The 50,480-nt window shown below is 36.3% G+C and overlaps 1 protein-coding gene across 2 annotated transcripts; it reads left to right on the top strand.

The window, feature by feature from the left end:
* The first annotated feature begins 11,433 nt into the window (after positions 1-11,433).
* PLSCR4 (phospholipid scramblase 4) lies at positions 11,434-43,537 on the top strand. Of its 2 annotated transcripts, none has more exons than XM_011966110.1 (9): positions 11,434-11,468; positions 13,113-13,140; positions 14,298-14,408; positions 28,398-28,633; positions 34,412-34,454; positions 35,453-35,679; positions 38,722-38,883; positions 40,617-40,775; positions 41,448-43,537. In XM_011966110.1, exons 2-9 carry the CDS (start codon positions 13,134-13,136, stop codon positions 41,490-41,492), a joined length of 990 nt encoding a protein of 329 aa, XP_011821500.1. In that variant the 5' UTR covers positions 11,434-11,468; positions 13,113-13,133; the 3' UTR covers positions 41,493-43,537. The 2 variants fall into 2 exon arrangements, with proteins under 2 accessions (XP_011821500.1, XP_011821501.1); XM_011966111.1 differs by lacking the exon at positions 11,434-11,468 and adding an exon at positions 12,772-13,004.
* The last annotated feature ends 6,943 nt before the right edge of the window (positions 43,538-50,480 follow it).

Below are 50,480 nucleotides of genomic sequence, written 5' to 3' on the forward strand. Positions count from 1 at the left end.
CTCAGCAATGGTGGGCGCCCCTCCCCCAGCCTCGCTGCTGCCTTCCTGGGAGATCACAGACTGCTGTGCTAGCAATGAGGGAGGCTCCGTGGGCATGGGACCCTCCCGGCCAGGTGTGGGATATAATCTCCTGGTGTGCCCGTTTGCTAAGATCCTTGGTAGAGCACAGTATTGGGGTGGGAGTTACCCGATTTTCCAGGTATTGTGTGTCTCAGTTCCCCTGGCTAGGAAAAGAGATTCCCTTCCCCCTTGTGCTTCTCAGGTGAGGGGATGCCTCACCCTGCTTCAGCTCTGGCTGGTCGGGCTGCAGCAGCTGACCAGCACCAACTGTCCTGCACTCCCTAGTGAGATGAACCCAGTACCTCAGTTGAAAATGCAGAAATCACCTGTCTTCTGTGTCGCTCGCGCTGGGAGTTGGAGACTGGAGCTGTTCCTATTCGGCCATCTTCCCTTCTGGATTTTCTGATGAGAAACTGATGGTCAGTCTAATTTTTAAACCTTACCTAGTTAATGTATTAGTTTTCTCTGCCTGTTTTCAGGATTTTAACTTTATCTTTTTAGTTCGTAGCTATTTCATTATGATAAGTCTTGTAGTGGATAGTTTTAGTTTATCTTGTCAGGGATTCACTGAGCTTTACATATTTGTTTGTTTATATCATTTGCAAAATCAAGAAAGTTTTCAACTATTATTCTTCCAATATATTTTCTGCACTATTTTTTTTCCTATTCTTCTGATACTCTGATACCAGTAATGTTAACCTTTGGTATTATCCCACTGACCTGTAAAGTTTAGTTCATTTTTTAATTTAATAATTTTCCTCCCTGTTCTTCAGACTGGATAATTCTGTTGATTTGTTATTAAGCTCAGTAACTGTCCTTGTAGTCTGCATTTTTTATTGAATCCATTCAGTGAATTTTAAATTTTCGTTACTCTACTTTTTAGTTCTAAAATTTCCATTTGCTCCTTTATTGCTTTTATTTCTTTGCTGAGACTTTCAATCTTTCCTCTTTACTGCCAACCCAGTTTTTCTTAAAGCATCTTAAAAACAGATGCTTTAAGTTGTCAGGTAATTCCAACATCTTTGTTATCTTGGCATTGACATCTCTATTAGTCTGTTCTTGCACTGCTGTAAAGAAATACTTGAGACTGGGAAAAGAGTTTTAATTGGCTGATGGTTCTACTGGCTGTATAGGAGCATGATGCTGGCCATTTGCTGGCTTTTAAGGAGACCTCAGAAAACTTACAATCAGGGAAAAGGCAAACAGGGATCTATCAGTTCACATGGCCAGAGCAGGAGGAAAAGAGAGAGTGGAGAGGTGTCACAAACATTTAAACAACCAGATCTCATGAGAACTGTTATCATAAGAACAGCACTGGAGGTATGGTGGTGCTAAACCATTAGAAATTGCCCCCATGACCCAATAACCTACAACGAGGCCCCGCGTCCAGCATTGGAGATTGCATTTCAACAGGACATTTGGGCAGGGACACAGATCCCAACCGTATTATTCTGTTCCTGGCTACCCCCCCAAATCATGTCCTTCTTACATTTCAAAATAAAATTGTGCCTTCCCAACAGTCCCCAAAGTCTTAACTTATTCCAGCATTAACTCAAAAGTCCACTGTCCAAAGTCTCATCTGAGAGAAGGCTAGTCTCTTCTGCCTATGAGCCTGTTTGTTTGTTTTTTCTTTTTAAATAAAAAAAAGTTATTCCCAAAATACAATGAGGGTAATGAGGGTACAGCAATTGGGTAAATACTCCTGTTCCAAAGGAGAAGTCAGCTGAAAGAAAGGCTGCACGCCCCATGTAAGTCCAAGTCCAAAACCCAGCAGAGTAGTCATTAAATGTTGAATCTCCAACATAATCTCTTTTAACTTCATGTCTCACATCCAGGGCACACTGATGCAAGTGGTAGGCTCTCAAAGTCTTGGGCAGTTCCACCTTTGTGGCCACGGCTGCTCTCATGGGCTGATATTGAGTGTCTATGGCTCTTCCGGGTGAAGACTACAAGCTGCCGGTAGCTCTACCATTCTGGAGCCTGAAGGATGGTGGCCCTATTCTCACAGCTACACTAGGCAGTGCCACAATGGGGACTCTGTGTGGAGACTCCAACCCACGTTTGCCCTCCACACTGCTGTAGGAGAGTTTCTCCATGAGGCTCTCCCTCTTTAGCAGGCTTATGCCTGTACATCCAGGTTTTTCCATACATCCTCTGAAATCTAGGCAGAGGTTCCCAAGCCTCAGCTCTTACACTCTGAGTACCTGCAGGCTTAACACTACATGGAAACCACCAATGCTTAATGGTTTCCACCCTCTGAAGCAGCAGCCTGAGCTGCATCCAGTGCCCTGTTAGCCATGGATAGAAGTCCCCAGCTGGGATGCAGGGAGTAGTGTCCTGAGGTTGTGCAACATGGCAGGGCCCTGCCCCTGGCCCAGGAAACCATTCTTCGCTCCTAAGCCTCCAGTCCTATGATGGGAGGGGCAGCCTCAAAGGTCTCTGAAATGCATTCAAGGCATTTTTTCCCATTATCTTGGCTAGGAGCAATTTCTTTCTTTCCAGTTATGTAAATTTCTCAAGATTGCTTGAATTCCTCCACTGAAAATGAGTTTTTCTTTTCTACTGCATGGCTGGGCTGCAAATTTTCCAAACTTTTATGCTCTGCTTCCCTTTTAAATATAAGTTCCAGTTTTAGGTCATTTCTTTGCTCACGCGTATGAGCACAGGTTATTAGAAGCAGGCCACATCTTGATGTTTTGCTGCTTAGAAATTTCTGCTGCCAGATACCCGAAATCATAATTTCCAAGTTCAAAGTCTCACAGATCTCTAGGGCAGGGCACAATGTAACCAATTGCTTGGTTAAGGAACGGAAATACCTTTGCTCTAGCTACTAATATGAAGTCTGTCATTTCCCTCTGAGACTGCATCAGCCTGGACTTCATTGTTCATATTACTATCAACAATTTGGTCACAACAATTTAACAAGTCTCTAGGCAGCTTCAATGTTTCCCTCATCTTCCTGTTTTCTTCTGCGCCCTTCAAGCTGTTCCAGCCTCTGCCTGTTACCCAGTTCCAAAGTTGCTTACACATTTTCAGGTATCTTTATAGCAATAGCCCACTCCTTGGTGCCAATTTTCTGTATTAGTCCATTCTTGCACTGCTGTAAAAGAATACCTGAGACTGGGTAATTTACAAAGAAAAGAGTTTAATTGGTTTACAGTTCCACAAGCTGTACAGGAAGCCCGATGCTGGCAGTCTGCTTGGCTTCTGGGGAGGCCTCAGGAAACTTACAATCATGACAGAAGGCAAATGGGGAGCTAGAACTTCACATGGCTAGAGCAGGTGGAAAAGAGAGATGGGAGAGATGCCATACACGTTTAAACAACTAAATATCATGAGAACTCTTATCGCAAGAACAGCTCTAGGGAGATGGTGCTAAACCATTAGAAACCACCCCCATGACCCAATCACCTCCCACCAGGCCCAACCTCCAGCATTGAGGATGACATTTCAGCATGAGATTTGGGTGGGGACACAGAGCTGAACCATATCATCATCTTTCTATTTTCTTTTTCCACATCAGTGGAGGTTTTTCTGGTTCTTTTTGAACTATAATTTTATATTGTGTTGTAGTCATTTTGCGTATTATTTTATGAGATTCTGAGTCTTACCGAAATGCCATGGAGCTAATTGATTTTCTAATTATTTTGGCAGGCAGTTGATCCACTTGGATTGAGGCCAAAAGTTCTGGCCAGCCTTTTGTGAGTTATGATTTCAACGTCAGTTCATTTAATATTGAAAGTCTTTGCCATGATATTTCGATCTCTTTAGTGTGTGCACAACCCTTGGCCAGTCTGAGACCTGAGCAGTCATCTCCTTTATTTAAGTTCTAAAGTCTTTGTTAGGATCAGATGTTTAGGATCAGATCCATGCATTCATTACTCCTGGATTAGCTGAGGAGTTCATAAACAACTTTATAGGGACAATCCCAAGCTGCATCTTCTTCATGCTCTCCTTGCTACTTACCAGTTTTCTGGGTCTCTTCTATTTTGTTTTTCAGCCAGAAAAAATGAGGTTTTATTTACCCTTTTCATCTCTGTGTGTCCGTCAAATTCATTTGCATTCAAGGCCAAATCACAGGAAGGCAGAGAGTAAACATGTGACAAGGTGCACCCCATTCTTTTGGAGCCACAGCTCCTTATGTTAAGAGGAAGATTTCTCTCCTTTAGTGTTTGCCACACCTGCAGGCCTTCTCTGATAAAATTACTGCTTTCTCCACAGTGAGACTTCCAGGATCAGGGACATGACAGAATGGAGAAAGTAAAAAATTTAAAAAAAAAAAAAAAAAAAACGTGAATTTTCCAACACTTTTTGAACTTTAGGGATGCTCATTCCCCTGCTCGAGCCAGAAGTAGAGGGCTTCTCCTGGAGCTGTCTGCATCTGGTGTCTACTACTATGTTTCAGGATGCCTTGAACCACTATTGGGCCGGGGATACCAGAGAAAAATATGAAGCTTACTCTGGTTTGATTGTACTTTTTCTGGTCTTCTGTCCCATATTCTTGCTACTTTTTAATTTCCAGTGTCTTCAAATAGCTGTTCATTCGTTCTGTTTAGGTTAATTAATTGTATTTAGTGGGAGAGACAGGTTGGTATCTGTTTACTGCATCTTATCCATAACTGGAACATATGACCTATTATGTTTTTTGGGTTTTTTAGTTCATGGGTAATTTCTCTTCAGACTATAAATATATTTCAAAACCTTTACCAAGTAGAATTTGAAAAAGAACACAGCAGAACAGCCTACTTTCCTATTATAGGGTATAGTAGTGAGACGTGCTTGATAGTTTGAAAGCACCGTGAGGGTGAGGGGATATGAAGGAGAAGGCAGCAAGTATATAGAAGGTAACTTTCAGTAGTGTTTGTTTTGTAGAATACTAAGTTGGCCTCTGATGCTGGTTTTTTGACCCATAGTTTCCAGGTTATAGAGTTATAACCTTGAATGGGTTGCTTAAACTCTGTGAACTTCTGTTTCCTGGCCTGTATAATGAAACCATAATAATTCACCTATGTCAACATATATGAAGTTCCTGGCACATCATAGATGTTTAATAATTCATATCTAAAACTTAAAGAAACTGAGAGTTTAAAATATAGCAGGTCATTTGGAGTCACAATCAGTAGGTAATCCTTAACATCTTTATAGCCAGCTACTCCTTTAAAAAATGCCTTAAAACTTCACTATAAATATTAGAAATTTTCATTTTTAAGAGTCTCCATTTTCTGTTGGGCCCCATTCAAGTTAGCTTTAAATTGAAATGTAACAACAGTTATCTGTTCAAAAATTTTGAAATATGACTGTTTTACCCAGCTTTTCTAGTGCTGTGATTTACTGTTATAAATAATTTAATGTATTCAGTTACTTCTACATAGCAGTGTTCCCAAGATAGTATGTGGCCAAGAGAATTATATTTTGTAATCTATATTATAAGCAGCAGCACAATGAAATAATATAGATAAATGCAAAAGTGACAAAATTTGTAAATTCAAAGGAACTGTCTCCCATGTAAATTAACTAATGATAAAAAAGCTTTTAAATAAATGAAACTTAAAAATATAAAGCCTTGTTTTTGTCAAAGAAATTGATGTATGTAAACTTCATCAATCTTGTGGTACATCATCATCCAGAATTTATAGGCAGTCAAATACGGGGAAATGAAAGCATGTCCAGAGATGTGGAAGCATAATTCAAGCTTCTAATGTAGATTTTCTTAAAAGATGTAGCATAAGTTTGTACACAGTAAAAATACCTCATTAGGCATTATTTATTGGGTACCTACCATATGCAGACATGACTCTATGTACTCCAAATTGGAAGAGAGGAAGTCAAACCATCTTCACAGATTATATGATTCTGTACCTAGAAACTTCCATAGTCTCTGCCCAAAGGCTCCTAGAACTGACAAACAACTTTGGTAAAGTTTCAATGTACAAAATCAGTGTACAACAATCAGTATCATTTCTATACACCAGTAGTGGCCAAACCAGGAACCAAATCAAGAATGAAATACCATACACAATAGCTACAAAAAGAACAAAATATCTAGGAATACAGCTTACCAGGGAGGTGAAAGATTTCTACAATGAGAATTACAAAACACTGCTGAAAGAAATCAGAGATAACATAAAAACATGGAGAAACATTCCATGCCCATGGATATGAAGAATCAATACCATTAAAATGGCTCTACTGCCCAAAGCAATGTACAGATTAAATGGTATTCCTATCAAACTACCAATGTCATTTTTCACAGAATTAGAAAGAAATGATTCTGAAATTCATATGGAACAAAAGAAGCCCAAATAGTCAAAGCGATCCTAAACAAAAAGAAGAAAGCCAGAGGCGTCACACTATCTGACTTCAAACTATATTATAAGGCCACAGAAACGAAAACAACATGATACTAGTACAAAAAACAGACATATAGAACAATAGAACAGAAATAAAGCTATACACTTACAACCATCTGATTTTTAACAAAGTCAACAATACCAATCAATGGGGAAAGACTTCCTGTTCAATAAAAGGTGCAGGGATAATTGGCTAGCCATATGCAGAAGATTGTAACTGGACACCTTCCTTTCATTATATACAAAAATCAACTCGAGATGGATTAGACTTAAATGTAAGACCTAAAACTATAAAAGCCCTAGAAGAAAACCTAGGACATACCATTCTGGACATAGGCCTTGGCAAATATGTTGTGATGAAGTCTCCAAAAGCAATTGCAACTAAAACAAAAATAGACAAGTGGGACCTAATTAAACCAAATAGCTTTTGCAGAGTAAAAGAATAGTATTTCCTATCAACAGAGTACACAACCTACAGAATAGGAGAAAATATTCACATACTAAGCATCTGACAAAGGTCAGATATTCAGAATCTATAAGCAATTTAAACAAATCAACAAAAACCCCATTAAAAAATCGGCAAAGGTCACGAATAGACATTTTTAAGAAGAAGACATAAACGTGGTCAACAAGCATAAGAAAACAGGGTCAACATCAGTAACCATCAAAGAAATGAAAATCAAAACCACAATGATATACTATCTCATACCAGTCAGAATGGCTATTATTAAAATGTCAGAAAATAATAGATGTTGGTGAAGTTACAGAGAAAAAGGAATGTTTATACACTGCTGGTGGGAATGTCAATTAGTTCATCCACTATGGAAAGCAGTTTGGAGATTATAATAGAACTGAAAACAGAACTAGCACTTGACCCTGCAGTCCCATTACTGGGTACATACCAAAACGAATATAAATTGTTCTACCAAAAAGATACATACGCTTCTATATTCACTGCAGCACAATGGCAACAACATGAAATCAACTTAGTTGCCCGTCAGTGATGTACTGGATAAAGAATATATGGCACATATACTCCATGAAATACTGTGCAGTCTTAAAAAAGAAGGGAATCATGTCCTGTGTAGCAACATGGATGCAGCTGGAGGCCATCATCCTAAGGGAATTAACACAAGAACAGAAAAGCAAATACTGTATCTTCTCACTTATAGTAGGAGCTAAACATTGAGTACACATGGATACAATGAGGAGGACAATTGACACCAATGCCTTCTTGAGGGCAGAGGGTGGGAGGAGGGTAAGGGTTGAAAAACTACCTGTCAGTTACTGTGCTCATTACGTGGGTGATGAAGTAGTTTGTACACCAAATCCCATTGACACATAATTTAGCCATGTAACAAACCTGCACTCATTCACCCTGAACCTAAAATAAAAGTTAAAAAAGGAAAAATAATAACAAAAGACTACACCGTTAAAACATGTTTTAAATTTCTTCCCTTATGGAGCTTATCTTCTAGCTGAAGCGTCAATCCAATTTAATTCTCTTTAAAGTTCTTACCTCTTTAAAACTGTTTACTCTTTTACTGCTGTGAATTTTCTTCCTCCTGTCCCTCTCCTTCTTTCCCTCTCTCAGTGTCCTTACTAGGAGGCTCCCTCTCCACTGTCCCACCTCTTCTGCTTCTCCTCACTCTCTCTGTTACACAGTAACACCTCCAAGCAACAAAAAGACAATAGTATTTCCTTTTTGGTCCAGTGACTTTGTTGAGCCATAGTAGGATGGCAAAGACCCCAGCACTCCCTTTCTAAATATGATCTCCCCTTGGGCCACTTTCCAGGGAGGAATGTGATCAGTTCACAATATGTTTTTAAGAATTTTTATTATTATCCCTGCATGCATACACATAGAAACATAAACCTGCACACATGCACACATGCACACAGGAAATCCACCAAAATTTTAAGAAGAGTTATTTTGAGAAAGTTGAATTAAGGGTATAGTCACATTTTTATACTTTTATTTCTTGATTTTCTGAAAATGAAAACATATTACTTTTGTAATCAGAAATATGTATGTGTGTGTACCATTGTAACCATTACACAATTACTATTATTATTATTATTACTATTTTTAGCAATCTAAGTACAGTACTGCAATTCATTCTGACTCTAAACACCCAGAGTTTGCAACTCCACAGTCTTAGGGGCCTCCTTCCTAACAAGACTGCCTTCACTTAAGACAAGTTTGAGGATCTCCGGGCCACCCACACTTCTGACCAACTAGCTACAAATTCAGGTGTTCCCATCAACCCCTCAGGTTTGATCATTTCCTAGAATGACTCACAGAACTCAAGAAAGTGCTCTACTTACGATTAAAGTTTTATTATAAACAATAAAATCAGGACCAGTCAGTTGAGGAGATCCATGGGGTGAGGGCTAGGAGGGTCATGAACACAAAGCTTTCATGCCTTCTCTCTGTGGGGTTAGGATTCATCACACTCCTAGTACATTGATGTGTTTACCAACCAGGAAGCTAACTAGATCAGGTTTTTTATTGGGATTTCATTACACTGGCATGATTACTTGAATTATTGGCTTCACGGACTGAACGCAGTCTCAAGGCCCCCACCTCCCTGGAGGTCAGGCAAATATGACATTACTCAAAGCTCCAGTTCTCTAATCACATCATGATTCTTTCTGGCATGATCGGCCTCCCTATTATGTTGTCACCTTAGCAAAATCTCAGGTATGGTCCAAGGACCCACCAAGAAAAACAGAAACACTGCTATTACTTGCAAATTCTAAGAGTTTAGAAGTTGCTTTCCCAGAACCCAGGGCAAAGACCAGAATAATTCTCTTTTATGCAATAGTATGTTACATGTAACAACTAAAATTGATTAGCTATCACTTTCTATAGAGACAGAAGAAAATAATCAATACATCAGACATTTAGCAACATCTAGTAGATACTTCATTTTAAAGCAAGGTGTATACATTTTCTTAGACCTATTAGCACTTATATTCACCCAGCCTAGATACTTGTGATATATTAGAGGGTTTATAAAATTTAAACATTTAAAAAATATTTATATTTTTATTTAGTTTCCTAAAGACTTTCTTATAAATAAAGTGTTTTACTACTTCTAATTACTTACACATATATTAGCTTAGTTGCATCTTATACCATGAAGTACTGTATAAACAAATATTCAATTTTCACAGTACAAAATTATTTTTAAAAACCTTAATATTTATATGTTGATATAATGAACACTATATTATTTTAATTTTTGGAATATGCCATTAACATAATCTTAATTTTCTGATCTTTTTAAAGTTTACTAAAGGACATCCATCGTCTGCATAATATAGGTAATGTCACTATCCTGAACTGAAAGCAAATTTTGTAGCCACTTAAGGTGTACCCTAACTCATTTGTCTTTCATTTAGCTGCAAATAGGAAAAGCCCTTTGGCAATGTCTCCATTTTTTTTTTCTCCCCACTCCTTCGACTTTGAAATTCTTTACAAACAGTGCTCATGAAATCCCATTTGCTAGAACATTACTGGATATAGAAGATGGGAATTAGTGGTGTCAGCTCAGAACCCAGAGTAGAATCTTACATATGGATGCTCAGTAATACGTGCTGAGTTGCTGACTGGCAGACAGCTTTTTTTTTTTTTTTCAATACGACTATTCAACACACACATTTATTCTTGGTCTCTTCATCAGTTAGTATGTCTTACTAGTGAAATAGTAGTAATAATGCAAGTTTATTGAAGATTTTTTTATATGGTAGGCACTGTTTTAAGTGCTATACAAATGTAATTGTTTTAGTCTTCACAATATTTCTGTGAGGTTGATCCAGCCATCGTCATCCCCATGATTAACAGGATAACCTAAGAACAGATCAGTCACTCAAGATTACACAACGATCAGAAAAAGACCTGAGATTTGAACCCACACTCTGGACCACGGTCCATACTGTCTGAAGTGTGCTGGAATACACTATTTGTAGTCACACAATCTTCTGCTTTTCTCCAGGTATTCTTAAGGGAAGATTAAGATGGACAAAGACTATAATCTCCTATCAGTTACATAATAAATACAAAAGAGATATCATGGTAGCTGATATAGGACTTTGCAGGAGCGAGATATTTTTCTTGTCCCTGCTAAGAAGCAGAAGGAATTGTTCATTGATCTGCTTTCTTTTCTCCTTGCAGGGTTAAAGGCACTGGAGACAGACACGACCCAGAGTTTTAGAATGCATATGCCATTTCCAAGCCTTGTGCCTGGAGATTCTCACTGCCCAGAGCCTCCCTTGTGGAGAGGCCAGGACAGCTTCCAGTAAATACTCTACTGTAAAGATCTAATCTTCCTTTTGAGTTTTGCAATTGAATTTTCAAATACCCCTGGTGTGAGTTCTAGAACTTGTGGTTTTATTGAGTTCTGAGAGTGTGTCACTGTTTACAATGGTGAAATTGACAAGCGAGCATATAACACAGCTGCGCTTGTTGGGTGCTGCAAGTGATATCCATTTAATAGCATATAGTAAGATACAGCACTCTTGCTATAGAATGCAATTTAAGATATCAGGGCTGCCTTGCAAGGCAGCAAACCTCAATCTCACCAACCTTGTCCTGTCTAGCCCATGTCTTCTTTCTCTCTTAATTACATTCCAGGCAGCCCAGATTCCCCTGTATGCATATCATGCCCCTAAAATACCAAGGCCTCTGCAATTAACAGCTCTCCAGACTTTGTAATACTAAACTGTTATGGAGATACAGCTCAGTTTCCCAATCTGGTTTCTGACAGATATAAAGCCAAAAATCAGTTTTTTCAAGGTAAGGCACTTTTTGTTGTTGCTAAGTGATAGGGAAATCTGAAGCGATTCACTGAATATTAAAGGAGGATTAAGTTAGCATTCATGCTTCTACCAACTGGAAATTATCCTGTCTTGCACAGTATTTTGGCTAAAACTATGTTGTAAAATTTTATAAGAAAAGGAATAGAATATAGGGTGGTGAGAAAAAAATGCTAGCAGCTCAGACAAGATGGAAGGTAAGCAGAAGGCACTGTACAACAAACTCCAGCTCCAGAGGTGAGTGGAGATGGTGCAAGACTGGTTAAACTTTCACCCATCTTGGCAAGACAATCATTTCAGCTGGGAATCTGCATACTGGCTCATACTATGGCAATTTTCATGGAGTCAGCTCAGTGCCCATATTGATGACTCCCTCATACGGTGTTTGAATGCCTCTTTGACCTACTCTAACTTGATACTTTTTTACTGCACTTGGACGACACAAATGACTCTGCATTCTTATAAACATGATCACATATTGAAAAGTACATAGGCTTAGGATTTAGAAGCACTTGCCTTTAGCAGATTTGGCCATTTACACATTAGAGAGTTGTTATAATCAGAGATATATGAAAAGCATTGGGCCCTTTGCCTAACATTTGATAAGCATTCAGTAAATTATAGTCTTTGTTGATATTCTTTTTGTTATTTGTCATTACTCAGAACTCAGAAATTCAGATATACTGAAATTCCCTTCTCTAATAATAGCCACTTTTTTTTGCCTGATTGAATTCAGAAAATTTTACCTTCACCCTCATTCCTTGTTTCAAATCTCATCTCAACTTCTAGTCTCCTTCTCTGAGTTATTCTCATAATGTTCCTATACATATTTTTAATTTAAATGTTTAACTTCTTTTGGTCTCTTCCTAAACATAACATGTCCTAGTCTAAACTTTCAATTTTTACCCTCCTTCATCCCCACTATCCTCCTCTCTAGTTTTGTTAATAGCATCACCATCAACTCAGTTACCTTGGGCTAAAACTCAGAATCCTCTTCCACTCCTCTCTTTACCTTAGTCCATCAGCAACTCCTGGAGGCCCTGCTTTCCAAACCGTGTCATGCCCCTGACCACTCCTAATCCTCTGCAGTGTCACCTCCCCTGTCTAAGCCGGCGTCAGCTCTCACCTGGATTGCTGCTGCCATCCCTCACTGCTCCTTGCTTCTACTCTTTCTCTCGGTGTATGGTGTCGATCAGATCTGATCACTCCACTGACTGAATCCTCCAGACTTCCCAGTACCAAATACCGAAAATGCCAACCACCTTGCCATGGCCTTCAGATGAGATCAGACCTCTCTGTCTCCATGTCTTACCTCAGTTCCCTTCACTCACAGTGGCCCAGTCACTCCTAACCGCTTTCTTTTTTCCTCCCATCAATATCTCAAGCTCACTGCCATCTCTGACCCTTTGCACTAATTTCCTATCTTCCTAGAACTCTCTTCCCACAATTGTAGTGTAATGTTTATTTTTCATAGTTCAAACAGCTCAAAGGTCACTTCCTGAGGCAGGCTTTCCCTGACTCTCCTAGAACTAACCATCCATGTTTCTCTTAAGCCTGTTACATTGTTTTCCTCATAACTGTACTATCTATAAAGTTAAACTTCAACATTTCTTGACATGTTTTTTAAAATCTCATCCTACTACAATATACACTGCAGCACAGTAGGCGGCAGAGTGTCTGCTTCACTGCTGTACTCTCAACATCTATTTAGTGCCTCATACATCATAGGTGCTCAATAAGTATTTGTTGAATTAAAGAAGGGACAAATGTAAAGTAACTGGAGGTTAAAAAAAATTACAGAAGTCCTTACCTGTGTCACTGAGTAGTAATACTATTTATTATGTATATATTTCAAAGGCATTAACATTTTTTATTTTTCAGGATTAATTGGAATTCTTCAAAATGTCAGGTAAGTTTTTGTGAATAAATTTGAATATGCTTTATTTTCAAATGTGAATTTTGTGATTATTTTCCCTAAAGGGGGACTTTATTTCATTTTGATTTTTTTTGTTTAACATTTGGCGAATATAAATACACGTGTGTGTGTGTTGTGTATATATGTGTGTGTATATGTACGTATATATTTATTATTTATGTATATAGACGTTCCTATCATTGTCAGAAAAAGATTAAAAAGAGACTTACAGTGGCGTATGTATCTACTGAATAATCTTTGAAGTTTGTGGGGAAAATTAGGTAATAAAAAAAGCAAGATTAGGAAAGCGGTTCTGCAAAGAGAGGTTGTAGTAATAAAGAGCCTGTGGCAAGGCCCTGCCTTGGTAGAGGAGGGTGAAAGTAGGCCTTGTATTTTCTAGTAGCTTACATAATAAGAGAAAAATCACATTTATGGATTTTTGTTTGCTAGGAGATAAAAGTCAACTGGTTGTTTAGGAAACTCAGCTTTTTTTTGTAGTAAGCTCAGAGAGAAATTAGTCTCTAATCTCAATAAGAAGACAAGGTGCAACATCATGAAACTGACTTCAGTACTTCCCTTGCAGCAATTACTGTGACCTAGATTGCTTTCAGAAAGAATACAGTGAAAATGTGAGTCACTGGAGATCTAGACTAAACTATTGCTAATTCAGTTATGTGTAACACCACTGTTTATTAAACCATTATGTGTTTATGGTGTTACGTTGTGAATCTTTTTAGACAGCACTTTCCAAAAAGAATTAGGAAAAAAATCAGCTTCACTCTCTAAATGCCTGTGTTCTCCATATTATGTAATGGGAAAAATAATTTTTGCTCTTATGCCAGGAATTTACTTTGTAGGTAAGAGTTAGCATCAGGGCATTTGAACAACTGGTATAAAAGCTCATTGCTTTGATCACAAGCATAATATAATTGTTTAGTTCTATTTTTAAATATGTGTTCAGTTTGAAAATTCATGAAATTTATTAATAGGTAGTGTCTCATATATGATGAATTCTTTTTATAGGAAATATAGGAGTGTATTTCCAGTTGATTATATTTTTTGATGCATACCAATAAGAAAAAAAAAAGAATACATTTTGTCATCATATTATTGTTTCCTGTATAAGTCATGTTCCCTCTCTTCTCCTGAAGGTGTAGTGCCCACAGCCCCTGAACAGCCTGCAGGTGAAATGGAAAATCAAACAAAACCACCAGATCCAAGGCCTGATGCTCCTCCTGAATACAATTCTCATTTTGTACCAGGTGGGTTAAATATTCATAAAGAATATTCTCCTTTCCTAAAAACCATACTAATGATTAAAATTGCTTTTTAAGTTAACACATTAATTGACTGATTTAATAAGTAAATAAATATTGGATGCCGATAGGGTGCCACATAGTTTACTATCTGTCAGTTAGAATATATTCCTATAGCCATAGGATTTACAGACTTTTAGAAGGAAGTTGTGCAAATATTGATGACATTCTCTCCATTCTATATGGAGATATGAAGAGAGTGTTGTAAGGACACAGAAGACAGTGTCTGACATTGCCAGGGATTTGAGGAAAGCCCTGACTAAGGAGGTCAAGTTTTGCTGTCATGATAAAAATTTCACAAGCAAAGAAAAGGGGGAAAGGACTATCCCTAGCAGAAAGAATCATATGTCCAAAAGTACAGGGTCATGAAAGTCTGGTATGAGGCATGCATGGGACACATGGCAGATGTGCAGAGAAATGGAAGTGAATGGCCATGGGTGCTGATTAAGGAGCTTATCTTTCTGGCAAATATTTTTATAAGTCTGCATGCACTACTGGTGATGTCTTGGGAGAATGAATACTTATATAGTGCTAGTGTAAACGTGAGATATTTCAATCGTTAGAAAACAATTTGGCCAAGTTTAAAATTCTAAAAATTAAAAATGCCCTTACTTTTGGCCAAGGAAATAGTTTCAGTTAGTATTGTCTTTAAATACATTTTAATGACTTACATAATGATGTAGATACTGCAGTAATATTTTTTTAAAATATATATTTAAGTGTATATTTAGAAGTAGAAACCATTGCGTTATGCCCTGAAGGGGGAAAAGAAACCCTGATATGTACAATATAATGGCAAAAGGTTTTTTTTTTTTTTTTTTTTTTTTGAGACAGAGTTTTGCTCTTGTTGCCCAGGCTGGAGTGCAATGATGCGATCTTGGCTCACCACAACCTCCGCCTTCCAGGTTCAAGCGATTCTCCTGCATCAGCCTTCGGAGTAGCTGGGATTATAGTCATGCGCCACCACACCCAGCTAATTATTTTTTTCAGTAGAGACAAGGTTTCTCCATGTTGGTCAGGCTGGTCTCGAACTCCTGACCTCAAGTGATCCTCCCACCTTGGCCTCCCAAAGTGCTGAGATTACAGGTGTGAGCCACCGCGCCCGGCCAAAGGTTTTTTTTTTTTTTTTTTTTGGCTCTAGGCATATGATTCATGCAGCTTAGGTGGCTTCTGCACCTACAGTGTTTTCTGAAAGCATCAGGATTTCCTTTTTTCTCTTTTCCTAATGTGTATGTGTGTTATGAGGATAAAATGCATTATAACATACTACATTAATAGCTCAACCTCTCCTAAATCAAGCTATTAACAATTAAATTATTAAATTATAATCATGCTTTATCTGATAGTTTCTCTATATATCACTTCAGTGACTTCCAACATGATATAGAAGATCTATCTTGTATTTACCAATTACTCTATATCCAAAAACCTGGACTCTACTAGAACAGAAACTTCACCATTTCTGAGAAAAACCTTGGTTATACATCATGTTCTCATCTGATAAAGTATATGTCTATTCTTCTCTATATCAATAATTCAACAAGAGAGTAGGCAACATCCTTCAAATTAAATGACAAGATAAGTTGTAAAAATATTATAGTTCAGACCACACAACTAGTGAATTTTCAGTTATAAAATATAGCAAAATTTCGCTCTGATCGCCACCTAGTGGCTAGACTGTAAACTTACAAAGACTGACAAAAATTGTCACTGTGAGTCAAATTAAGAATCTTGAAATCTGTACTTGAATTATGTAGTGTTAATGAATTTATCCAAATTTCTTTACATAATTTCAATTTGCATTATGGTGTTGGATATGTGTTCCCACCAAAAATAATTTTATCCACCATTCTTGTTTAAAAGAATAGTTAAAGAAACCTTTGTTATATTTAGTATTAAAGAGAAAATGGCATGATTTCCTGATGTTCAAAATAACTAGGAAAACTCAAATCCTATCAGGCAATGTTTCTTACACCAGTATTCATACGACAACACTCCATAACAGAGGTCTTTATTTACATAAGTCTGTGATGCTATAATTACACAAAGTAAAACATATTTTGTTTTGCTTTTCTTTGTTTTCCTGCAGAAGCAACCAGAACTCTTATGAAAACTTCAAAGCTTAGAAGAAAGTATAATGTACCAGTTTCCCACATATAACTTTATCATATTTTTTCCTTCTTTTATCTCTGGATAATACATACTTATAACAAAAATCGTTCAATTACATAAACGTGTATTTAATTTTAAAATAAATATAAATTTAATTTTAGAAAATATAATCTCCATATGAATAGCCTCAAAATCTAAATAGTGATTTTTTTCTGATTTATTGATCTTCAAGTTTTATAACATGAGGTGGTTTTATATTGAAAGTACATGGTAAATTAATCATTAATTGAAGTGATATAATAATTAATATTCCTGATAATTCATATGATTTTTAGTTGCATTGTTATTTTTAATAATGGTTAAAAAAAGAAGGTATGGATATCTGATTTCTAGTCCAACTTAGATACTCATAAATACAATTCTTAAAGGAATTAAAGTATATTCTTCATGACAAACTTAAATACATACTTTCCTTCACTTTTTTCCAAATACATTATACTTTTTTCTCACTTAACTCTAATTTGACATTGCTTCCTGTTACCATTATTTTTCCTTTAGTCTGCTTACTCTCAGTTTCTGTCAAAAACTGTGTCCCTACTCTTAAAAGCTGTTGTTCCTAGAATTATTTAGTCTACTCCCCTGGTCTTCCCTGCTCTTCCCTGTCTCCTTCTCTCCCCTCTCCCAGTCACCCTTCCTTTTACACACTCTTCTAAGTGATCTTGTTAATACTGAAGGTTTCCTTTTCCTTCATCAATTATGAGCTGCATACCCACAGATCATGTCAGTCTGCTAGTCTCTAAATTTGCACTTCCAACCACCTATAGACTGCTTCTCATGAAAAACCATTGAATCTCAAACTCAATGACAACCAGCCCAACTTTGTTATCTTGCTTCTAAACTCTATTTTTTTCCTCCATTCTTCCCACACACTAGAGGCCTGTAGGATCCCAAGCCAGAAACGAGAATCTTTTCTCATATCCAGTCCACTTCAAAGTCAATGTTGTATCTTAAATGTCAATTACCATTTCTCCACTCTATGTTCCTTTCACCAAAATCAGCCTTCCTTGCCTTCTAGCCAGACCTTTGCAAGTACTTCCTACCTAATCTGACCTCCTTTATAAATAATTCTAAATATAAAACTAATCACTTTACTTTGCATTTGATTGGCATAAAGTTCAAAGTCTTTCATAATCTTCACTCCATCCTATCTTTCTAGCTTTGTCTACTAAATCTCCACACACAGCGGTTTGTCTTGCAATAGTGAGCCTCCTCTATGCACCTGCTTGTTCTTGTCTGTTTGCCTGTGAAACCTTTCCCCATCGTGGAGATGCTGGCTAGGTCTAGTGGGTTAGCACCTATATCGTAGTATACCTTCTCTGCATAGGTTAGGTACCCCTCCTGTCTAATCCCTTAACACACTATGCATCTACCTGTGATTATGCCAATTACTTGCTTTGTGACCATTCACCTTTTTTTATACATCTTTGTAGCCTCCACAGAACTTGCTGCCCTTGGAGATAGGCATGCATTTGTGTGTCTTTCTGTCTTGTATTTCTAGCAGCAAGCACAGAAGCTGGTCCTTGAAATGGGCTTGAGGAATATTTCATAGATAAAAGAATCTTTGATTTATCTCATGACCTTGTTTTTTAGTGTTAGTAGAATTTCACGATTCCTGACTATTATGAGTGGCATTTTTATGAGTAACCAAAATGTCTTAGACTTCACCTTCAAAGACGACTGGCTTTCACAGTCTTGGTTGTCCCCAGACTACTGCATAGTCCCATGATGTCCCATGGAGGTGAAAGGGTAGAACTTAAGGACTTAAAAATAGCTGCTAGCTAGAGATGCCAATCCAGTGCATAGGCCCAAAGCCCTTCATAGAATCACGCCTGGCGTGCTCTTCTTCCTTGCCTCTGATCTAGGGGGAGTATTAACATGATGTATTTAAGGACATTTCTGCAGTCAGAATGCTGGAATTCTAATTCTCCTCCTTATACATCAGCTAGTGACATTCACCAAGTTATTTAACCTCCCTATGCCTCAGTTTTCTTCTCTATAAATTAAGGATAATAATAGTATCTACTATATAGGGTTGATGTAAAGATGACAAGATTTAGTACTTGTAAAATTGTTAGAATAAGGGCTGGAATATGATGAGAGCTCAATGAGTGTTAGTTATTATCTTTCTTTTTCTTTTCTTTTTTTAATAAACATAGCTTTCTCTAATAGGACTTTCTTCCAGATCTGGGTGGTATCCAGGACCCAGTTCTTTAGGGGCTCTGAGAGAGACCATAATCTCCACCTTATCCCATTTAAGTGAATTTTTAATTCTGCAAGAGTGACCTTTTCAAAAACGAGCTGCCTATGGGACTGTCTACATTTGTTTGTTTGTTTGTTTGTTTTTGAGACAGAGTGTTGCTCTGTTGCCCAGGCTGGAGTGCAATGGCGCAATCTCGACTCACTGTAATCTCCGCCTCCCGGATTCTAAAAGATTCTCCTGCCTCAGCCTTCAGAGTAGCTGGGATTACAGGCACGGACCACCATGCCCGGATAATTTTGTGTTTTCAGTAGAGACAGGGTTTCACCATGTTGGCCAGGCTGGTCTCAGACTCCTGACCTCAGGTGATCCACCCGCCTCGGCCTCCTTAAATGCTGGGATTACAGGTGTGAGCCATGGCGCCCAGCCGGGACTGTGTCTGCGTTTTTCAGGAAATGTCAATCCCTTCCCTACAAAGCTGTGTGGCGTTGCTGTTTGATTACAGAAGACAGAAGATTCGCTAGTCCTATAGACCTGCAGTTCCCAAAACCGAGTTTACTTAGGGAAATGTAATACCATTTGTGGAGCTGTAAAAATACAGCCCAAATTGGGCTTCTACTGTTGTAGCCTTGTTCATTTTTGCACACTTATCTGGACACGAGGTGAATCTCAGCTTCCAACATCTTTCAGCTGTCATCTGGACTGAAAATCCCATAATTTTTAGGCAGATACACAAAAAAACACATATACATACATATACACATATTACAAGGAAAAGCGGTAATTTTCAGAAGGAAACTATAGTTTAACCTATATTTAGGTAAGATTTATTTTTTTCTTCAAGGTGGAAATCTACAGAGAAAAATCTCCAACTATAGTAAAAACAAGCACTTACATGATTATACATTGCAGTGTTGCAACATTGTTTCCATCTTTTTCATTTCAAAATAGAATCTTTGCTTTCATTTTATTAGTTAAATAAAAGGATCTTTAAATCATTGGCTTTCAAATATTCTTGATGATAATCTAATATAACACATAGTGAACAATACATATATATATATATATTCAATATATTTATATATAAGTAACACAAGTTTTACCAGACAATACTGAATATAAAGTGAATATATAGCATACTAATCATACAGTTTCATATTTTCTATTTTATTCTTCTCTAGTTGACTATATTTGCAAAATTAATATTTGAATTATTAAATTGATTTTAATGATCTATGAATATTTCTTCAGTTTGCAAAATGCTGTATCAAAACAGTGTTTCTCAAACTTAGTAGTTGATAAGAATTGGTGAAATATCAGACAAAATATACTTGGAGAAAAAAATTATTACTAGAGCTGATGGTCATTTTATAATAATGAAAATGTCAATCATCACAAAGACAGAATGAGTATAAACATATATATACATAAAAACAGTGCTCCAAAATATATGAAGTAAAACTGGTAGAATTGAAGGGTGAAATAGATAATACAATAAATAATAGTTGGAGACTGTAATACCCCACTTACAATAATAGATAGAACAACTAAGCAGAAGATCAAAAAGGAAACAGAAGATCTGAACAACACTATAAACGAAAATGGGCACAACAGACAGTCTACGACAGACATTCTAGACATAATAGCATAATAGAACACTCTGCCGAACAACAGCATAATACACATTCTTCTTGAAACATACGGCATTCTACAGTGTTGTGGTTAGGTCATGAAACAAGTCTCAACAAATTTAAAACAATTAAAATCCTGTAGAGTATATTCTTCTACCACAGTGGTAGAAGAATACTTTTAAATGACAATAGGGGCAAAAAAAAAAAATCACACACAGGGAAATTAGAACATACTTTGAGATGAATGAAGACAAAACACAGTATACCAAAACATATGAGATACAGCTGAAGAAGTGCTTAGAGGAAAATTTATAGCTATAAACACCTGCATTAAAAAAAAGGAAGATATCAAATCAGTAATCAAACTTTCCACCTTAAAGAAAAACCAAGCCAAGCAGTAGGAAATAATAAAGATTAGAGCAGAAATAAATAGAAAAAAGAAAAATAAACAAAATCAGCAAAACCAAAAAATTGTTCTTTGAGAGGATCAACAAAATTAAGGAACCTTAAGTCAAACTGACCAAAAATAAAAATGAAAAAAAGCACCTCAAATTACTAAAATCAGGAATGAAAGTGAGGCTCTTACCACAGAGAAATTGAAAGTATCTTAAGGGAATAATATGAACAATTTCTTGTATGCCAATAAATTAGGAAACCTAAACGAATGGACAAGTTCCTAGAAAGATACAATTGAAATTGACTCAAGAAGAAACAGAAACCCTTAACAGACTTATACAACAAGTAAAGAGATTGAATTTGTGATGTAAAACTTTTCCACAAAATATAGCTAAGGCCTAGATGGCTTCAATAGTGAATTTTGACCGGGCACGGTGGCTCATGCCTGTAATCCCAGTACTTTGGAAATCCGAAGCAGGTGGATCACTTGAGGTCAGGAGTTTGAGACCAGCCTGACCAACATGGCGAAACCCCATCTCTACTAAAAATACAAAAATTACCTCGCACGCACCTGTAATCCCAGCTACTTGGGTGGCTGAGACAGGAGAATGGCTTGATCCCGGGATGCAGAAGTTGCAGTGAGCAAAGATTGTGCCACTGTACTCTAGCCTGGGCGACAGTGTGAGAAAAAAAAAAAAAAAAGAAAATTTTGCTAAATGCTGCATGAAGGTTTTAATACCAGTCATTTACAATGTCTTCCATAAAAATGAAAGAATAGTGAATTCTTCCTAGCTAATTCTACGAGGCCAGTATTACCCAATTGGCAAAATGTGACAGATATCACAAGCAAAGAAAACTAAAGATCATATCCCTAATAAATATAGGATCAGACTTGCGCAACAGATTACTAGCAAACCAGATTTAGGAACATAAAAAAGGATTAAATGCCATCATCAAGTGGGATTTATCCCAAGGTAAGATTGGTTTATCATATTAAATATCATATTAAAACCCATCAATGTATGTGCTATTTTAATAGAATATAGTACAAAAACCACATGACCACATCAGTAAGCACAGAAGTCACACTTGACAAAATACAACATCCTCCATGATAAAAACACTTAAGAAACTAGAAATAGGAGGAAGTCCCTCAATCTGATAAAGACTACCTGTGAAAACTCACACCAAACATTATATTTAGGAGTAAAGACTGAAAACGTTCATTTCATCTAAGCTCAAGAATGAGACAGGGTATCTTTCTTGCCACTTCTATTTAGCATTGTACTGGAAGTTCTGGCCAGAGCAATTAGGCAAGAAAAAGAAAGAAACAAAACTATCTTCATTCGCAGAAGACATGATCCTATATATGTAAAAAGTCTAAGTTGGGTGCAGTGGTACACTCCTGTACCCCTGTAGTCCCAGCTACTTGGAGGTTAGGGTAGAAAGATTGATTGAATTCAGGGATTTGACACTGCAGTGAGCTATGATCATACTACTGCGCTTCAGCCTGGGTGACAGAGTGAGACTGTGTCAAAAAAAAAAAAAAAAAAAGCAAAACAAAAAAAACCATATATACACACAAACAGCACAAACAGCAGTGTGTTAGGATATAAGATCATTATACAGAAATCCAAATGTATTTCTATATATTAACAATGAACAATGTAAAAAAGAAATTGAAATTATAATTCCACATACAATAACATTAAAAATAACATACCCAGAAATAACTTTAATAAAAAGAGTAAAATATCTTTCATATTGAAAACTATGAAACATTATTGAAAGAAACTAACGAAGACTACGTAAGTGGAAAGGCATTTTACAGATTTGAAAAGTAAATATTGTTAAATGGAAATGCTCCTTAAATTGATCTACAGATTAAGCACAATTCTTATCACAGTGGAATTTTTTAAATTGACAAGCTATTCCTCAAATAATATAGAAATGTAAGGGATTCAGAATAGCCTAAACAATCTTGAAAAAAGAATGAGAGGACTCACAATTCCCAATTTCCAATTTACTATAAAGCTGCAGAAGTCAATACCACAGTACTGGCATAAAGATAGACATACAGACCAATGAGATAGAACTGAGAGTCTAAGAAGTAAACCCAAACATCTGTGGCTAACATTTTTGACAAGCATGTTAAAATAATTCAGTGGGGAAAGAATACTCTTTTCAGCAAAGGATCTGAGACAAATGAGTATCAACAGACAAAAGAATGATGTGAAACTGTGTCTCGCCCTATACACAAAAACTCTAAATGAATCAAAGATCTATGTGTTTGACAGACCTATGTCTAAGAGTGAAAACTATAAAACTTTTATAAGATACAGATGTAAGTATTTATGTCTTTGGATTAGGCAATAGTTTCTTAGATATGATATGACACTCTAAAGCACAACCAACCAACAAAAAATAAATTGGACTTCATAACAATTAAAGAGTTCTGCATACCTAAGGACACTATAAAAGAGAAAGGACAACCTACAAAATGAGAGAAAACACTTGCAAACTATCTGGCAAAAGACTTTTTATCTTGACTATATAAAGAACATTTATAACGCAACAATACAAAGACAAATGATTCAGTTTTTTTGTTTGTTTGTTTGTTTGTTTTTGAGACGGAGTCTCGCTCTGTCACCCAGGCTGAAGTGCAGTGGCCAGATCTCAGCTCACTGCAAGCTCCACCTCCCAAGTTTAGGCCATTCTCCTGCCTCAGCCTCCCGAGTAGCTGGGACTACAGGGGCCCGCCAGCTCGCCCGGCTAGTTTTTTTGTATTTTTTAGTAGAGACGGGGTTTCACCGTGTTAGCCAGGATGGTCTCGATCTCCTGACCTCGTGATCCGCCCGTCTCGGCCTCCCAAAGTGCTGGGGTTACAGGCTTGAGCCACCGCACCCGGCCATGATTCAGTTTTAAAGTAGGCAAAAATATTTGAATAGATAGTTCTCCAGAGAAGATATACAAATGGCCGCTAAGCACATGAAAAGATGCTGAACATCATTAGTAATCAGAAAAATGCAAATAAAAATCACAATAAGATACAACTTCATACCCACTAAGATGACTAAAATAAAAACAGACAATAACAAGTATTGGTGGAGAATATGGAGAAAGTAGAACTCTCATATTTGCAAGTGGACATGTGAAATTGTAAAGCCACTTTGGAAAACAGTTTGGCAGTTAATAATGGAGTTACCAAATATTTCAGCTCATTTCACTCTTAGCTAGAGAACTGAAAACATACGTCCACACTAAAACTTGTACATGGAGGATCACAGCGTTATTTATAATAGCCCAGAGTGAAAACAACCTAAATGTCCATTGACTGATTAAAGGATACCTAAAATGTGATGTATCCATACAACAGAATACTACTCAGCCATAAAATGGAATTAAGTTCTTATATGTGCTATAACATGGATGAACCTTGAAAACATGTTGAGTGTAAAAAAAAAGACATAGAGGCCTATTGTATGTTTTCATTTATACGAAATGTGTAGATTAGGCAAATCCACAGAGGTAGTAGTGGTTTTCAGGGACTGTGGGGAAGAGGAAATGGAAATTGCTGTTAATGGGTATGGGTGTTCTTTCTGGTATGATGAAAATTCTGGGTTTAGGTAGCAGTGACGGTTGCACAACTTTGAGAATATACTTAAAACCACTGAATTTTGCATTTAAAAAAAGAATTGATGAAACAAAATGTTTTGTTAATCTTAAGTTTTGCTGTAGAGATCCTGATGCAATAGATTGGAATGAGGCCCAGAATCTGGAATTTTACTAAGAACTCCAGATTATTTTGAAGGACTTGGTATATTGAGCCACAATTTAAGAAACAATATGTTGAGGTGATTTTTTTTTTCTAAATTTAAACATCTATCTTTGAAAATCTGAAAAATCTAGTTCCATTTTTAAAAATTGCCTTCATGTCTTGTCACCAAGGCTTCAGATTTTACAGTTCAAGTCTTAGGTAGCATTCCCTGCTAATAAAAAGTTGTTTTATTTAATTTAAACTAAAATAGATCCACAGTTGGACCCCTATATTTGTGAATTCTTCATCCATGGATTTACAAAAGTTTGGATTAAAAATATTTTAAAATCACAATTTAAAATGACAATAAAAATTATACAATAAAAACACGAAAACAATTTATATTAGCATTCACATTGTATTAGCTATTATAAGTAATCTAAACATCATTAAAGTATATGGGAGGCTGTGAGGAGGTTACATGCAAGTACCACACCATTTTATATAAGGGACTTAAGCTTTTTTAGGTTTTGGTATTTGAAGGAGTCCTGGAACCAATCCTCCATGAATATCAAGGGACGACTATACTGAAATCTTAACATAAAATATCTTGACTTACACAATTTATTTTGTTTTCAACCACAAGACATTATTCCTTAAATTCTCTATGACAGGAGAAAAACCTTTCTTTATCTGAGCCTGGCCTTCCTAACATTTCAGAGAACGTCACTTGTGGGCTGCTGTGACTCTACTACTCACAGGATTTCAGTTAGGGCTACAACACCTTCGCGATAAGTTAGGGTCTGTTGCATATTTCTGGGTAGACAACCAGGACCCAGTTATTTATAAATTTTAATTAATTAATCTTAAAAACTTGGAAAGTGAAACAAAAATAAATTAACAATGATCAAAGTTATTCAAAAAATTCCTGGTAACCAGAGCTAGATAGATATACAGTAATGGCATTGTCATACTTATTGTTGGCAATTCTTTGAATTTAAAATAGTGAAATGCAAAGTTACCACTGCCTGTCTTAAGAGACCTTGATAAAAAAATTCCTAAAGTCAAACATTAGCTGTTGTGTACTAATTCATTTTTATGAGTACTCTTTTTTAAAAAATATTTTATTTCCATAGGTTTTTGAGGAACAGGTGGTATTTGGTTACATATGTAAGTTCTTTAGTGGTAAGTTGTGAGATTCTGGTGCACCCATCACCCAATCAGTATACACTGAATCCAATTTGTAGCCTTTTATCCCTCACCCCCTTCCCATCATTCCCTCTGAGCCCCCAAAGTCCACTGTATCATTTCTATGCCTTTGCATCCTCATAGCTTAGCTCCCACTTACGAGTGAGAACATACGATGTTTGATTTTCCATTCCTGAATTACTTTCCTTAGAATAATAGTCTCCAATCACATCCAGGTTGCTGTGAATGCCATTAATTCATTCCTTTTTATACGTGTATGTATACGTGTGTACGTGTGTGTATGTGTGTATATATATATATTCTCACATTTTTCTTAATCACTCATTGATTGATGGGCATTTGGGCTAGTTCTGTATTATAGCAGTGGATTGTGCTGCTATAAACATGCATATGCAAGTATCTTTTTTGACTTCTTTTCCTCTGGATAGATACCCCAGTAGTGGGATTGTTGGATCAAATGGTAGTTCTATTTTTAGTTTTTTAAGGAATCTCCACACTGTTTTCCATAGTGGTTGTACTAGTTAACATTCCCACCAGCAGTGTAGTTCCCTGTTCACCGCATGCATGTCAACATCTGTTATTTTTTGATTTTTTGATTATGGACATTCTTGCAGGAATAAGATGTTATCACATTGTGGTTTTGATTTACATTTCCCTGATCATTAGTGATGCTGAGTATTTTTTCATACGTTTGTTGGCCATTTGTATATCTTCATTTGAGAATTATCTGTTCATGTCCTTAGCCCACTTTTTGATGGGATTGTTTGTATTTTCTTGCTAATTTGTTTGAGTTCCTTGTAGATTCTGGATATTAGTCCTTTATCAGATATATCAATTGTGAAGATTTTCTCCCACTCTGGATTATCCGTTTACTCTGCTGACTGTTCTTTTTGCTGTGCAAAAGCTCTTTAGTTTAATTAAGTCCCACCTATTTATCATTGTTTTCGTTGCATTTGCTTTTAGGTTCTTGGTCATGAAGTCTTTGCCTAAACCAATATCTAGAAAGGTTTTTCTTATATTATCTTCTAGAATTTTTATAGTTTCAGGTCTTAGATTTAAGTCCTTGATCCATTTTGAGTTGATTTTTGTATAAGGTGAGAGATGAGGATCTAGTTTCATTCTCATACATGTGGCTTGCCAATTATCCCAGCACCATTTATTGAATAGGATGTCCTTTCCCTACTTTGTGTTTTGTTTGCTTTGTCAAAGATCAGTTGGCTGTATTTGGGTTTATTTTTGGGTTCCCTTTTCTGTTCCATTGGTCTATATGCCTATTTTTGTACCAGTACCATCTTGTTTTGGTGACTATGGCCTTATAATACCATTTGAAATGATATGTGATACCTCCAGATTTGTTCTTTTCACTTAGTTTTGCTTTGACTATGCAGGCTCTTTTTTAGTTGCATATGAATTTTAGGATTGTTTTTCTAGTTCTGTGAAGAATGGTGATAGTATTTTGATGGGAATTGCATTGAATATATAGACTGTGCTCTTAAAGCATGATAAAATGCTATATCCATTTAAGGAAATCTAGGTTCCTTGACAGACTTATAATGACAAAGATAATTCATCAGAACTCTGATTGAAGGTGGAATGAGGAGAAATGGTAGAGGGATAAGTGCTGTGGGCTGGATGTTTATATCCCCCCCAAATTCACATATTGAAGCCTCATTTCCCAATGTGATGTTACTTGGAAGTGGGGCCTTTCAGAGAAAATTAAATCAAAAGGGTGGAGCCCTCATAATGGCACTCATGCCCTGTAAGAGGAGATGTGAGAGGGATTCTCTCTTTCCCTCTCTCTCTCTCTCTTCCCCTTCACTCTGTGAGCATATAGCAAGAAGGTGAACATCTGCAAACCAGGAAAGGCTCTCACCAGGTTTGACCATGCTAACATTTGTCTTTGAACTTCTCAACCTCCTGAACTATAAGAAAGAAATGCTTGTTGTTTGAGCCACTCAGTTTTTGGTATTTTGTTATAGCAGCCCAACTGCTAAGAAAATAACCTTAAGAAATTGAATCTAAAAGAGGTCAGGATTGGGAACCAGTCTGAGAACTCGATGATGAAGATATGTACAAGTGATTGGATCAAGGCAGCCTAAAATATTCATTAAAAGCACCCCTTTGAAATAAAGTAGATATTATTTATGTAACCATAAACAATAACAATAGACATAATAATAAAAATTTGCAGGAGTAATTATATGTAGTAATTATACATTAGTAATTAATCCCAACCTCATTAGGTAAGTTTATTATCTCCAAGGAGGAACCTAATTTATTAAGAAGCTAACATGTTGGTCTTCTAATGTTTCAAAACTTATTTTTGTACCATTGAAATGGGAATAATTATCTTACAAGGTTTAAAAGGATTAAATGAATTAATATGTAAATAAGTCTCCCTAATACATTGTTGGGTCATATGCAACAATGATCTGCATAAAGTGCAAATCAAAAATGGAACAAGTTGTTATATATTTAAGTGGATGTCGTGTGATCTATTTCATCTCATGTAAAAAGTTATGTTAACTTATGGTGTTAATAATGTATAACACTTTGAATTCTTTTGAACACAGGACCCCCTGGAACAGCTGTCCCTCCACCTGCAGGCTACCCAGGAGGCTTGCCTATGGGATACTACAGTCCACAGCAACCCAGTACCTTCCCTTTGTACCAGCCAGTTGGTGGTACCCATCCTGTCCAGTATCAGCCTGGCAAATATCCTGTGCCAAATCAGCCTGTTCCAATAACATGGATGCCAGGGCCAACTCCTATGGCAAACTGTCCTCCTGGTCTGGAATACTTAGTTCAGGTACTCCATGAAAATACAAATTATTTTCTTATGAAATGTGACCATAGGGACCCAATACAAAGAGAAAAAAAGGAGAACAGAGTGAATAAAGGTAGTTGGGTCAGTGATGACAGATGCCATTTGTGAAACTATAAGAATAGTGATACCAGTTTCAGAAATGTGAAAGAGAAGTAGCAAGTACAAGGATGTTTATAGTGGGATGAGTATATTTTCATAAGGATTTATGTTGAGCTTCAAGGCATACAAGATGTTTTCTTGAAAGAAGTGTACAAGTAGGAATCGAAAAACTATCATAGAGGATAGTTGTGTTATTTGCTTAGAAGTAAAGAGTTAATATCAATAAAAGCAGCACAAAAGAGAACAAAACACAACACAGTGTGTCAATTACTGAGTGCCTTAGCCCATTGCTTTTTACTACCACCCATTATTTTCATTAGCTACTCTTGCCACCCCCAAAAACATACAATATAAATAAAAATAATGAACCCTACAAAGAATATTTCTTCAGGCCAAGTTCCAGAGACCCCCTTTGTACAACACAGTAACTCCCTAATTAACCTCTATATAGATATTCTGCTGCCACCAGGGCATCTAGATCAAAAACTGGGCAATATGCAAAGTTTGTGTACAATTAGTTTTGTTTAAGAACCCATGTCTGAAACTAAAAAACCTGCTTAATGAAAATAAGATAAAGCTGGCAGAGTAGTTGCCTTTTATTTGTGGTGTTGATTCCTATGGTTTCAGTTACCCATGGTCATCCAGGTTCCAAATATACTAAATGGGAAATTCCAGAAATTGACCATTCATAAATTTTAAATTTATTCTGAGTAGCATGATGAAATCTTGCATAGTCCCTCTCTGTTCTGACTGGCACATGTATCATTCCTTTCTCCTGTGTATCCACGCTGTACATGTTACCTGTAGTATACAGACCCAGAGTCACATAGTAGCCATCTTGGTTATCAGACTGACTGACAGTATCATGGTGCTTGCATTGAAGTAACTTATTTTACTTAATTATGTCTCCAAAACACAAGAGTAGGAATGCTGGGAATTTGGATATGCCAAGGAAAGACCAAAGAGAGGCCATAAGGTCTTCCTTTCCATGTAAAGGTGAAGGTTTTTGACTTAATAATAAAAAAATTCCTATGCTAAGGTTACTAAGATCTACAGTAAAATTAATATGTCCATGAAATTCTAAGGAAGAAAAGAAAAATTTGTGCATAGTATATGCAGGATTTGGTACAATCTGTGGTTTCAGGTATCCACTGGGGGCTTGGAAAGTATCCCCTGAGGATAAGAGGGAGACTACTTTATTGGAGATTCCATAGAACCTTCTGAATCTTTTTTGTTGTTGTTTTTAGAGAAAGGAGTACTGAAATACATTATAAAGAAGAAACTTCCCAATTCAATACTTACCTCCCCAGGTCGACAGCCAAGTATTTCCTGGAGATATGTCATTTCTCTTTTCAATTCTCTGTATATTGACAGGGACCCTGATAATCTTCTGTGCTGAAAACTATTTGTATAATATTATAGCATTGGTGTATAGAAGTCAATATAGTTGGATCAGCAAAATTTGGATTTTACAAAAGCCAAAATTTATCCTAAATTATTATTTGGACAAAATATTGACAAAATGTAAAGCCACTCATTCAGGAGAAGTGCTAAACATCTACATTATTTCAGAAGATAATAAAATGTTTGTAGCTTATCAAGTTTAGAAAGTCTCATTTCCATACTTTGTGATAAATACAGAAGTTGTTCTTGGGAAGTTAACATCTTCTACAGTCAATTCTCTTTTCAAATTGTATAGCTTTGTTTATTTAAATATTAAAAACCTGTTTCTTAATTTCTTTAATGATTCTTACAGAGGTTAATTTAACATATTTTATGAATTGTCCCTTTTAGGAATGTTTAGAGTTAAAGAAATAAGTGAAAAAATAAACAAAACACAGATTTGGACCCAGACAAACCAGGTTTTTAATTCTATCCTACTCTCTAGTAACGCTAAAACCTTGATAAACTTTTCTAACCTCTTGCTGCTTTAATTTTGTCGTCTATAAAATAGTATTATCAATACCTACCTTATCAGATTGTTAAGAGAATTTTTAATGAGATAAGGGTCACAATGTGCCTAATACTTTTTGAACATGTAGGGCTGTCCCAATGGATGAAAGCTGTGTGGCTGTTATTAGCTTAAATACCTTCTTATGGGTGAATGCAAGACATAGAGCCAATCTTTTTCTGCTATCTACCCTAGTCTTTTTGAGCTCTCACATGAAGTTTACATAAATCTTTATCAAGGTTACCAAGAGTCCTAAAACATCCAAATTAGCACGATTATATTATTTCCGGAGTCTTGGCTTTGCCAGTGACTTTACCAATTTGTCAAAGAACTGCCCCTTAACAGACACGTATTACTGAGTTCCAGGGAGGGACGTAATAATATTGAAATTAGGCCAGTTAATAACAGTGTGATGGCCTCTGAGTGTTCAAGTGAAAGAAACAATTTCACATCTCATTGTAAATAAAAAAGCTGGAAGTTATTTAGCTTCATGAGGAAGGCATGTTGAAAGTTGAGACAGGCCAAAAGCTAGTCTTCTAGCACCAATTAGCCACGCTGTGAATGCAAAGGAAAAGTTCTTGAAGGAAATTGAAAGTGATATTACTCCAATGAACATATGAATGGTGAAAAGTAAAAGAGCCTAACTGCTGATATGGAGGAAGTTTTAGTAGTTTAGAAAGAAGATCAAGCCAGTCACAACATTTCCTTAAGCCAAAGCATAATTCAGAGCAAAGCCCTATCTCTCTTAAATTCTATGTAGGCTGAGAAAGGTGAGGAAACTACAGAAAAAAAGTTTGAAGCTAGCAGACGTTGGCTCACAAGGCTTAAGGGGGGAAAAAGGCACTTTTGTAACATAAAAGTGCAAGGTGAAGCAGCAAGTCCTGATGTAGAAGCAGCAGTAAGGTTTTCAGAAGATCCTAGCTATAATAAGATCACTGATGAAGGTGACTATACTAAACAACAGATTTTGAATATAGATGCAGCAGCCTTCTGTTGGAAGAAGATGCCATCTAGGACTTTCATAGCTAAAAAGTAGAAGTCAACGCCTGACGTCAAAACTTCAAAGGACAGACTGACTCCCTTGATAGGGTCTCTTGCAAAACACTACTACTCACTGACAGCACATCTGGTCCCCGAGAGCTCTGATGGAGGTGTATAAGGAGATTAATGTTGTTTTAATGCCTGCTAACACAACATCCATTCTGCAGCCCATGAATCAAAGTGTAATTTCGATTTACAAGTCTTAATGTTTAAAAAATGAATTTCATTAGGCTATAGTTGTCATAGATGGTGTCATTTCTCAGATGGATCTGGGCAAAATACATTGAAAACCATGTGGAAAGGATGGTCACCATTCTAGATGCCAGTATGGACATTCATGATTCATGGGAAGAGGTCAAAATATCAGCATTGAGAGGTGTTTGGGAGAAGTTGATTGCCGCTTTTATGGATGATTTTGAAGGGTTCAAGATTTCAGTGGAGGAAGCAATTTCAGATATGGTGGAAGCAGCAAGAGAACTAGAATTCCAAGTGGAACCTGCAGATGTGACTGAATTGCCACAACTCATGATACAACTTTAACAGATGAGCAGTTGCTTCTTTTTTTTTTTTTTTTTTTTGGAGACGGAGTCTTGCTCTGTCGCCCAGGCTGGAGTGCAGTGGCCAGATCTCAGCTCACTGCAAGCTCCGCCTGCTGGGTTCACGCCATTCTCCTGCCTCAGCCTCCCAAGTAGCTGGGACTACAGACGCCCGCCACCTCGCCCGGCTAGTTTTTTTTTGTATTTTTTAGTAGAGACGGGGTTTCACCGTGTTAGCCAGGATGGTCTCGATCTCCTGACCTCGTGATCCGCCCATCTCGGCCTCCCTAAGTGCTGGGATTACAGGCTTGAGCCACCGCGCCCGGCCGAGCAGTTGCTTCTTATGTATAAGCAAAGAAACTGCTTCCCTGAGATGGAATTTACTCCTGGTGAGAATTCTGTGAACATTGTTGAAATTACAAAGGTTTTAGAATATTACACAAATATAATTGATAAAGTAGTGGCAGATTTTAAGTGGATTGACTCCAATTTTGAAGGAAGTTCTACTGTGGTAAAATACTATTAAAGAAAATCACGTGCTACAGGGAAATCTTTCATGCAGAGAAGAGTCAGTCAATTGATATGGCAAACTTCATTATCTTTTGTTAAGAAATTGCTACCGCCAACCTGGGCTTCGGCCATCACCACCCTGACCAGTTAGCAGTCATTAACATAGAAACAAGACCCTCTACGAGCAAGAGGATTGTGACTAGCTGAAGTCTCAGATGATTGTTAGCAGTTTTTAGCAATAAACTTTTTTTAAATTAAGGTATGTACTTCTGTTAGAATTAATACTCTTACGCACACTGTAGACTACAGTATAGTGGAAACCTAATTTTATATTCAGTAAGGAAATAAAACATTCAAGTGACTCACTTTCTTACAATAATTGCTTTATTGCATTGGTCTGGAACTAAACTTGTCATGTCTCCAGAGTATGCCTGTAGTTTATATTTTTACTTTTCACTTCTAGATTTTAATATCCTAGATTTCTAAAATGAACTATAAACCATTTTAGTAGCCACTTTTGGTATTTTATGGGGCATGTTTAGGTCTCCTTATGTAATTGTGTTTTTATAGAAGAAAAAGGTTTTAATTAAGCATGGATTGTGCCCTTTGTACCCTCCTGTAATTAATTGCACCATAAAACAGTCATGTTTAGGTACGTTATTTTAATTTCATGTGTTACTGCATTTGCATATTATTCATTAATTAATGTATTTAACCAATGTTTGGTGAAATATGGCACTTCAAGCAGTGTTCTGAGCTCAGGAATTAGGAATGGTCTAATGGTCTAAATGATGTAAAATTATACAAATATAATCAGGGTGTCCTCAGGAAGGTTTATTCTCTTCTGCTAGAATGTTCTCACATGTAACAGATAATGTGCCCATCAAACTACTCATCTTTAGAATGATTCCTAAGATAGAAATTTCTCAAATGGTATATACCTAGCCATCCTTTTCATGGTTTGCCATCCAAGAATGTTTCCTTTCTCTTCCCCTAATCCTATTCACATGCTTCCTGGCGTCATAGACCCTTCCCTTATTAAAGTGTGCACTTGGGGAAGACCCTGGTATTTGTAGATCAAGTGAATGCAAGTCAGTGTATAAACCTCTGCTGGAAGTACCTGTAAAATAATATAAAATGGGACACTTCATGTGAGGTTCATCCTGGCTTGTTTGTTCTCCTTAAGCCACTGAGAGACTTCCCTTCTCTCTGGCTGGTCCACGTTAATCGTTCTGAACTTAACTAAACAACTGCAGGCTATGGATGACATGTGGAGAGACCAGTGAGTAGGGACTTATCTAGGAACAATCTGTAAGTACAGCTTCTTCTGATGTGATTACTACAGCAAGTAGATGTTTTGTTTTTCTGATATAGCAGACAACTTTTTTAAAGTGGTACTGAAAGAAAGTGTTTTTCTAATATGGACAGCTCTGCTAATATCCATCTGATCAGATGCAGATAAGCTGATTTTCAGTTGGTAAAATGTTTTTGATTCTATTGACTTTCAAAAATATATTTTGGTATCAATTGATGCATTTTAATATCTATTTCATCAGTTTATTTTACAAGGTTATTTTATTTCTGTTATTTCTGTCTTCTAATTGCTTTGTTTTATCCCAACAGTTGGACAACATACATGTTCTTCAGCATTTTGAGCCTCTGGAAAGTATGTATAATTTTTGTAGTGCTCAGCAGTATTTTAATCAGATGGAAATTTGCATTATCCAATATCTAGTTCCTTCTTTATATTGATCATGTTTCAGTGTTTCAAAGAAAAAAAACTGCTCTATTACCCTATCTTCAAGAAAGTAATAAAGTGAATTATTTTGTATAATTGTATCCTTCTATACATCATATAATCATAAGCTCTTAGATTTGAAAAGCGCTTACGTTTTATCTGGTCAGTTGTCCTACACTTTACTCATTGTTCCTACTCCACATTTACCATTCAACGATGAGTAAAAGAAGGAGCCAAGAGACTACATGAGTTAGCCAGGGACACCACAGTCAGCTAATCACCTCCAGAGCAGGAAATAGTATTTAAACCACAGTCAGCTAATCAGTGGCAAAGCTGGAAATAGAATCCAAATCCGCTGAATCGTAGTCCAGTGCCCTTGCTTTGGAAGTACGAATAAAAGATCTGTCAAAATGATGCCTATTCTCAGTTCATTCTACAGGATTACGGACCCTCACTAAACCAGCTATGCACATTCATTTGGCCACCACATAGGGCCTTTGACTTTTCTTGGTTTGTTTTCGTGTTTGTAATGAGTAATGACCCTACTCCTCAAAGCATGTCTTATGAACTGATTAATTAATGGTCAAATGTATAATTTCTTTTTAATGGTTTTATAATTAAAGTTTTCTGAATTCAGATACTCCAGGAATTGAAACAAAAGGGTTGTTTCAATCTTTTCTTTTATGTAGAAATTTTGTTAATGTTTACACTGAACTTCTTAAAAGAAATGTTTTCAATTTTCACAATTGCTTAAATACTTTTAGATAATATGATTTTTGGGGTACTCTAATCAATTCTACATATTTCACCTGAAACTTTAAAAAAGCTATGTTGCTTTAAGCCCTTAAGAAATACTAAACAAGGACTTTCTGAGGCCTATTTTAAATGTTTCTAATTTAAGATGACTTTCTCATTTTATTTTTTAGTGATGACACGTTTTGAAACTAATAATAGATATGATATTAAAAACAACTCAGACCAGATGGTTTACATGGTAACCGAAGACACAGATGACTTTACCAGGAATGCCTATCGGACACTAAGGCCCTTCGTCCTCCGGGTCACTGATTGTATGGGCCGAGAAATCATGACAATGCAGAGACCCTTCAGATGCACCTGCTGTTGCTTCTGTTGCCCCTCTGCCAGACAGGAGGTCAGAGAATAGAAGTCTGATTCACAGTTTGCTTCTGATCCAACTCTTCACGGCACAGTATGCTCCTTCCACTACACAGGGAGGACTTTCCCTGACCCTGCCAGCCAGAATAGAAGAAGATAGTTGGGAGGGAGAAAACCAAATTGTCTCACTTAAGGAAAATCATAGAGGATTGTTTCTTTTTGTTACTACTTTTTAGTGCTTAAATAAGTGGGTCAAGCACAATTGGCATTGTGTAGTCAATAATTATGATTCCATCAGTTGCATCTACTTAATTAGAAATTTACCTACCACATTTATCTAAATGTACCTACCCATCACCAGATAAACTAATGCTAAATATAAACATATGCTTTTAGAATTGGAAGGGACTTAAATACATTTAGAGTACCCATCACAACCCATACCTTGCCACAGATAAAGAGTGGCTCAAAATTACTAAATGGCTGAGGTGTTACACTTGGCTAAGGACAGGGCGGGAACTAGAATACAGATGTGCTGAGTTACAGTGTGGTTACTCATTATCTGTGCATTTCTAAGAAAGTTATTTGCTGTAGGGAAAAGAAAAGCAGTTTTGGAGAGAAGCCAAATGGGGTCTGAATTCTAGATATGTCAGCTACTTAAATCTGTAAAATTTAATTAACCTGTTTGAGCCTTAGTGTTCTTATACATAAACTGGGTAGTACAGTACATCATAGGATAACAGGAATACTTACATGATCTGTTAAATAACATCATTTACTAAATATTAATTTTTTACAACCCTCTCTGGGCCTTATTTACCTGTAAAATAGAAATATTAATAACACTTATCAGGTAGGATGATCATTTTAGGGATTAAGTCAATTCCTCAGCACAGTTCCTAGCAAATAGTATAGTACTCAATGAATATTTTCTGTTATTTTCAGATATCTTACTCCTTTGTTATTATTATCTTTGTGATAACAACCTTATATCTGAAGTGAATACCTATTATCCTTGATCCTTTTGGATATAGTAGGCATTTATCTTTGTATTCATGAGTTAGATTTTTTAAATCAAAGCCTATAGATACAGCCTTCTGAAATTATAGGAAGCTGGAATAAAGGAAAGCAAATCAAAATTACATCTGGGCAGGATGGTTTACACCTATAATTCCAACACTTTGAGAGGCTGAGGTGGGAGGATCACTTGAGGCCAGGAGGTTGAGATCAGCCTGGGCAACATAGTAAAACCCCATCTCTACAAAAATAAAAAATAAAAAAACATTGGCCAGGCCTGATGATGTGTGTCTGTGGTCCCAGTTACTTGGGTGACTAAGGTAGGAGGATCACTTGAGCCCAGGATGTTGAGGCTGCAGTGACCTATGATTGCACCACTTCACTCCAGCCTAGGTGACAGAGAAAGACCCTTACTCCTAAAAAAAATTACAAGCCTAGTCCAATTTGTGACACTTTTGTCTCATAACTTTACCCAGGATTTTTCTTCAGATTTATCCAGTTTTACTTGTATTAATTTGTGTGTGTGTGTGTGTGTGTGTGTGTGTGTACATTTAGTTTATGCAGTTTTATCGTTTGTGTAGATTCCTGTTTCCATCAGCACAATGCAAATACCAAACAGTTCCATCGTCACTAAAATCTTCTTTTGTCACCACATCCACCTTCCTCCTCTTTGTCCCTAACCCTTTATAACCACTAATCTGTTCTCTATATTTATAATCTTGTCATTTCGAGAATGTTAATTAAACAGAATAATATAGTATGTAACTTTCCAGGATTGATCTTTTTCACCCACAGTAATTACCTGGAGATTGAAACAAGCTGTTATTACCAGCTCATTCCTTTTTATGGCTGAGTAGTATACCATGGTATGCATTTTTAAGGAATTTATTTTTGTACATTTTGATTTTTATCTCATAGGTTTAAACTTATATGAGATAGTTCTATGATGGTCTCAAATTTATATATTTGTGTATAGGTATGAATTTATCCATATGAACAATAATACCTTAATTTAACAATGTATGAATCTGTGCAGTCGTGTTCCATGTCCTGGGTAATCCTTTCCCCAAATTCTTACGAAAGTCCATGTAACACCAGAGAAAGAGTCAGTAAAACTTTAACTTTGGGCTTTTACCAAATAATTTAATCTTTATGATCCATTATTATTAAACAGGAAGATCTTAATTCTTCACAAAATAATATTATTGAAGATAAATAGCTAAAAACAGGGTAGTGGACAATATTTTAAAACTTAAAAAATGGCTTTATAAACGCATACACACATTTGGTTGTTTTCACAATATGTAATTTTCAAAATGCCTCTTTTGTCTTTTGTTTTCTGTTATAATTTTCATGTGTGAGATTTGATTTTACCCAATTTCAAATCTAAAAAGTCAGCTTGTTACTGTTTCATAGACTGAGTCAGAAGAAATGAGACTGCTAGGAAGGGGACAGAGAACCCTTTTACAGCACAGCAAGCAGCATAAGTGTGTAGGGTCCCCTCATCTCCAAGTTCTGAGGTTGACTTGGAGAAGCCCATTGCTTCCTCATTGTAAGCCTTTTATTTTTGAGTTATCCTGAGAAAATTATTCTTTCTGATGGAGAAGCAGTGTAGTGTAGTATAAAGAATAAGCTTTGAAACCAAGCCAACTTATCACTGTGCCACTTAGTAGTTACATGTTTTAGAAAGTGTTTAACACTTGCAAGCCTCAGTTTCCTCTTCTGTAAAATGGAGATTAAAATACTTATATTTTTCAGGGTTATGAATATTAGCTGTTTATGCAGCTTGCCAAACACTGAGCTTGGACAACTGTCCATTATATAACAAGCTATAATTAAGCCTGCTGTTCGTCCCAGAGGCAAACATGACCTCATCCATTAAAGCTTTTCGCTGAAATACAACCCGAAGAATGGCCTGGGTAAAATGGAAGGCTGTCACTCCCAGCAATAATTTCCCTGGTCTTTGAATGAGTGAGGACACATCTAAGTTGTGTATGTGCGTATGTGTATGTGTATGTGTGTGCATGTAGCATCCTAACTTCTGTCACTGTTTTATTTGCAGCTGGAGGTGCAGTGTCCTCCTGGCATCACCATTGGCTTTGTTGCGGAACACTGGAACCTGTGCAGGGCCGTGTACAGTATCCAAAATGAGAAGAAAGAAAATGTGATGAGAGTTCGTGGGCCATGCTCAACTTATGGCTGTGGTTCAGATTCTGTTTTTGAGGTGAAACTATGTAAAAATAGTGTTTCTGATATTTTTCCTACCCATATTAACAGACTGTGGAAAGATCTGGTTGTAGACAATTTTTTTTTAAATGTGAATGAGTAACATAGTGTGAGGAAAGAGTTAATTAACCAGTTGACATCAAAAGATTTTAAAATTATTGGTAGTGGATTGTTTGAGGTTTTCCAAAATGAGAGCTTTTTTTAATGACTTCAGTGCTTGATAAAAATAAAAGGAAATCATTTAAAACATTAAATATTCTGAGAGTAAATAGCTTGACCCAATTCATTTATTCTATTCTCGGCTATATGTAATTAAACATTTTTTCCCGTAGATTTCTAGGCTGGGAATGTAGGCTGTAAGTAATGCAGGTGCCCAACATGTCACAGAACATACCAAGTACTCCTAAGGCTGTGGAAATACTTATTTGCAGGATACGGGTCTGTCAGCATCCTCAAGAAATCGGATAACACTAACAACATGGATAAAACTTACAATAGTTGGCCGGGCGCGGTGGCTCAAGCCTGTAATCCCAGCACTTTGGGAGGCCGAGACGGGCGGATCACGAGGTCAGGAGATCGAGACCATCCTGGTTAATATGGTGAAACCCCGTCTCTACTAAAAAGTATAAAAAAACTAGCCGGGCAAGGTGGCGGGCGCCTGTGGTCCCAGCTACTTGGGAGGCTGAGGCAGGAGAATGGCGTGAACCCGGGAGGCAGAGCTTGTAGTGAGCTGAGATCTGGCCACTGCACTCCAGCCTGGGCGACAGAGCGAAACTCCGTCTCAAAAAAAAAAAAAAACAAAAAAAACAACTTACAATAGTTATAACATTTTTTCAATAAAAAGAAAAATTATTTTATTTTGCCTTTATCTCACTGGCTACAAAATGTTGGTTCATTACCCTGCAAGTCTGACAAAGGAAATTCCTAGAAATATTTCCTAGGCTTCTTAAAGAATGTTTTTTGAATGCCTTGCAATTAGGCAAAACTCATCATCTTCAAAACCGGTTGTTCCTATGTTTCCTATGACACTCAAGAAACTTTCCTTAGTTCTTATTTTCTATCACTATATCATTAAGTATTGCTTATGTATTAAAAGAGCAATGTAGATAAGCCAAATTGCTAGGGCAGGGTGTGTGTGATCATTCCTATTACCAAGTGACATTAGAAGTTAGTATTTGGATATTTTCCCTGTGACAAGTGCCAGGTTTCCCCTTTTAGAAACTGAAGCTCTTTGGTATCTGGCCATATATTAAGAAGACAAGGTATATTTGGCTCACAAAAACTTAAGTGATGTGAAGTGCACAGTACTTTTTTCCTGGTTTTTGCTCATAGGTTTCCCTAGATTGGAAGTGATTCTCTCTCAGTTCCTACCCTTTGCTATATTGAGAATAATTTCATAATCAGTTCAAATCATACCTCTTCTTAAAAAGTCTCTTAGTAACTCATTTGAAGATGAAGAAAGAGCAGCAGTCTGAGACTTTTAAGATATACCCCAGCTCAGTTATTAACCAGTTGCAAGGCACTTAACCCTTTTTGGCCATTATTTTCTCATTTCAAATTATATAATTACATAGTCTTTTTCTGCATTGTATTTATGTTATCTGATAACCTAAATACATTTATGTTATCTCCTATGTTATCTGACAACATAAATACAATGATATGCAGAACATTAAAACCTGTGCTTCAATGCGTTTCAGTCATCATAAAGGCACATTCTTGTCATTCCAGGTCAAATCCCTTGATGGTGTATCCAACATCGGCAGTATTATCCGGAAGTGGAATGGTTTGTTGTCAGCGATGGCAGATGCTGACCATTTTGACATTCACTTCCCACTAGATCTGGATGTGAAGATGAAAGCCATGATTTTTGGAGCTTGCTTCCTCATTGTAAGCCTTCTATTTTTGAGTTATCCTGAGAGAATTGTTCTTTCTGATGGAGAAGAAGCAGTGTAGTGTAGTATAAAGAATAAGCCTTGAAACCAAGCCAACTTATCGCTGTGCCACTTATTAGTTGCATGTTTTAGAAAGTGTTTAACACTTGCAAGCCTCAGTTTCCTCTTCTGTAAAATGGAGATTAAAATATTTACAATTTTCAGGGTTATGAATAGTAGCTATCATGAGTAAAATGACCAGGAGAGTACTTGGATAACACTAGGTATCCAATGGGTATAATTGTCATCATTGCATGTTATTTGTCATTCTCACTACTTAAAAATGCCTAGCCTATGATGTCTTAGTGAAATAACTCTAAAGAAGGTGTCTCGTATCTCCTTCCTTTCTGCCTGTCAGGGTTCTCCTTGGGGTTGTCCAATCCTTAGATTATGAAGTTTTTCCTCTTTTTAATGATGAGATTCAGTTAATTGGCACTTAAAATGGAAAACTAACAGTTCCAAATCTGTAACTGCTGCTCTTCAGAGTAGGTCCTCTTCATAAACATTTCCCTAAATTGATTTATTTTAACTGGAATGGGGGAATCCCTAATAAATTACAAAGGCTAATACTGCATGCATTATACCTAATTGTCTATATATCTACATATAATTCTTTTTCCAATTTCAGGACTTCATGTATTTTGAAAGATCTCCACCACAACGTTCAAGATAGAGAGACACAGCAAAGCCATCAACTATGGTTAATTTTGAAAAATGGAAAAGTTGGATTGGGCTTACAGTTAATACTCAGTTATTTGCAAGTGTATTTCTTTGCTTTGTAGAGTATTTTTATTGGGTGTTAACTTTGACAGCTGAGAGTGTGCTTGCAAGAACACAATCTAAAAGTGTGTTGCAATTGAGTGTCTCTCTAGTAGAATAGGAGTTCATCCTAAAAAGCTGTGACTCATTAACCCAGTAAACATATACAAAGTAAGCTTAAAACACTATAAACATGAGATAAGGGAAAATGAATCCAGAGTTCTCATATTAATAGATAGTGAAATAATAAGGCTTTTTAGAGCAAACTTTGTTGGGATAAAACAACCTGGCTCTGTCCCTAACCCTTTCCTACCTTCCCTCTCCGTCAACATGTCGCCCTACTGAAGACAAACTTGTTTCAATGATAGTCTTCATCTTTAAAAACAAAAAGGCAGGCAGACAGAAATAATTATGTTTTCTTGTACTAAGAAGGTACTACTTATACACATGTATCAAAACCTCATTCTGCAAAGTTTTTGAAGGTTTCACTGGGAAATTTAATTTTATTACAAAATAAAACATTTCATTAATGTTAAGGTTTATATATTCCACACCTGTTTTCTCATTTACTGGCAGGATGATCAGGAGCTGCCTATGTATGAAGGCAGAATCAGACTATCAGGAAAGGAGCTGGCCAGGACCACAGCCAATCAAGATCTCTGAGCAACTTAGAACTTTGGTGTCATTATATGAAGCTTGCATTTAATACATTTATACATAATACATTTGTAAATTCATAACCTGTCTTGGTCACAGACGCCTTATATATAAAATAAGTTCCCAAATCTCTAAGATTGCCTGGTACACCTTTTTATCTCATTTGATGTGATACCTAGAAGAGATCTTTTTTTTTTTTTTTTTTCAAGAAGATACTTGGTGATCGCCATGCTGTTCTCATGGTAAGAACTGGAGTTACAATTTTAAATTTGGAAATATGACATTTTATGTAGCACTTTATAAAAAGTGAAAGCGACAAAGTCCACTGCTGCTTAATACTGCTTTACTTCTTTTTATTGACGTGATAGATAAATATGTATATACACAGAGTAATAATAATAAAACACAGCAAACATTCTATTTCTTTATGGTCTACAGCATGCCATAAATAATATGTAGGACCAATAATAAATTATCAATTACACATTTTTGTGTTAACTAATTAAAAGCATAGTGTATAAGTGACTACACTTTAATTAACTTGCTTCTGTTGCACTTTAGTTTTCTACCTGCATATGGACTGCATTTTTTCAACACAGTCAGTATGTAGAATGGGATGTATTCTGCTGCTGCTGCTTATTAAATAAAGCCTGAGTGTTCTTAGATGGGGTTATTCTGAGATGAGGGTCTTAGCCTACAGTTCTTTTTGAAATGAAAGAAAGGTGCTTGGTTTTTTAATTATATTCATCTTTTCAGGGTAAATTTGTTTTGCTGAGTTTCTTGTAATGCTCATTTTTACATGCTGCTACTAGCTTTTTTAAAAAAAAGTAAAAGTTGCTGCTTTCTAAAATATTAATTGCCTTATATTTGAAAGTGCCATTGTAATCGTAAGTAGACTATGTATTTCCTATAATGATGTCTGATATTTAAATAGGAAATCAGGCAAACAATATTCACAAAGTTTAACCATATAAACTTTTTATTTTTAACTTGCCTGAATCCCTATATTCCAAAACCTGCTGCATCATAATAAATACATCTATATATATTTAGCATAAGATGTGATATTTTAAACTTCTTTTTGAAAAAATTATATTTGTGTCTCTTAGAGTTAAAATTTTCTTTCTTTATAAAATATTGTCGTATGTCATAGTTTTAATACAATTCACATAATTTCTATATTTCTTAATGATATTGTGTAAAATTGATCAGGTTGATTAAAAAAACTCTGGAATTTGTGCTTTCATGCTTTTTCATATTGTTTATGGCTTTTAAATAAATATACAATGCTTCATAGTAAAACACTGTTTTATTTTTTGACTTTGAATCTTCACATACTTTTCTCACATAGATTTGAAGTAATTTGTATTGATTATTAGGTTTATTCAAGGCCTTTGCTTTCTAATATAAATGTAATATTATTAAAGTCATTTCTGTAGTGTTGCTTAGTAGTAACTAGCTTTCTTATAGTACCAAGTTATTTGTAAATGCTTATTTCTAATCCTCCTAAGATACATTTAAATTTCAAGTGTGATTTCAGTGTCAGTATATCATGAAGAAAAGTTACTAGAATTTGTAACCATCAGTGAAGGATGCATTTTAAAACATTTTTTCTAAATCACCAGATTTTCCAGAAATTATACAAAGATCAGGTTATAAGACGTATTTAATAGCCTACTTTTGTGAGCAACTAGATATTAAATCAAATTCAGGTATAGAATAAGCAGAGTGATTCTAGAGTATGGTATATTGCTCCTGTTGGAGTAGCTGGCTACTTTTCAGTCTTTTTTCCCCCAATGTTCAAGGTTGGATTTAATTTATATTGAAAGAAGCAAGCTTGGAAACCCATAAGAAGTCTGGATTTAATAAACTAATATCAAATTCAGCTGTTTGGCTAGTGATAGCTAATGTTAAAAATGGATCTTTTTCCGTAACTTCACAGAATGCATTTCCCATTTTCTTCTAGGGCTCTTAAATTGTAAATCTCAAAAAAGAGAAAAGCAGAGTGATACACTCCAAAGTAGTCAAAGTAAGGCAGAATAATATACTATGTGATAACATTTGGCATCGTTAATAATAGCACATGGTAGGTATTTACTCAGTGTCTGCTAAATGAATAAAAATATAGTAAGTTGATATATATTTGAAATATTTGCTATAGTTGTCAGTAAAACTTTTTGTTATCCTTTCCACTATTTCATTCCATCAATACTTTACTGAACATTTACTAAATTCAGACACTGAGCTATTTCTTAAGGCAGAGAGAAATACAAAAGTTAAAATACGTAATTACTACTCTCGGGCTCACGGGCTAGTGGACAAGATAGACTTTAAACTTTTCTTTTTTTTTTTTTTAGACGAAGTCTCGCTCTTGTCCCCCAGGCTGGAGTGCAATGGTATGATCTCAGTTCACTGCAACCTCTGCTTCCCGGGTTCAAGCGATTCTCCTGCCTCAGCCTCCCTAGTAGCTGGGATTACAGGGGCCCACCATCACGCCTGGCTAATTTTTGTATTTTTAGTACAGATGGGATTTCACCATGTTGGCCAGGCTGGTCTCGAACTCCTGACTTCAGGTGATCCACCCGATTTGGCCTCCAAAAGTGCTGAGATTACAGGCATGAGCCACCGTGCCAAGCCAAGACAGATTTTTAAACAAACAAAACACACATTTTTGAGGACAACAATGAACACATGCTCAGTGGAATGTTGGCACACTCTATAAAGGCCATGTCATTAGCACCATCTCAAGTGCTGCATAATATATTTTTGTCCCAATTAATGAAACAGTTAAGGCAGGCTGTTTGTGTCATATGCCCAGAGAAACTTCCTGTTCCTGCTGGAAGTAAGTAAGATGCACTTTACAGCTATATCTGCAAGCCGAACGCATGGTGGGTGTAACTGAAAATGTCAGTTTTTCTAATTTCATCAAGCAAAGCAGGGATTGATTGTTTATTATGGTAAACTGTGAGTACAGGACAGTGTCTGGTATATCTAAGATGCTCAATAAATATTGGTGAATGAATGAAAATTTCAAATATGTGTATGACACGGTGCTAGGTGTTTGAGAAGATAGAAAGGAACATGTAGTCTATCCCTCAGCAAGGATAAAGCAAGTAGATAAATAATTGTAGCACAAGGCTAAGTAATTATTACATAAAATAAATACAGTGGTTTTTCTTTTATGTGTATTACTGGATTCTTGCAACTATATCATGAGGTAAACATCCATCTCATTTTTCAGAGGAAGAGCAAACCTCATCAACAGGTGATAGTACCAAGAAGATAGAAGTGCTATAAGGAGTCCCTGCTGTAATTGTAATGAAGGAAAACCAAAGGGTTGGATAAAAGGTGAGATACGTGAAAGCTCCTAGAGCTAGAGGAGCTGCTTCCACCTAGAGGTGGAACTTAGTTAATGCAAGAATTTGTAGAGCTGCCCAGTCTCAACCAGAAATCTGATGAGGCCAATTTTCCTAATCCTGTGTCCCAGCTGCCCAGAGTAGGTTCGTGGTGAACGTTCACTAGTGTGTGTAATGAGGGTGGGGAAGGTGCTAGAGCTGGGGAGATGGTGATGCCTTTGCACATAATATCTAAACAAAAAAATAAATTGCAAATTCTAAAAACGTGCTGCCATTAGCTGGCTTAATAGTTGCCCATTACATTTCTTGCTGTTCTTACTTGTACTGCTCCTCAGCAAATAAGCCAGTTGTGAAATCCTGTAATTTGGGGATATATAACTGCTATCTTTACCCAAAGATTGAATTCTAGGCCAGACGTTGGATATACATCTGGGGCATATATGGAGAAAAAACAACCTAATTATGAGATAGGTGGGATGATGCAACTACCTATAATAACTAGTGAAAATGACGAAGACTATAAAACCAGCCAGCTCTATTTAATGCTTCCTATAAGCCAGACACTGTTCCAGTTCTAAAGACTTTCCATATATTAACCCATTTAATTCTCATAACCCTATGAGATACATTACTATAATGATTCCCATTTTACAAAATAGAAAATGAAGATTTAGGTATCTTGCACAAAGCCACTCACCTAGCTGTATATCCACAAAACTGTTATTTGACTGCCCAAAGCACTGAGAAGCAAAAAGAATAAAGCTGGAGACATTACATTACCTGACTTCAAATTATATTAGAAAGCTGTAGTAACTAAAACAGCATAATACTGGTATAAATATCCAGAGGCTACACTCCAAATTATTATGCCCTGTTTTTCTTTCATCTCTGTAATCTTTTATTTCTTGTCTGATAACCCAGAAATACAGGGAAACAGAAATAGAGGAGAAAGGTGGCATGCTACTTCATGTGTTTTAAAATTTAGGACTGTGCCCGGGAAACCTAAGAGACTCGGAAGTCTTGTCTGAGGGTAGTTCTCTCCAGAGAGGCTTACCTTTGCTCCTTTGCTCCTACTGGTGCCTCAGTGGTGTTACCAGCTGATGACCATTTTTTGTATTATTTCTTCCGTTTGGTGTTTCCCAAGTCGTGTATATATTTCAAATATGAACCCCTAAATGATGTGGACAAATCCTGGTTTATGAATTCTCAGGGAACAAATTTTTCCCTACCTGTAGCAGAGGTCAAAACAATCAAGTTTTCTCTTAATTTCTATTTACCAATTTTTCCATTTCACTTTTTACACTGGAGTGTGTCCCTTTGAGACTTTCCACTTTACTGGGGGTCTCTCTTCTAATACCAACCCTTGCCTAAGCCCAAGACCTCACTTCCAGCCTCATGGTGGTGGATAAAATCAAAGTCCCTTGCTAACAAACATTGGTGACTCCTTCTATTTGAGAAGCCAAAGAAAACATCAGACTAAGCTTAAGTAAGAAATTTCCAATTATTCTTTTTTTTTTGACTTCTGCTAAAATCTTGTACTCTCCCAAATCTACACTTTGCATCTAAATGCCCTTTGGTTATATTTCAGCCCAAATTTAGGTGTTCTATGGAAAGAGGGTTTTAAGATTATCTAGTCTGCAACATTGCTAGCAATGTGAGTGACCTATTTTTTTAAACTGCATATGATGTTTACAGTGAAATATTCAGAGGAAAGTTCTTTAACACAAAATCGTATAATATGGAAACTTGCAACTTATTACTATTTGTTATACCTAACTTACAGCTAAATCTTTATTCTTCGAGTAGAATTATCTATCATCATATTATTGAGTTCCAGATTCTCTTAAAATGTTTAATATTTCTAGTACTACTGTTAATTAAAAGACATTTATTTAAAATTGTGTCAGCTCTTCTATGACCCAGGCTAAGGCAAATTTATTTTAGGAAATTATAGGAGCAATCTTTTCCTTAAACAGTTTTGAAAACATGATGCTTAAATTACCTTAGCTAACAATCACTAAACATAATTTACATGAGTTTTAACTTTTTTCATTATGACAGATAAAAGATAATATAGTTAGAAATCAGACCATTTTAAAACCGCTTGATTTTACAGAAATAAACGAGTAGAGAGTGCTAGAGAGAAGCAAGTAGAGTGACAAAATATTTATTTGGCTTTGCTACTCCGTGCTCCATGTCAGAAAGCTGAATAAAACAAGCTACAATAGGGGGCAGCACCAGCTCGTGGATTTTTTTGTTAAATTATGCTCATTTTTTAATCCAAGGATTTATCAGTACCAATCTATAAATTTTAATGAATAGGATCAGTGAATTTTAAAATCAGAAGTAGTATTAAGGACCATCTGCTCTACATTCTAATACACAAGTGAAGGAAGTGGGAGAGGCCCAGGTTACGTGTCTAAAATTACATTGAGAATTAACTTGCAATCAAACCAGAACTAAAAATACAGATCGCCATTTTTATTCCAGTTTCCGTGCCGCAAGAGCAAAAAACATTTTAAAGCAACATCTTTCATAACATTGAGATTTTAAGAATGAAAAAATTAAAACCCAGTTTCAAATTATTCTAATGTTCAAAATCTTTTTTAAGCACATACTCATGGTGTCTACCTCCATGAATCATCTTAATTTCAGAGATTTTCTAACTATAAAGGAGAAACGAAATTACTATGTTATAGAAACAGCAACAAAACATTTAAAATGTGTGTGTCCCAGGTAACATAATTTTTTATTTATTCCTCCACTCATACACTGATAAACCTTTCTCTTTTTCCGTAGTCACCATGCACATCTGAGTTCAATTTCTTTATTCAAATATGTGTTTTTACATTTTTTGTTAAAAACTATTAATTGATAGCTTTTCCTGCTTTGAAGAGATGTAATTATTAGTTAAAATGAGAATGTCAGATGGGCACAGACAGAATCAAGCCATTATTTGAATAGGAAAAGGAAAATATGGCGCATGGGCATGGAATGCAATCTGCCCAGATATGACTCAGCCTGCCTAGTGGCCTGACAGATGACATCAAATGGACAATATAGCTGGGGATGTGGGGGTATTTTTTTCAAAAGTCTGGTAAATCAGATGACAGCTATGAAGATTTTTCCTGGCCATGCTCAGGGTCTATTTTATTCCTTCTAATTACTTAGATATTATTATTTTTTCTAATATTTATAACATTTCTATTTTGTTTTCTGTTTATTGTGTTTGTGTATCTCTCTTAATTCTATATGGCTTTATGCATTTCTGTTTACAAAGTATTCATGCCACCTGTTTGAATTAAAATCAGAGGGCCTGCCTGGACATAGGAGTCAGGGAGAGATTATGTCATTGACTTCAATGATAGCTCTGTAACTTTCAAAAGGAAGCTATGTTTATATTGCTGGTATTTTGAGAGATCACTTTGTCAGTGAAATCCCTTGAGAAATAGATATCAGAGGAAAACAGAAATCATTTTTATCCTGATAAGGCTGTTTTAAGGATATGCCATATATTCCGGCAACAATAGGTTTGCAGAATGACATAGAATCAGTTACCCTCCCTGTCTCAGGCAGAGATGGAAAAGCAGAGGGGTTCCTAGTAGAGGCTTGTCTCTGTAATATTATCCCCTGGAGGAGGTAGGACTGTGTGTGCCCTTCAGATAGGCTGCCTCCCCAAAGAGAGGCAAAAAGAAGGAATTGAACTACTCATGCTCAGTTTTTTCTTTCAGAGGGCAGAGAACGGTCAGGAGTGTTCTGTAATGCCACTATCTCCCATGGGAATGTCAGGGGTGAGGAATGATTGTGGGAGATGTGCGCTTGTCTGTTGAAGTCTTCCCTAATGTTACAGCTTCTGATTTCATTGATTCACATTGAAGCCTGGAATAAACACAGTATTTCCTTTCAGTTAGGTGTGGAAACATGGCAAAGTTCTGGCCCATTAAAAGTGAAGTGTGGCAACTTCTTTAAAAGTTAAGTGGCGTATATCTTTTGCTTCTATTTATTCTTTCCTGCTTCTTGTGGACTCCAGTGTCAATGTAAAGGCTAACAGCAGAATACCTTTCCTGGACCATGAGCTGATCTTGGGAATGTAAACCATGAATAGTAGAACAAGTTAGAAGCAACTTGGATTGCTGAGGATTTCTTCAATAAAGTAATGCCACCACAGAGCTGCCATATGATTCCTAGACTGTTTTCAGTTAAGAAATAAAATGTTTAAATAAAATTTTTTGGAGGGGCCTCTTATCTGCATCTAAACCCAATAATAAAATACTTATCTCCCAACATACAAGCTTTTAAAATATGTAAGCCCTACAAGACAGGGATGCCGTCTCACCACTCCTATTCAACATAGTGTTGGAAGTTCTGGCCAGGGCAATCAGGCAGGAGAAAGAAATAAAGGCTATTCAATTAAGAAAAGAGGAAGGCAAATTGTCCCTGTTTGCAGACGACATGATTGTATATTTCGAAAACCCCATCATCTCAGCCCAAAATCTCCTTAAGCTGATAAGAAACTTCAGCAAAGTCTCAGGATACAAAATCGATGTGCAAAAATTACAAGCATTTCTATACAACAACAGACAAACAGAGAGCCAAATCATGAGTGAACTCACATTCACAATTGCTTCAAAGAGAATAAAATACCTAGGAATCCAGCTTACAAGGGATGTGAAGGACCTCTTCAAGGAGAGCCACAAACCACTGCTCAATGAAATAAAAGAGGACACAAACAAATGGAAGAACATTCCATGCTCATGGATAGGAATAATCAATATTGTGAAAAATGGCCATACTGCCCAAGGTAATTTATAGATTCAATGCCATCCCCATCAAGCTATCAATGACTTTCTTCACAGAATTGGAAATAAAAACTACTTTAAAGTTCATAC

The sequence above is a fragment of the Mandrillus leucophaeus genome, unplaced genomic scaffold (assembly GCF_000951045.1).
Source record: "Mandrillus leucophaeus isolate KB7577 unplaced genomic scaffold, Mleu.le_1.0 Scaffold744, whole genome shotgun sequence".
NCBI lineage: Eukaryota > Metazoa > Chordata > Mammalia > Primates > Cercopithecidae > Mandrillus > Mandrillus leucophaeus.

Bases quoted from the DNA above. Each gene is read 5' to 3' on its own strand.
- PLSCR4 (XM_011966110.1), top strand. The intron at 14,409-28,397 runs GTGGGTTAAATA...TTTTGAACACAG, and splicing joins CAATTCTCATTTTGTACCAG to GACCCCCTGGAACAGCTGTC. The intron at 38,884-40,616 runs GTGAAACTATGT...TTGTCATTCCAG, and splicing joins GTTCAGATTCTGTTTTTGAG to GTCAAATCCCTTGATGGTGT.